Raw genomic sequence first — 72,089 nt, 5'->3', positions numbered from 1 at the left:
ACCACTTGCTTTTCACAGCCCTCCCTTTTTAGGATCCCTCCCCCACCTTAAAGATCCTCCCCTTATTTTACCCCTTTTCCTCAAAATTACTGTATTCCCTTCCCCTTAGCTTACTCCTTCCCTTTCACTTTTCAATGAAGTGGAAGAAGTTTCACCATAAATCAAATATGTCTATTGATACACGCTATGTTCATCTCCCTCCTTTCTTTCTCTCAGATATAATAGGTTACCTTTGCCTCTTCATGAGATGTAGTACCACCACTTTACACTTTTTTTATGATATAATCTCCTTTGCACCTCTAGTTTCTAAGACAAATTGTACATATGTTCTTTACATATTTTTTTGACAGAAGTATAGTTCTCAAGATTTCTTTTTACCTTTTTAGAAATCTCTTGAGTTCTGTATTTGAAGATCAAACCTTTTATGTAGGTCTGGTTTTTTCATCAAAAATAGATGGAATTCATTTATTTCGTTAAATGTCCATCTTCTTCCCTGGAAAACGATGCTCATTCTTGCTGGGTAAGTTATTCTTGGCTGCATACCAAGTTCCTTAGCCTTTCGGAATATCATGTTCCAGGCCCTGCGTTCTTTTAATGTGGACGCTGCTAGATCCTGGGTTATCCTTATTGTGGATCCTCCATATCTGAATTGTTTTTTTCTAGCAGCTTCCAATATCTTTTCCTTTGTCTGATGGTTCTTGAACTTGGCCACTATATTTCTTGGCGTTTTGATTTTAGGGTCCCTTTCAGTAGGTGATCGATGAATTTTTTCAATGTCTATTTTACCCTCTGTTTCCAGAATGTCTGGGTAGTTCTCTTTGATAATTTCCTCGAAAATGGTGTCCAAGCTCTTTTTTTCCTCCCATTTTTCAGGGAGTCCGATTATTCTCAAATTGTCTCTCCTGGATCTGTTTTCCAGGTGTGTTGTCTTTCTGGTAAGGTACTTGACATTCTTTTCAATTGTTTCATTTCTCTGGTTTTGCTTGACTCCCTCTTGGTTTCTCCTTGAGTCATTCATTTCTACTTGTTCCAGTCTAGTTTTCAATGATGTATTTTCTTCACTCACTTTTTTTATATCTCTTTGTAATTGTCCAATTGAGTTTTTATCTTCTATGGAATTTTTTTTCCATTTTTTCCATTTTATCCATTTTATTTTTTAGAGAGCTGATTTCTTTTTCCAGCTCACTAATCCTGTTTTCCTTGGAGTTGTTTACCTTTTCCAGCTCACTAATCCTGTTTTCCTTGGAGTTGTTTACCTTTTCCAGCTCACTAATCTTGTTTCTCAATGATTTGATTTCTTTATCCACTCTGTCTTTGAATGCATGGGATGACTTCTCCAGGCTCTCTTGCCAAGCTTCCCTTTCCTTTTCCCATTTCTCTTCCAGCTCTCTTGTGAGAGCCTTTTTGATTTCCTCTATGAGGTTCTTTTGTATTGAGGAGCAGCTTATATCCCTCCCAGGGGATACATCTGGGGACAGTCTGTTCCTAGTCTCCTCAGCATTTGAAGTCTGCTCCCTCTCCACACAGAAGCTGTCAATGGTTAGAGCCCTTTTGAATTTTTTGTTCATTTTGTCAGAGTAGGAATCAAAGAAAACAAACTGACAAGAGAAACAATTGGTCTGTTTTGCGGGGGGATGGGGCTGGATGGTATTAATGGGCTTCCTCTACAGACTGGGGGTAGGGCAGCAGAGAGCCACTAACAGAACAGCAATGACTGTACTGAATCTGCGCTCTGAGGCTCCGAGAACGCACCGAGTCAGTCCAGGGGGGGGTTGGGGGTGGCCGGGCTCTGAAAGGCGCTGGCTTTCTGGGGTTTTAATCTTCACCTCCGGTGTTTACACCCTCTCCACTGCTCCTGGCTTGCTGCCAAGACGGAGCATCCACAATGGGGCAAAAGCCCTTTCACAGAAATGGCAGAGATCACACCCCTCCCCCTCCAGTCTGAGCTGTGTGAACTGCCTGTCTTGCTCTGGCTGCCTGCCCTCAGTCTGCGCCCAGTCTGATTGACCCTCCCCTGAGCAAACACAGACCTTTTCTGGCGACTTTCAAGGATGTCTTCTCTTGTTGATTATTTGTGGATTTCTTTCTGGGTCAAGCATTAAGTCAGAGGCTTGTCATAAAGTAAGTTCTGAGAGAAACCGAGGAGCTCAAGCAGCTGTCTGCCTCCACGCCGCCATCTTGGCTGGAAGTCCGACATCCACAGGTAATTTTTTTGACCAATTATCTAACTCCCTACTCCTCTCAACATTTTTGAGTCAAAAATTCTAGAAGCTTCTGGCTACGAAGTAGCAGCTGCAAGTGTGTCCAAGGTCCATAGATGGTACTGCTGCCATGGTCTGAGATAGCTTTCACCCTCATGTCACAGAGCTCCTTTGCCAAGTTCCTATGTTGCATTAGGCTGGGGAAAAATGTCATTCTGACTTTTTTGTTGACTGCTGCTCTAAAATCTGACTCAGTCAATATTTAAAGATTTTTGCAGGGAAATTTTGGAAGGATTCAACTGGGTTGCCTCTTCTCTCTCCAGCCATTTTCAAATGAAGAAATGTGAATTGTAAATAGCCATATGAAAAAAAAAAAATGTTTCAAGTCACCAATACAGGAGGAAAGGGAATTAAAATGGTTTTAGTTAACATCAATAATTCATTTGTAGTGGAACAGTAAAGTGGCACAAGAATTCTGACAAACAGTTTCATTCAATACTGACAAAATCATTATCCTGGACATACCTTTCTGACCTAAAAACTATTAGTCCTATTTTATTGTAAAAAAAAAAAAAAAAAAAAAAAAAAAAGAAAAAAGAACTGGAAACAATTATATGACAGTTACTGAGGACTGACTAAATAAATTGTGGTATATAAATTTAATAGAATATTATGCCATGATCAGAAATGATGAAAAATAGATTCAGAGAAATTTGGAGAAACTTATATAAACTGATACAGAATGAAATACAGAATGACAGGAGAACAATTTACGTGAAGACCATGTTACTATAGTGGAAAACAAATTTAACAATCCTCATAACTATAGTCAGTGAATCAAGAAATTATAACTTCAGAAGAATGATGATGATTATGATCATGATGATCAGGGCCAACTTGGTGGTGCAATGATAGAGCACTGGGCTTTAATTCAAGGAGTCTTGGCTTAAAATTTAACCTTTATACTGACTAGCTGTTTGACTCTGTCCCAGTCACTTACCCTTGTTTGTCTCAGTTTAATTATCTATAAAATGGGGATAATAGCAGGTATAGCAATACTGATCTCAAATCAAACAAAAGAAAAAATAAATCTCATTAAAAGAAATAAGAAAGAAAACTATATTTTGCTAAAGGGTACGATAGATAATTGTAATGTTCAGGCTAGCTTTCTGGAGGTCCTTTGGAGGAGCCTTGATCTCAGCAGGATAGACACCACGAGAATGGTCAAGAATAGAGTCTAGATTCTTTATTCTGGCCCAATCTTGATCTTAGTGCAGGAGGCATGAGATCCATTACAAGGCTGGTCAGAGATAGAATGTCTATCTTCTAATGCTTCTTAGGCCTTATATACCTTATTGCAATTATATCATTACAGCACACTAATTATGTATGAACTAGAGAACCATTACATTACCATACTAAGTATATATGTGAACTAGAGAACAATCATCTCATCAATTCCACTGAATTAACACCTTGTTTCAAGTATACTTCTCCAAAGTTCTGGCTCTCTACAGATAATGAAGTAATATCAATACTAAACAAATATGCACCAAGTGGTATAGCATCTAAATTCCAAGAGGAGAAATCAAGAGAACTGCAAGAAGAATTAGAAAGCAAAACTATACTAGTGGGATATCTCAACCTAGCTCTCTCAGTACAAGATAAATCAAACCATAAAATAAATAAGAAAAATGTTAACGAGGTAAATAGGATTTTAGAAAAATTAGGTATGATAGACCTTTGAAGAAAATTGAATAGGGACAGAAAATAATATCCTTTTTTTTCTCGGCAGTAAATGGAAACTACATAAATATTGAACATATATTAGGACATACAACTTCAAAATCAAATGCAGAAGAATGTTTGTGGCAGCCCTTGTTGTAGTGGCCAGAAACTGGAAACTAAGTGGATGCCCATCAATTAGAGAATGGCTGAATAAATTGTGGTATATGAATATTATGGTATATGAATATTATGGAATATTATTGTTTTGTAAGAAATGACCAACAGGATGATTTCAGAAAGGCCTAGAGAGACTTACATGAACTAATGCTGAGTGAAATGAGCAGGACCAAGAGATCATTATATACTTCAATGCCAATACTATATGATGATCAATTCTGACGGATGTGGCCTTCTTCAACAATGAGATGAACCAAATCAATTCCAATAGAGCAGTAATGAACTGAACCAGCTACATCCAGCAAAAGAACTCTGGGAGATGACTGTGAACCACTACATAGAATTCCCAATCCTTCTATTTTTTTCCGCCTGAATTTTTGATTTTCTTTACAGGCTAATTGTACACTATTTCAAAGTCCGATTCTTTTTGTACAGCAAAACATCTGTTTGGACATGTGTACATATATTGTATTTAATTTATACTTTAACATATTTAACATGCATTGGTCAACCTGCCAATCTGAGGGGAGGAGGGTAAAAAGGGGAAAACTTGGAACAAAAGGTTTGGCAATTGTCAATGCTGTAAAATTACCCATGCATATATCTGGTAAATAAAAACTATAATTAATTTTTTAAAAGCAAATGCAGAAAGACAGAAATAGAAAATGCATCTTTTCAGATCACAATTCAATAAAAATTACGTGTAATAAATAAAAAATGAAATCAATGAAAAAATATACCAAAAATTAATCAGAAACTAATTTATCTAATCCTAAAAAATGAATGTGTGAAACAACAAATCACAAACACGATGAAATTGCAATTTCATCCAAGAGATTTGCAATATTGAGATAACATATCAAAATGTATGGGATACAGCTAAAGCAGTTTTTAGGGGAAATTCTTTATCTTGAGATGCTTACTTGCCTACAATAGAGAAAGAGAAGATCAATGAATTGGGCATGTAACTAAAAAAGCTAGAAAGAGAACAAATTTTAAAAATTCCAATTAAATACCAAATTTGAAATTCTGAAAATAAGAAATGAAGAAAATTAAGAAAACTACTGAACTAAGAAACTAAACTAAGAGTTAGTTTTATGAAAAACCCAACAAAATAGATAAGCCTTTAGTTAATTTGATTATAAAAAATGAATGAAGAAAATAAAATTTCTAGTTTCAAAAATGAAAAAGGTGAATTTTCCACCAATTAGGGAAATTAGAGCAATAATTAAGAGCTACTTTGCCAAACTGAATGTCAATAAATCTGATCATCTAAGTGAAATAGATGAATACTTACAACAGTATAGATTGTCTAGATTAACAGAAAAGAAAACACATTATTTAAATAAACTTTAGAAAAAGAAATTGAACAAGCTATTTTAATCAACTTCCTGAGAAAAAACTTTAAAGCCAGATAAATTTACAAATGAATTCTACCAAACATTTAAAAGAACAATTAATTCTAATACTCTAAAAACTATTTGGAAAAATAAGGAAAGAAGGAGTCCTACTAAAATCTTTTTATGATAGAGATTTGGTATTGATACTTAAACCAGGTAGGGTCAAAACAGAGAAAGAAAATTATAGAACAATTTCCCTAATGAATATTGATACAGAATTTTTAATTTAAATATTATCCAAGAGATTATAGCAAGTTATCACCAGAATAATATATCATGATCAAATAAGATTTATACCAGTAATGCAGGGTTGGTTTAATATTAGAAAAACAATTAGTATAATTAACTATATTAATAAACAAACTAACAGAAATCATATGATTATCTCAATATATGCAGAAAAAACACTTTACAAAATCCACAATCATTCTTATTAAAACTACTAGAGAGTATAGTAATAAATGGAGTTTTGTTTAAAATGAGCAGTAGCATCTATTTAAAACACTAGCAAGTATCCGGTGTAATAAGGATAAAATAGAATTGAAAAAAAAGAGATGTTATACAATTCACAAAAATAAAAAGATATATATGGCACAGTTGCCTTTCTACTTGTCAGTTCATAGTTCTTGCTTTAAAGTCTTCAGGGATGCTACAGAGAATTTGCCTTTTTCAACCTTTGATTTACATACTTAGTTCTGAGTAAGCAGTCAATCATTCATCATCATACAATAAGGCAACACGAAACAGAAAATGCCTATGTCTGTCCTGAATTGAGAAAAGAAAGAACCCTTTTAATCATATATTCCTGGAAGCAGGTTCCAAATATGTACCACCAGTGATCCACAAATATCCCATATATTCAGTCCTCCCCAAATGACTTTATTTTTCTTGAGGATGTTTATTTTTTGTAGGGGGGAGATCTATGTTTTTTTTTTTTTCCATAGTATGTCTTTCATGGAAATGTTTTGCATAACTTCACATGCACCTTTTCAATGAGAGGATAGAAAGGTATGAAGGAAGAGAATCTGGAACTCAAAGTTTTAAAAATGAATGTTAAAGATTGTTTTACATGTAACTTGGTAAAATAAAATATTAAATAAATAAATGAATGAAAGGGTCAAAGGAGATGATCCTGGAGAACTGGAGAAATGATGGTACTAATTCCCCTATTACACAAACTAGGTTATTCATTAGGGAAAGAAAGACAGAAAGAAACCAACATTAAGAAAACATTACAAAAGACAGAAGACAAAAAAGACTTCACAAAGGGACGTAAACTGGGTTATTTTGTTACACTAACTTTAATATATGCTTGAGTATCAGCAAATCGTGCCACTTTCATATGCAGTTCTATTAATTGTCTTACATACATTAAAATGTTCATGTATGTTAAAGAAATTAATTTAACAAAAACTAAGGTAGATGAAGTAGCTTATAAATGGGCTATTAAGTGACTCTATAGCTATACTTTCAATCATGAAGTCCTTAATGCAAATCAAGATTCAGAAATTTCTTACTGTGTGTGTGTTGGATAAAGCATTTAATTTTTCTTAGGCTTAGTTTCTTTTCTTTTAAATGGGGATAGTGATAGGACATGATTAATTTAATATATACTATAAAATTATGAAAAATGCAATTTTTGTGGGTTTATCCTCCTACTGATTTTTTTTTACTCTGACAGTCAGTCAATCAGCATTTATTGTGCCCCTACTATGTGTCATATATTATGCTAAGTGGTAGGGACACAAATAAAGGAAAAAATAAATCCTGCCTTTGAAGAAAAAGGCAATTGGAGCTACGTGACTGGTGCAGGGTCCCACAGCTAGGAAGTGTTAAGTGTCTGAGGCTAGATTTGTCAGGTCAATATTTAATTGGGACAATATAATACAAATAACAAAGAGCAAACAAGTCATATAAATAATTAACAGAAGGTAATCTCTGAGAAAAAACTCAGAGAAGACTTTCTGTTTTCAACTGAAGAAACCAAGAAAGCTAAGAGACAGAGATGAGGAAATAAAGAATATCAGGTACAGGGGGAAGTTCTGGGTCAGCAATTGCAATAGAGTTGAGAATTGAAAGATGGTGTGTCTCATGTGAGGAACAGAAAGGAAATTTGTGTCATTAGTTAACAGAATAAATGGAAGAAAGTAAATTGTGAGACTTATGAAAAGGTAGGAGAGCCAGATGTTAAGGAACTTATATTAAGGAACTTATAAATCAAACGGAGAATTTTATTTTTGATCCTGGAGATAATAGGGATGTTAGTTTATTGAGTAGGAGCTAATGACATGGTATAATTTTAGGAAGATCAGCTTGACATCTGATTGGTGAATATGCAGGAGTGTGGAGAGATGAAGCTCAAAGTCCACTCAATGAGAAAAATCAATAGTTTGTGTGAGGTAATGAGTACCTATAGCAAGGTGGCATCAATGTCAAAGGACAGAAGAGAGCATATATAAGAGATGTTATTAAACCAGAAGTAATAAAACTTGGAAAAATGATTGGTTATTAAAAGACAGGAGTCCAATATGATGTCTAGATTATTTGCCTGAGTGACTGGGAAGATTACCCACTGGTGCCTTCAACAATAATAGGAAAATTTGGAAAAGGGATTTTTTGGGGAGAAGGCAGAAAAGAAAATGAGCTTAGCTTTGGATGTCTTAATTTTAAGATGTCTATAAGACATTCAATTTGAAATGGCCAACAGACAGTAGGGCATACACGTTTGGAGATAGATTAGGTCTGGATAAGTTGAGCTGAAAATTATCTGCTTATAAATGATCATTGAATCCATGTTTTCAGTTGAGGTCATCAAGTGAAATAGCATAGAGAGAGATGAGAAGAAGGTTTAGGACAAAACCCCTGGGGATACCCACAGTTAACAAACAACACCTGAATGTAGTAGCAAAGAGAAAGCTGTCAGGTTGGTAAGAAAACAAGTATTGGTATGTATTGCAATGGACATCTGGATTGAAATTTATTAAATAATTTTTAAAATTACCTCATGTAAATTGTTACTTGCGAAACATGTAGGAAAACAAAACAAAACAAAATAAACCCGGGATTTCAACAGTGATTCTGACATAATAGATTGAATGTTCTTTGTATTACATAACACTATCTCTCTATATATAATCAAATGATACCATGTAGAGGTCAACTATGTTGCACAGTGGATAAAGTGGCAGGCCTGAAGTGAGAAAAACTCATCTCCCTAAGTTTGAATCTTGCCTCAGACACTGGCTGTTTTACTCTTGGCAAGTTACTTAATCTTTTTGTCTTATTTTCCTTATCTGTAAAATGATCCAGAGAAGGAAATGACAAATCACTTCAAGCTTTCTGCCACAAAACCCCGAGTTTGATCACAAAGAGTTAGACATGACCAAAATAACTGAACAATAACAAAATGCCAAGCACTTTACAAAGCATATAGTCCTGTATAAATGGCAAATATCATTCATTAGCTTAACTAATTGGTGCTGAGATCCCTTTTGACTATATGATTCTATGATGATGGTGGTGGTAGTAACAAATTCAGCGTTCACCATTGCCAGCTATCATTCCAATACAATGCGGTCTGACATGGGAGAGTGAAAGCAGGCCTCTGTCCTTACCAAGCTCTCCTTGGTTGAGCAGTCAGTATGCACACAGTCACAGTAGCAGTGGAAGACATGAGGAATGGGAAACTTGTGTAAAGGATATTTTCTTTGCTTGTAGAGAAGCTTGAGCAACTCTCAGAAGAGTATCTCCTGATAATTATTTTTTTTCTGAGTACATTATAATGAAATAGACGGCTTCTAGGGAATCATAAACTTTAAGGAGCATCTGAGGTATGGTTAAGAATGGAAAGCACTTTGCTGCTGCCTTAGAAAGCAATGTTTTGTAGCGGCTCAGAAATAACTTGGCGACAGTAATTTCCACTGTCAGTGCATACTAAAGTGAGGCTCAAGTTTCCCTTCCATCCTCAACAACCTGCCTCAGCCCTGGGAGGAAATCGATGAGAATGGTGACTTGGCAATATTATAAGCTCAGTGACTTTTGTAATAGGTAATAGATTTCTGCCAGTGGGGTGGTGCCTACTCCACTGGTGTCTATGTTTTAGATATGAGCATGGTCATCATTTAATAAACAGTTGGAATTTGAATAGTTGCCTGGATGAAAGTGGATATGTAATAAATGTTTGCTAACTGATAGATAGTAAAGGAAATTTCATCAATATACAAACTGAGATGAATCAGGAGCTTTAGATGGGAGAATAGAGCCTTTGTTTTTAATGTTAAGTTTCCTTAGATTCACGAAGCGTGTTAAGGATGGTGTGTTATATGAGATATTAGAATATTCTGTTTTCAAGAGTGGGTGCTGCAGCTACAAAAATCTCTATTTTTGTCTGCCTGCATCTTGAATTTCCTTCACAGGCTAATTGCACACTATTTCAAAGTCCGATTCTTTTTGTATAGCAAAACAACTGTTTGGACATGTATACATATATTGTGTTTGATTTATACTTTAACGTGTTTAGCATGTATTGGTCAGCCTGCCATCTGGGGGTGGAGGAAAGGAAGGGAAAGGTTGGAGCAGGGGGTTTGGCAATTGTCAATGTTGTAAAATTACTCCTGCATATATCTGGTAAATAAAAACTATTTTTAAAAAAAAGGAAATTGTTTCTTTCTGGATGCTTGCAGTATTTTCTACTTTATCAGATACTTCTGAAATTTGGCTAAGATATTCCTTCTAGTTTTTTTTGGGATCTCTTTCAGGAGGTAATTGGTGGATCATTTCATTGACTAGTCATTACTCACTGGTTCTAACACATCTGGGCAATTTTTCTTGATAACTTATTGAAAGATGTTGTTTAGGCTATTTTTTCATCACAGTTTTCAGTTAGTCCTTTAATTTTTAGATTGTCTTGCTGTGATCTATTTTCAAGGTCAGTTGTTTTTCAATGAGATATTTTACATTTTCTTCTATTTTTTTCTTTTTTTGGTTTTTGTTTGATTGATTCTAGTTGTCTCATTCATTCATTCCCTTTCTTCAATTCTAATATATAGTGAATTATTTTCTTCAATTAATTGTTTTATCTCTTTAGTGTTTGGCCACTTGAATTTTAAATAAGTTGTTTTATTTGTTGGATTTTTTTCTATTTCACATATTCTATTTTTCTTATTTATTACTTGTAAATCAGTAAGCATTTACCAATTACGTTATTATTAATATTATATTTTATATGTGATATTATATAACATTATATGTAAATAATATTAATTATCATATGCCAGGCACTATGCTGTTTGCTCAGAATATAAAGAAATGAAAAAAGATAGTCCCTGCCCGCAAAGAGATTATAGTCTAACAGGGAGACAGCATGCAAACAAATATGTACAAGCAAATTCTGTATAAGATAGATAGAAAACAATGAGCTCAGGAAATGCACTAGAAGAGAGAGGGATTGGGAAAGCCAATTTTAGTTTGGATTTGAAAAAAGCAGAAAAGCCAGGAGACAGAGATGAAGAGGTAGATGATTCCAGGCATATAAATATTTCATTAACAATTAAAAATATTAACAAATTCTGTTTTTCAAAGATTAGTTATATTTTTCCCTTTCTCCAAATCTATTTTGAAGGAGTTTTCTTCAGATAATTTGTGTGTATCCTTTTCCAAACTCTCCTGCAAAGCTCTCATTTCCTTTCCCCATTTTTCTTCTATCTTTTAAGATTCTTTTTGAATTCTTCCAAGAGAGCCTTGTGAGATGGAGACCAACCTATGTTACCCTTTGGGATTCAAATGGAGATGTTTTGCCTTTAGTGTCCTCAGGGTTTGAGGTCTATTCTTCCTTTTCTCAATAAAAGATACCTATGGTCAAAGCTCTTTTTGCTTTTATGCTCACTTTTAAATGTTGAAGTCTGATCTTAGGGCAAAGAAGAAATTGTCCTAAGCTTTCTCTACAGGTGACAGTTGCTTCATGCTGCTTTGGAGCTGGTGCTGCTGGCTTCCTTCCAATGCTGTGGGAACATGGCCAAGTCCCATATTATTCTGGGGTTCAGGAGCACATTATTTGACTTCTGTAATTGCACTGAAGGTCTCACAGCTAGTTTCCTGATCTACTGGCTACTGAGGCAGGATAAAATAGCCAATGCTCCTATATTTTGACTGAGTATCCCAGTATATTGCCCTGGTGTAGAGGCCACTCTGTCCTAGGTTCTTGCACTGTACCTGTGCTGGGCCACCTTGCCTATGCCCGATTGAGACAGACCTTTCCTGAAATTCTGCCAAAATATCTTCTGCTGGAAATTTGTTGCACTCCAAATATTTGTGTGTTCTGTCTCTCCAAAATCTGTATAGAGGCTTGATCTGGTATTGAGCTCAGATAAAGATCTATCTACTCTCTGCCATCTTGGCTCCACCCCTGAAGATGGCATTTTCTATCCATACAAAATTTGTGATACTTAGTAATCTACTTTAATTCTTTCCCTGGGAAATGTCAATTCATTTCTATGAGCTTCAGTTTTCTGGTGTGTAACAAAGGGATGTTTATATTGTTGGCTTTATAAAGCAGCATTTCCCTGGGAGATTCAAAAGAAAAAGATAAAATAATTTTATAGTGAACTGAATGTAGCAAATACTTTAAAAACTGTACATAATGAAAATTTCAAGCACAATTTTCTTCTCTTTTAAAAATTATCTATTTATTTTAACATTTTTGATATCAATTATGTATGTGAAATCATGCAAAACATGATCTCTTTATATTTGGAAATGCTCTTGGCTAGCGATTATCAACTTTGGAATAACATTTAAAAGTATTTAAGAAGAAAGAATATATACTTCAATGTGTCAATATTTCACTTATCTGTGATTTTATCACTTCATTGAGGTGGATGACAGTTTTTATATCAAATTATTAGTAGTGAGCAGATATTCATAGAAGACTAATACTTATGATGTAAGAGCTTTTGTGCCCTTTTTTAGAACTGCTTTCTAGTTCCAAGAATCTGTAAGAGTTCACAGCAGCCACACCCCAGTAAACCATTTCAGCAGACAGGCTAAAGCTACTTGAGAGTAATTGAAGGACTTCAAATCCATCAATGAGAAGGGAGGGGGGTCTACCCTAGCAACATCCCCAAGACAAGATAATTAGTCAGCATGTTTCTTCCTATGTAAACAATTTTTGACTAATCTAGAGGGAAAACAGCCAACACATTGTTGGCAACAGTGGAGCAGAAAAGAAATGCCAGCTTTCAAAGATTTGGTGCACTGCATATATCCTCACCTGGGCCACTTACAAACATCAAGAATGATTTGCCAAGAGTATTAAGGAAATTCAGAAGTTACTAAACAAAAAAATGAGAACTCCACTGGGTTTATCAGCAGGATAGTTTGTCTATCTCAAAGAAGGCAGTATTTAGCTCCATCAAAAATAAAGTGTAAACAAAGTTTAGAGCAATTTAGGATTCGTGGCTCAGTAAAAGGGCAGATGAAATACAAAGCATGTTTTCTGATGCCCTGAAGATTATTTATGGAACAAAGACTTATGGGGCATCTCAACTACTCAGTGATTAAAGTGCCACATTGATTAGTGATATGAACATCATCTAGGATGAATAGGTGGAATATTTCCATATCCTTCTCAACAGACCACTCAACAGGCCACCATCAACCAATGCTGATGTGCTTGCCCAGGTTCTCAATAACGGACAATATTCTCATACTTTCCCAGTTGCCAATGTAATAGAACAGGCCTATGTGTTTCCTCCCATTCTTTTTAGCATGATGTCTTCAATAATCTTATTGGAAGCTTTCAATAAGAATGAAAAAAGCATCAAGATTAGCTACTGTACTGATGGTAAATTATTTAATTTGAAATGATTACAAAGAAGATTAAAATAGAGACAGAGTGGTTGCTTGACTTTTTGTTTGCAGACAATTATGCTTTCAATGAAGCCTCTGAGGCTGAGGTACAAGAGAAAATGGATAAATTCTCTGCTGCTTGTGTTAATTTTGGTTTGACAATTAACATCAATACATAGAAATTCTTTTTCCAGCCAGCCTTACACTATGCACACATGGAACCATTTGTAGCAAATGGAGAAATTTTGACTATTGTGAGAAAATTCACTTATCTTGGCAATATCAATCCAGGAATGTACACATAGAAGATAGGGTTGATGTATGCATTGACAGAGCTAGCTCAGTATTTGGGAGGTTCTTTTAAAAGAATGTGAAAGAGAAGCGGTCTTAGGCTACCTCTCAAACTGAAAGTCTACAGAGCTATTGTGCTGACCTCATTGTTGCATACCTGTAAAGCCTGGATAGTAAACTAGCACAATTCTAGAAAACTGATTTTTTTTTCTATTTGACTTACCTTAGACAGATTCTGAATATCACCTGGCAAGAGAAACTATTAATCACTGAAGTCCTTTCTTGACCTGAATTTGCCAAGCATTCAAACTTTACCAAAAAGCATGACAACAATGGGCTAGCCACATTGTTTGAATATCAAAATGTAGCTTTTAGGGCCTCGCATTTGTCGCCATGTATATGGGCATATATTTTGCATATATCCCATAATTGTGTTTTTGTAATAAAATATGAGTCCTTATCCCAATTCTTTCCTTTATTAATAAATCCTCAAGTTTGGCTAAATTGGTTGGTCCTCTACGTCCAGAACTCTAGGGCAAACCATGAGAAATCAAGGGTATTTACTGAAGGAACACTTTGCATAAGATGTCCTTCTAAATTATATATATATATATATATATATATATATATATATATATATATATATATATATATATATATATATAAAGAGAACAGGAGAAAGTTGCTAAGGATTCGTTAATCTTGAGAACATATTGCAAAGGTTAATTATCAATTGCTGAAAGTGTTTAAGACATTTTCTTTAGATGTGATGAAGTGTCTTTGCTGGGATCCTCATTGAGTTGTAAGTCCAATTGACCTTGATTCTCTATATATAGATAATGCCACCAACTGATTTGAGGATATGGATAGGTCACCAAAGGAAACATGACAGGAAAAGCAATCATTAGAATCCCACAAGTTCTTCCCCAGTCAAATGGGGTTAAGGAAGGAAACTGAGCTAAAGCCAAAAACAAGTTCTCCCTCAATTGTATGAGTGGGGTCAAAACCATCCCATTCCATTTTAATATTCCTATCTTAAGTAGCTAAGGACATATCTCAGTCACCCAATCAGAATAGATCTTAGACTTAGGGCTTAAGAGCCTTTACATAGGAATGAAGTTGCATGCAAAATATAGTTTGATAAAGTAAGGAAACTTAGCCATATAGTATTGGAATCATGCATTAGTTATCAAGTGAGTTGAGAAGGGAAAGAAGTTTGTAGTATATATATGTAGCTGTAGCTTTAGATGTAGATGAAGAGATATGCAATACATATATTAGAATATATACATGCACGTAGACATATGCATTATGTATGTGTGTATATCTCTTGTTTTTATCTTTGCCTGGGTCTACTCCTATAACCTCATGTAATTGGAGGAGGACCTTGTGGGATACAAAGGATTAGAGTTGTCATGTTTCCTTTGCTGTCCTAGCCATATCCCCAGATTGGCTGCTAGTAGAATCTGTATGGAAAACCAAGAATTGACTGGATAAAGATAGATTAGATAGAGAGAGATAGATAAAGAGATAGATAGAAAAGTAGATAGGTATGTAGGTAGGTAGGTAGATAGAAATACACACACACAAACACACACACACACATATATAAATGTGTCTATTTCTGTGTCTAATGTGTCAATGACTATACATATATATATATATGTACATATATATATATATATATATATATATATATATATATATATATATATATTTAAGTAATTATCCTTCTCTGGGATATTTGCATTTAAACTGACCATAGGAGAGAGTCCTAAATGCCCATTAGATTCAAAGGTATTGAATCATAACATCCTAAACTATTAAACATTGATGAAGTATATTGTAGTGGAAATAATACTGGTTTGGGAATGAAGACTTTATATGTGAATCTTGTCTTTGTAATATTAGCAGCATTTTTAGTCAAGTCCAACATGCCCCAAAATATCAAGTGCCCACCATGGACAAGCCTCTGGGGCACAAAGCCAAATGAAACAGTCTTTGTGGAGCAAACTCTATATTAGGAAAAAATAACATGGACATTAATGAGAATAGCATTAGTAGCTTAAATTTCTATTGAACTTTCAGCATTTCAAGGCACTTGGTGAGGGAAAAACCACAAAAAATAAAGAAATATTTATTGCAGAACCCAGTTTCAGAGATGATCTACAAAGAAATATGGGTGTATTAATAGAAATATTTAAGAATAGGGCACTTTTATGGAGAGAGTACAATTTGTTTGTATATATGTTTATTTCAATACAATTTATGTTTTTCTAGAATAATATGTACTTTATTTTATGCATTTAAAAACATCATTCTGAGAATGAGTTTATAAATTTTACCTTAAGTGGCTTTGTCATGCAAGAAGATAAAGACCCTTGATGTATAGAAAAAGGCAAGAAAGATGGCTTAAGAGAAGGGAGAACATTTGTTGTGGTGTGATTTTGTTGAGAAGGTAGAATATTGATTTTGGGATGGCTGTTTGGTTGATATAATACAGTGAAAAGGAAGCCTAAAGACTAGAGAAGTAGATAGCTTTTTGTACTTAACTCACAGGACTGTCATGAGTACCAGGTAAGATGATGTATGGAAAAGAGTAGACATGTCATCTATTATGCAATTTTGTGGATGACAGGGACTTTGAGACTTCACCGTGACAGAATGTCTAGTGATCATTTGAAGCACCTCTCTAGGATTATAGGGAAGAGATTTTGGTATATAAGAAATCTTTGAGATTCTCCTTAGTAGACACATGAATTATCCCCACTGGAGGTCTACACTGCAAGAATTCAATGAGTATAAACACAAGGTATTACTTTTCTCCACCTCAACATGAGAAGGGCGCTGCTGACTATATTGGGGATCAAGATTTATATTCTCTAATGACTCCTTACCTTGTTTAATTGGCACCCATTATCAGAACATTATTTTTTAATAGTAGCAATTATAAGGCATTTCCCAATTAGGCTTGCAGCAAATAATTGAGATCCTCTTTACTCTGAGATGATTGGAGAGAAGGATGAACATGTGTTGGGGACCAGGAAGCTCCCTGTGCTGAATTTAAAATTTTCTCCCCATTGTTTTTCTTAGTTTATTTAATGATATATTCTGCAGCAGGTTGTACTCGTCACCCCAGCCGGCCTTGTGTGTGTGTGTGTGTGTGTGTGTGTGTGTGTGTGTGTGTGTGTGTGTGTGTGTAAGAGAAAGGGTGAGGGAGGAGAAATTAGATGTGGCCAAAAATAAGAGACTTTTTAGACTAGGAAAGGAGTCAACACAACTGTCATGCCCTCAAGCTCAGTACCAAGAGAAGAGATGGGCTGTCCTGTTTGGTTTTGACATGTGTAATGAGTGTGGTACATAGACAGGGAAATATTGGACTTGGAATTAAGAGGTCATAAATTCAAATCCTTCATCAGACACTCATTACCTGAGCGATATTGGCCAAGTCATTTGAACTCTCTTGACTTTCATTATCTGTAAAATAAGTTAGCTAAAATAGACTCTAAGGCTACTTCTAGTTCAAAATTTCTGACTTATGATTAACATATGTCTTTTTTGCTTTGATAATCTTTGTTTTCATCATTGTAGGTATTTCTTCCAATGATGCAGATTATATCACTCTAGGTCATAGGATCAAAATCCATAGCTAGAAGGGAACCTTAGAGACAACCTAACCCACCCCCCTCATTTCATAGATAATAGATTGATGACTCCCCGGGAAGAGATATTTTTTCAGAGTCACAGAGCTATCTGAGGGGAATATTTAGTAGACCATTTTGATTGAAATATAGAAATAAGGGAATTCAAGCAGAATTAGCATCCAAACTTAAGTCCTCTGATAGTCAACCTCATGATTTGAGATCATCTTGGGTAGTTTTGTGACCAATCAATTTTTCTTGCCCTGACTTGATAACTTAACCCTCAAAAATCATGGAGTATTTATTTTGTAGATATTTTTTTCAGCAGACCCCATTTCATTTTATCCCCTACTCTTTAATCATCAAAAATATGCATCTCCATAAGACTTGTCATCTAGACATATCCTGGACTTAAATCTTTCATCTCTGGAAAATCTGCCTAGCAGTCTGAATGTTAAGTGCCAACAATTGTGACAACTTGCCTACTACTTAGGGCAGATCCTAAACACGATCACTTCATTCTCTACACCCTATCTTTTCAACAAGCAGTCATGAAAAGACAAATGTGAGCTTTCCAGTTCTGAGAAAATAATAATCAAATGACTTGTGCCATCTTTTCTTGAAGAAAAGGACTGTTGCCTAAGATGCTGTGGAAATCAAACAAGTCATGAAAAACTATTGTAACTGGTGATTGAGATGGAAAGGTGTGATGAGCAGGGTGCTCTCAGAAAAATCTCGAAAGTCCTCCATGAACTCATGAAAGGTGAAATATACTATGTATAATTAGTAATAACTATGTTATAGGATGATTAGTTGTGAATAACTTTATTATTTTCAGGAATACATGATTCAATACTATTCTGAGAGAGATAATATAAATGCTATCCATACCCAGAGAAATAACTGAATGTGTCTGAATGCAAGTTGAAGCTTACTTTTTGTTTTTACTTTATTTTTCTTGAGGGTGTTTATTTTTTGTAGGGGGGAGATCTATGGTTTTTTTTTCACAGTATGTCTTTTATGGAAATGATTTGCATAACTTCACATGCACTTTCTCAATGAGAGGATAGAAAGGAAAGAATGAAGAGAATCTGGAACTCAAAGTTTTAAAAATGAATGTTAAAAATTGTTTTACATGTAACTTGGTAAAATAAAATATTAAATAAATAAATGAATGAAAGGGTCAAAGAAAATGATCCTGGAGAACTGGAGAAATGATGGTACTATTCTTGGAAATGGAGATGTTAGCCTTAAGGAAACGAACAGGTTTTAAGAAGAGAAAAAGGAGTTCCATTTTTGGTATGTTCAATTTGATGTGCTGTTTAATATTTGTTGAATGATTAGTACTACCATCCAGAATGATCTCCAAGATATTTTGGTAATCTGTTTAATAGAAAGGGACAATTCATATGACTCTTGAACACAGTTTAAGTGAGACAATATCAATACATATCTTTCTTCTATCTGTACAATGTTGCAAGTCAAAGAGTATAACTACAGTGGGTAAATATTACAGAGGCAAATTTAAATATAAAATAAAGACAAAAGTTCTTGAAAATTAGAAATTGTTCTAAAGTGGAATAAGGTGCTGTGGAATGATCTTTGATTGATGATGTTGAAATATAAGTGCTTGTTATAGTTTAGAGTAGATGGATTTTGAGACTTCTTCCAAATTTAATGTTGTGTGCAATGGCATACCTTGGGGTGTGACATCATTGGCAGAATTTTGTAAGTCTCTTTTCATTCATTAATCTTGATAACTAGGTCAGAAAATTCTCCTCAGTTTCCATGATGCCTTTGGATTCAGGAAAGAAATTTTGCTTAGAAATTTCTGAGATAGATGATTGTCCAGATAATGTTTTCAATTCTCAATAAAGAGCCTTCTGAGAAAAGAGAATACAGCAATGCAAAAGTTTAAAGCTCTTTTTACACATAGTAAAAAACAAAAACAAACAAACAAACAAACAAACAAAAAACAACAACAATTCTTTTGTCAGGTGTCTTCCTCTTTATGCCTTCAGTTACTAGATTAAGCTGGGGTCTTTGGTTTAGAAACATCATCACTGCATTATTCACTGCCCCAAAGTCTGTAGTTAAAAGTGTTAGGCAGAGTTCTCCATATTCTTCTCCTTCTTTCTCTATTTTTCTTCTTCTTCCTCTTCATGATTGTCCTTTCTGGGAAAAATCAAAACAGGTTCATGTCCTCTTCTATGTGATAAGCCTTTCAAAGGCATAAAACCCAGTATTATATTTTCCCCAGGTAATATATTCTTAGTTCAATAATACATTTTAAAGACTTAAGAACTTTTATCAATAAATCAATCAACTAGCATTTATTAAGCTATCATGTGCCTGATACTATGCTAAATGCTATGGACAAATAAAGGCAACAAAACAAAATAAAAATTTTAAAAGGTCTCTATATTTAAGAAGTTAACATGCTAATAGTTCAGCCCAGGGACCAACCATAACTTGAGAGTTCTGATGATGATATATGGTATTTACTTCCTGGAAGAGTTGATAGACTCAAGTCATAAAACAAAATAGTATTTTTTTGGATCTAGTCAATGCAAGAATTAAATTTGTTGGATGATTTTTTTTTTGCAAAGGCTTTGTTTTCCACCCAATTTTTTTTTTAACTTGAGGGAGTTTGAGAGAGGGGGGCAAGTGATAGGGAAGATACAATAAAAAGATAATTGAACCATCTTTAAAGGCATACAAGTAAATAGAAGAAAAACAAGGAGAAACAGACAAGTTGATCCACTTGGAAAAGTTATAGGTAGAATTCATTATTTAGGTAATTTCATTACTTATTTATTGATGCTTAATTTTATACTTAAAAGGAAAAAAACACGCTATATATAACAGAGAGATTCTGACCTTCATCAAAAGACATTGTACTATTTTCTTTCTTGTTCTGTTTTATTTATATTGAAGGGTGGGGTCAAAATCACTCAATTCCATTTTAGACCTTTTAGATTTAGTAGATGAAAATACATTACAATTAATTACATTAAGTTTCAAAAGTCATTGAAAGCTATATGATTAAATGGAATGATGCTATATAGCAAATGTTCCCATTGGCCAAGAAATTTCATCATATTTCTATATAAAAGTATGGCATTTACTAAAATTGGAGGAGTTGTAATCTAATGAGTGATGATCTAGGAGAAAACAAAGCACATGCTTGTCTGGGTTCTGGATAATAGGAAATGTTATTATACTGTCCCAGTTACCAATGGAATGAAACAAGGCTATATACTTATTCTTATGTTTTTAGCATGATGTTTTATCCAGTTGTCAAATTACTTCAATGAGGATGAACATGGCATCAAAGTCAGTTAACAAATTGATAACAAATTCTTCTACTTCAAAAGTGGAGGGAGATTGTGTGCATGATTTTTTAAAATAGATGATTGTGCACTCAATGCAACCTTTGAAGTTCAGATGAAACAAGATATAGATCAATTGTCTACTATTTGTGCTAATTTTGACCTAATAATTACCATCAAGAAAACACAGGTACTCCATTAGCCAGCACTACATCATCCATATGTGGAACCATCAGTTACAGCAATTGGAGAAGTTCTGAATACTGTGGATGAGTTCACTTACCTTGACAATATATTTTGCAGGGATGCAGATGTTGATGACGAGGTGGACACATGCATAGCCAGAGCTAGTTCAGTGTTTGTGAGGCTCTGAAGAAAGTTTGGGAAAGGAGAAATATTACACTGAATACCAAAATGAAGGTCTACAAAGCCATTGTGCTGACCTCATTGTTATATGCCTGTGAAAGCTACACAGTATATCAACACCATGCCAAGAAACTTAATTGCTTCCCTTTGAATTGTTTTAGGAAGACTCTGAAAATTACCTGGCAAAACAAGGTGCTATACACTGAAATCCTTTCTTTAAATTTTCAAGAATTCAAACATTACTACAGAGAACACAACTCCTTAGGGCTTTCCACATCATTTGAATGCCAAATGTACATTAGCCAAAAAGAACTCACACAGGGCAAGTGCTCATGTCAGTAAAAAAAATGCAAGGACATGCTAAAAGTGTCTCTGAAGAAATTTAGAGTTGATTGCGCAACAAGGAAGACACTGGCATCAGACCATTCAAAATGGCATACTCTTATTAGAGAAGGTGCTGTGCTTCTTGAGCAAAGCAGAATTGAAATAGCCCAGAGGAAACATATGATGTGCAGAGCTAGAGAATCCACCTCAAATGTTTATATGAACTATTTATTTCTGACCTGTGACAAAGTCTCCTTCTCGTATTGGTCTGATCAGTCACAGTCAGACTAATATAGCAATGTTATTTTTGAACTCTTTCTGAATTAAGGACAATAATCAATCAAGATATCAATTAGGATAAAAGGAGACACTTTGTCTTTAATTTGGCCTAGGTCTTCTTTCCTCCCCACTCTCTTAGGTCAGAGGAAAACAGAGGGAGTTGAAAAATTTGAGTCCACATTTGTTATTGATTGTACTAGGAGCTCTCTCAAATCAATTGATTGACATGATCTGTACTATTATTAAAAGACTGACTTTACTCACTGCTCGAGAAGGAAATTAAGTAAGAAATGAGGCCCTGCTAAGTAGGGGGTGGAGCCAAGATGAAAGAGTGTAGACAAGTCTTTTTCTGAGCTCTTGCTGGTTGCCTTCATATCAGCACCAGATCAAGCCTCTAAATTGGTTTTGGAGTGATAGAACAAACAAATATTTGGAATGTAACTAATTTTCAGCAGAATATATTTTGGAAGAACTTCAGAAAAGATTTGTTTTGATTGGGAACAGAGAGAGGTGGCTGAGCACAGCTACAGAGCAGGGATATACCAGATTCTATCAGGAGAAGACATAGGCCAAAATACAGCAGCATTGGCTACTCTGTCCTGGTTTAGAAGCCAATGGATCAGCAGACTAGCTGAGAGACATCCAATGCAACTCCAAAAGGCATATAAGCTGCTGAATCCCAGAGTAATACAGGATTGGACAGGCCCACACAGCACAGGAAATCAGCAGCATCAGTCCCAGGAGCATGAAGCTGCTGTTGCCTGTAAAGGAAACTTGGGACAATCTCCCCTTTGCCCTAAGAGCAGACCTTAAACTTTAAAAATAACCAAAAAAGCAAAATGAACTCTGACCATAGATAGCTTTTCTGGAAAGAGGGAAGAACATACCTTAAACCCTGAGAACACTAAAGTCAAATCATCTGCAAATGAAGCCCTCAAGGATGATAAGATTTGGTCTCTCTCTGACAGAGTTCTCTTGGAAGAAAAGATAGTTAAAAGAAAAATGGGGAAAATAAATGAGAATTTTGCAGGAGAGTTTAGAAAAGGAAACACAGAAATTATCTGAAGAAAACACCTTTAAACATAGATTTAGAGAAATGGAAAAGCATGTAATTCCTTACAAAATAGATTTGATGAAATGGAGAAAGCACATGACTTCTTACAAATAAAAATGATGAAATGGAAAAAAATCAATTCATTGAAAAACAAAATTTGTGAAATGGAAAAAAACACAATGAACAAAACAACCCATTTAAAAGTTCAATTGGCCAAATGCAAAAGGATATACAAAAGCTGACTGAAGAAAATAATTCACTAAAAATTAGAATTAAACAAATGGAAGTGAATGACTGAAGGAGACAGTAAGAGTCAGTCAAACAAAACCAAAAAATACAAGAAAAGGTAAAATGCCTCACTGGAAAAGCAACTGACCTGAAAAAAATAGATCTAGGAGACACAATCAAAGAATTATTGGACTTCCTGAAAACTATGATGGAAAATGAGCCTAGCCAACATCTTTCAAGAAATCATCAAGAAAAGCTACTCTGATATTCTAGAACAAGAAGGTAAAATAATCATTGAAAGAATTCACTGTTCACCTCCTGAAAGAGACAACACAATGAAAATTACAATGAATATCATGGCTAAATTTCAGAATTATCAGACCAAGAGAAAATATTGTAAGCAGCCAGAAACAAACAATTAAAATATTAAGGAGCCAGAATCAGGATTAACCAGGTCCTAGTAACTTCCATATTAATGGACCAAAGAATTTGTAATGTGATATTTTGAAGAGCAAAGAACTTGGACTGTAGCCAAGAGTCAACTATCCAGCAAAATTAAGCATTAGCTTTTAAGGAAAAAGGTGGATATGCAATGAAACAGATGAATTCAATTTCTGATGAAAAGACCAAAGCTGAACAGAAAATTTTGTTCTCAAAATACAGAATTTGAGAGGATGAAAATGTAAAAAGCAAAGAAAAAATAACTGTTTCTTTTAAAAGTTAAAAAGTTTATATCCCTATATGGGAAGATGATATGTTTAACTCTTAAGAACTGTATCTCTGATATGGGTATACTTAGAGGGTATAAGTATAATTTGATTTTATTGTGATGATATAAAAATAAACGAGTTGGAAGTGGTATGGTACTGCAAGAAGAAGAATGGGGTAAATTATATTTCATGAAGAGGCAAAAAAAAAAAAGACTTATTACAATTGAGGGAAAAAGGGAGGGTCATGAGCATTGTGTGAAACTTATTCTCATTGGAGTTGACTCAAAGAGAGAATATCAGACATATTTAGCTCAAAGAGAAACTTTTCTCACCCTCTAGGGAAGTAGGAGAGGAAAGGGGAAAGGAAAGAAGAAAGCTAATAAAAGGGAGAACAGAAATAGAAGGGGGAAATAATAAGAAAGAGGGAGGAACTGTAAAAAGAGGAAGGGTATTTGAGGGAGGTGATATTCAGAAGCAAAACACTGGGGAAGAGGGAAAGGAGGAAAGAAAAGAGAAAAGCATAACCTGGAGAAAATAACATGTTGGGAAATAATTAATTAATTAATAATTTTAATTGTGAATGTGAATGGGATGGATTCTCCCATTAAATGCAAGCAGATGGCTTACTGGATTAAAAGCCAGAATTATACAATATGTGTTTACAAGAAACATATTTAAATCAGAGTGATACATAGGGAGTAAAGTTAAAAGTCTGGAGTAGAATTTATTATGTGTCAGCTGAAGTAAAATAAGCAAATCTTGATCAGATCAAGCAAAAGCAAAAATAGGTCTAATTAAAAGAAATAAGGATGGAAATTACATATTGCTAAAGGGTAACATAGATAATAAAGTAATATCAATACTAAATATATATGCACCAAGTGATCTAAATCCTAGAGAAGTTAAGAGAGATATAAGAAGAATTAGACAACAAAACTATACAAGAGAGTTATCTCAACCTTGCTCTCTCAGAACTAGATAAATGAAACTACAAAAATTACAAGAAAGAAGTTAAGAAGATAAATAGAATTTCAGAAAAGTTAGATATGATAGACCTTTGGAGAAAAATTGAATGGGGACAAATAAATATTTTTTTTGGCAGAACATGAAACCTATGCAAAAATTGAGCATGTATTAGGGCACAAAAACTTCAAAATTAGATGCAAAAAGGCAGAAATAGTAAATTCATCTTTTCAGATTATAATGCAATAAAATTACATATAATAAAGGGCTAGGGGAAAATGGACCAAAAATTAATTAGAAACTAAATAATCTAATTCTAAAGAATTGAGTGGGATAAATAATAAACCATAGACTCAATCAGTAATATCATCTAAGAGAATGACAATAATGAGACAACATGCCTAAATTCATCGTATACAGACAAAGCAGTTCTTAAGGGAAGTTTTATATCTCTAGATGCTTACTTGCATAAAATAGAGAAAAAGAAAATCAATGAACTGGTCAAGCAACTAAAAAAAATATAGAAAAATAACAATTAAACCTCCCCAATTAAAAAACATATTTGAAAATCTGAAAATAAAAGGGGAGATTAATAAAATTGAAAGAAAACCATTTAACTAATAGATAAAACTAACAGTTGGTTTTATGAACAAACCAAAAAAATAGATAAAGCTTTAATTAATTTGATTAGAAAAGAGAAAGAAGAAAATAAAATCATTAGTATCAAAAGTGAAAAGGGTGAACTTTCCACCAATGAAGAGAAAATTGGAGCAATAATTAGGAGCTATTTTTCCTAATTATGTGCCAATAAAAATGATAATCTAAATGAAATGGTTGAATACTTACAAAAATATAGATTGCAGATTAACAGAGGAGGAAATAAATTATTTAAATAGTCTCATTTTAGAAAAAGAAATTGAACAAGCCATTAAATTCCAGTGCCAGATGGATGTATATGTGAATTCTATCAAATATTTAAAGAACAATTAATTCCACTACTATGCAAACTATTTGGAAATTAAGGAAAGAAGGAGTTCTAGCAAAATTCTTTTATGACACATATATAATACTGATACCTAAACCAGGTAGGGTCAAAACAGAGAAAGAAATTTATAGAACAAGTTCCATAATGAATATTGATGGGAAAATATTATTATTAAAGTTTTTTTTTTATTTTCAAAACATATCCATAAATAATTGTCAACATTCACCTTTGTAAAACTTTTTGTTCCAATTTTTTCCCTCCCTTTCCCCCACCCTCAATCCTAGAGGCAAGTAATCCAATATATGTTAAGCATGTGCAATTCTTCTATACATATTTCCAAAATTATCATGCTGCACAAGAAGAATCAGATCAAAAAGGGAAAAAAATTACAAAGAAAACAAAATGCAAGCAAATAACAGAAAGAGTGAAAATCTATGTTGTGATCCATTTTCAACTGCCATAGTCCTTTCTCTGAGTGCAGATAACTCTCTCCATCACAAGATCATTGGAAATACCGTGAATCATCTCATTTTAGAAAAGAGCAATGCCCATCAGAACTGATTATCATATAATCTTGCTGTTATGCACAATGATTCCCTGGTGCTGCTCACTTAGTATCAGTTCATGTAAGTCCTTCAAGGTTTCTGAAATCACCTTGAATCAAAAATCTCAAATAAAATATCAGCAAAGAGATTACAGTAATCCCAGGATAACACACTATGACCAAGTAGGATTTATACCAGGAATGCTGGACTGGTTCAATCTTAGGAAAACTATTAGCATAATTGACTATATCAATAACCAAACTAATAAAAGCCATATAATTATCTCAATACATGCAGAAAAATAATTTGTCAGAATCCAACACCCATTCCTATTAAAGCAGTAGAGAATATAGGAATAAATGGAGTTTTCCTTAAAGTGATCAGTAACATATATTTAAGACCATCAAGCATTATTTATAATGGGAATAAATTAGAACCATTTCCAATAAGATTAGGGTTGAAACAAGGTTACTATCACTATTATTATTCAATATTGTATTAGAGGGGCAGCTAGGTAGTGCAGTGGATATAGTACCAGCCCTGAAGTCAGGAGGACCTGAGTTCAAATGTGACCTCAGACCCTTAATACTGGCTATGTGACCCTGGGCAAATCAGTTAACTCCAGTTGCCTCAGCAAATATATGTGTGTGTTGTATGTGCACACACACACACACACACACACACACACATTGTATTAGAAATGTTAGCTTTACCAATAAGAGAAGAAAGAGAAATTCAAAGAATTAGAATAAATAATGAAAGAACCAACTTATCACTCTTTTTAGATGATATGATGGTATACTTAGAGAATCCAAGAGAATCAACTAAAAATATGCTGGAAACAATTTACAACTTTATCAAAGTTGCAAGATACAAAATAAATCCACATAAAGCATCAACATTTTTGATGGACCAACAAAGTCTAGCAGCAAGTGATACAAAGAGAAATTCCATTTAAAATAATTGTAGATAATATAAAATATTTGGGAATCTACCTGTAAAGGGCTGAAACTTTTGAGTCAATGCACTGAGGTCGGACAATCGAGCACTTAAGGCTAATTATCAATTGGACAATACTCTATAAGAATATGCTTGGAAAATGGCCCTTCCCATTATCCTGTGCTGGCCCAATCATTTGTGTAAATAGAGAATTGTGGGAGGGACTATGAGGTACAGGGAGACTAGCCAGACTCATCTCTGCGTAGGAGATGAAGAGGTGAGGTGGTGGAGATTTTGCTTCCATCCTCTTGACTTCTACAGCTGAAGACCAAGAATAAAGACTTTTGCTTATCCTGATTCTAGCTGATGCTAAGGTATCCAGGATGCTATCGAGGTCGTCACATCTACCTGCCAAGACAAAGTCAAGAATTATATGAACACAACTATAAAACACTTTTCACACAAATGAATTTTAAGCAATTGAAATCAAGTACTCATGGGCATAAGCCAGACAAATATAATAATAATAATAATGACAATACTATCTAAATTAATATACTTATGCAGTTCCATAACAATCCAACTTCCAAGAAATTATTTTACAGAATTAGGAAAAAAAATAACAAAGTTCATCTGGAAGAAGAAAAGGTAATGAAAAAAATGCAAATGAAGATGCTCTAGATGTACCAGACCTAAAACTATATTGTAAAGCAGCAGTCATCAAAACCATTTAGTACTGGCTAAGAAATCAAGCAGTTGATCTTAGGTTCAGAAGACACACTAGTCAATGACTGTAGTAATCTAGCATTTGATAAACCCAAAGACCACAACTTCTATAAAAACTCACTATTTGACAAAAAAGTTGGGAAAATTGGAAATTATTATGGCAGAAACTTGACATTGACTCACATTTAACACCCTATACCAAGATATGGTCAAAATGGGTTTATGATTCAGACATAAAGAGTTATATTATAAGCAAATTAGAAGAACAAAGGATAGTCTACCTCTCAGATCTGTGGAGAAGGAAAGAATTTGTGGCCAAAGAACTAGAGTACATTATGGAATACAAAATGGATAATTTTGATCATATTAAATTTAAAAAATTTTTTTACAAACAAAACCAGTGCAGACAAGATTAGAAGGAATGCAATTGGGGGGAAAAATTGCATCCAAGGGTTCTGACAAAGCCCTCATTTCTAAAATATATAGAGAATTGACTTAAATTTATCAAACTTCAAGCTATTCTTCAACTGGTAAATGGTCAAAGGCCATGAACAGACAATTTTCAGATGAAGAAATTAGAACCATTTAGGTCATATAAAAAATATTCTAAGTCATTATTGGTCAGATAAATGCAGATTAAGAAAATTATGAGGTACCATTGCACACCTCTTGATTGGCTAAGATGATAGGAAAATTGTGGCTCTAATTTCATTGTGTTTCCATCCAATTTCACAAGATGGATGTTGGAGGGGATGTGGGACAACTGACACACTGTTGACATTGTTGGTGGGGTTGTGAACTGATTCAACCATTTTGGAGAGCAATTTGGAATTATGCCCAAAGGACTATCAAACTGCATGCTTTTTGATCCAGCAGTTTCTTTGTTATATATCCCAAAGAGGTCATAAAAAAAAGAGGGGGGGAGGGATAAGGACCTATATGTGCAAAATTGTTTGTAGCAGCCCTTTTTGTAGTAACAAGGAACTGGAAGCTGAGTGGGAGCTTATCAGTTGGAGAATAGTTGAACAAGTTAAGAAATATTATTTTTCTATAAGAAATGATCAGCAGAATGATTTCAAAGAGAACTGAAGAGGCTTATATGAACTGATGCTAAGTGAAGTAACTAAAACAAGGATATCATTGTACATGGCAACAACAAGATTATATGATGATCAATTTTGATGGATTTGGCTCTTTTCAACAAAGAGATAATTCAAGCCAGTTCTTGTGATTGTCTTTTGATAAAGAGAGTTATATGTGTACAGAGGGAGGACTTTGGAGACGGAGTGTAGATCCCAACATAGTATTTTCACTTTTATATTGTTGTTTGCTTGAATTTTGTTTTCTTTCTCATTTTTATGTGATTTTTTCATGTACAGCATGATAATTGTGGAAATATGCTATAGAAGAAATGCACATATTTAACACATATTGAATTACTTGCTGTCTTGGGGAGGTGGTGGGAGAAGAGAGAAAAAAAAATTAAAACACAATGTTTTGCAAAAGTGAATGTTGAAAATTAGTTATACGTATGTTTTGAAAATAAAAAGTGTCAATAAAAAATATATAAGTAAAATAAAAAAAAAAATGCCTGCCTAACAAAACCATGAACATCCCAGAAATGGGACAAAAATACTTCTAAGAGCATTGCTGCTCTGGCACACATGATTCCTAAGTTTGCGCCCACTTTCTCCACATATATGGAGTATCATAAACTTTTCCCCAAAGTTGTTCCTATTATGCCATTCATTTATAAATTTGACATAAAGCTAGCTGACTAAAATTATTCTCGAATGATATCATTGAGATGAGCCCTTTGTAAGGAGAGCAAGATAATGCCATTAAAGAATCAATTCCTGAAAGATAGTTTTTGAAACCTCAAAAATTGACATAGCTTTTCTTCAGGATCTGAGACTCATCTGTGAAAGTGAAATAAGTATAGTTAAAATTTGAGTGGATCACATATGAAAGTATTAATTTCATTGGGTGTTTTTAAGGTCAATTTTAAATTGACAAATAAATAAATATTTCAAGTTTCTTTACTTTATTTGATTGCATTTGAATTCGATCATGGAATTTAGATTTGGGAAAAACTTTACAGATAATTTTGTCCTAGGCATTTGTTTTACTATAAAAAAGAAGAGTATGGTACCTTTAATACAAAAAAAAAAAAAAAAAAAAAAAAAAAAAAAAAGGAAAGTATGGCACCTTTATCATCACTTAATGAATATTTATTGACTGATAAGGAAAGGCAGACAGATAAGAGTAACAGACATAGATGCAGAAAGGCAAACAGGGACAGAGAGAAACAGTGAGTGATGGAGAGGTAGCAAAGATGGAGCTGGAGATGAAAAGAGGCAGAGGGGGGAAGAGAAGGAAAGAGGAAAAAGGTAGAGCCACTAATTTTAAAATTTACTGAGTAATCTGTGGTCCTGGCTCAGTAGGAAATCTTTGATATTGCCCTTTCCTCCTACTGTCTTGACTTTTCATGGCCCTCCCTCACTTAAATCCAATTCACATGCATGTCATGGCACCACTTTGCTGAACTTAAGGTTCTCTTCAAGAACAAAAACAAAAACAAAAAATAATGAGGATGATGATGACCATGCTTGAAAAAACTTTGTAAGTTCTTAGAGTTTATTTGAAACTTATCTTTCATTCTGAGAGTGATGGGGGCAATAGCCCCTTTAAGATTCCTTTCCTGATTCCCAACGTCTTTTGGGACTGATCTTTGGTTTCAAGATCTGGTCAAAACCACCCTTTTGTATTCCTAAGGGAAAGATCAGTATCTGAGCCAGTTTGGGCTTGTACCCAGCCCCCACCAGATCTGAGCTGACTTGGATTTTCTCAACTCCCAACTATCTGCTCAGGTTTCCCCAAAACAGTTTCTTCCTTATCTGAAAAGCCCGCCAAGAATTTGCCTACTGCCCTAAGCTTCTTCAACCAAATAAAAGGGACTAGGTGAAATCCTCCCTTGGCAGAGAATTGAAAGATGCCAGCAACCATGCTTTGCATCAGAGACTCTCTGTCCCACCACTTATGGTGTATTTCTTCCTCTATCTAATGCCTTTTACTAACCAGACTTTAACCTTGCTTCCAAACCCTGAAATAAACCTCTTTTTATCAATCTAGGTTTTCAGGCTTGTAAATTCATTTACAGAGGACTCTAGCTGCCACTAGACTTCATTTAACTTTGTATCCTTGCACCGAATCCAAAGGGGTTGCAGGGGAGCTCCATGTGACTCCCTGTACCCCAATCCTGCCACTAGACCACAATTAATCCTAATTTTATTGAGGTATACACCTCATCATTAGGTATTTACCTCATCAAGAGAAAAAGAACACTTTTCTCACTTTTTCTTTCCCTCCCTTTTGCTAATTTCTTTTAATTCCATTTTCATTTCTTGTACATTGGATTAGGACAGGGCCTTACAAGTCCTAGGAAATGATTAACCTATGATAAACTTTGTAAAACATCATTTGCTTGTTTAATTTACATAACTTTGCTTTTGGGGGTAATTTTCATTTTCAGACCTGCTAACTATGGTTGTGTTGGGACCTCACAAAAGACTGTTAATTGTTGGATTGTTTGAGATCTGAGCTGAATGGACTTTGACTAGGACTCTTTACATAGCATTCAGGAAGCCATTAAAACCTGTGCCAAATGTATTTTTTGAGACTTAGTACAGCACCCTGGAGGAGGCACTTAAAAGGACAACATTTGAATCTTCCCAGGTCCCCAGAGAAATTTGTGCCAAATGTACCCCAGTTTATAAAGCAACATTATATTGGTGGGATGGGAGGGATGGAAGAGGGTAAATATATATTCCATAGAACTGCAGTAGATGGGAGAGACAAAGGTGATTCATATTCTATCCCTCCTACTACCACCTTATCGTGGGTAAAATGAAGAAGTTGGACTGGGGGGAACCCCCAGGTTTCTTAAAATATACAATGCCAAGAATGAAAGTCTTTTGTCTTCTGTCTCAAAACTCTTTCCAATAGGATCATACTGTTCCTTCATTTGTGGCCCTAATTTCATTGTGTTTCCATCCAATTTCACAAATATCATGAAATCAATGGATTTTTCTTCAAGCACCAGCTCCCACTTGAGCCTTATTTTAAATCCTTCTTCTTTGCTTTCAGAGCAGCAATATATGAAAGGGAATATATCAGATGGCTAAAAAGAAGGTGATTAGAATTCGTCAGAAGTTTATCTATTTCTTGGGGTGTTTTATGTTTTTATTGCTTTGCTTTGGAGCCAAATGAGTGATACATCTTGAAAGATATTTCTTTTAAAGGAGATGTTTCATTTCAAAGTATTTAAAGAAAAAAAAACACATTTAATACCTGCTCCAGTTTCCTGGCTTATAGTTCTCTAAAATTCTAAAAGGTGGGATTCTTTTCAAAGGACACAATGCTGCTCTGATATATGAGCACAATTGTAAGATCCTGTAATATCTTTTTTTTTTAGAATGGCCCCCATTAATAGAGTTTGAACTATTAAATTAAATTAAATCACACTTTCCTACACCTTGTTTCCCATACATTTTGGAGTAATTTTTTTTTGTCCCCACAACTTTGTAAAGGATTGCCCAGTGATCGATTAGAAAATGTGTTTTAAAATTGGCTTAAGTATTATCTGTGGCTGCAAATGAATAGGTTATCTTAGCAAATGATCTCTCTCCAGCAGGCAGAGAAAATGAAGCCCTATTGTATTCCAGATCTAGATGGCATGAATCAGCCCTCAGATCAATGCCAAAAGAACAGCTGCCAGACAATGTCCATATACTGGGAATCAATGAGAATTCTGAAATGCCTCTGATGCAATGTTCCTGCACTGCTCCCATTTCCAAGCCCAGATCTGCCACTTTTTTGACAGTACCTTGTTATTGCTTATCAAAAAAAATAAAAAGTACCATCCTGAGTCTCAGGACTTCCATTAGGATTATACACACAAGCTACAGACTCAATTTGATCAAGCATTTTGATCTAGGTGCTCTGTGTCCTTGCAAAGGCCCTTAATAGCTAATGGTGGTTTTGGCTTTGACCCATGAAGTTAATGCAGGTGAAGTCCATTTTGGTCTTTATAGACATTTCAATGCAATGTCCAGAGGAGGCAATCATTTATCCCTTCATTCTGTATTAATATTATTAAGAAGAGATTACTTTACTCTAACATGAGAGAAAACCCTTCACATCATTGTCCTTGAACTCTCCCTTGTGCAGCTTTCCTTAGTCTATGTGAAGATTTCTGCAGGGCTAAGACTAGTTAACTTTCCCTCTGAGAGGCATCACCTACTGGATTAACACATGGCAACCATCTGTTTGGGTGCATTTTGGATGTAGTGATGCCAAAAGACAGGAACTCGGGTATTATTCTGCTCTGGGAACCTTCTTTAAAGTTGCTGGTCAAGAAGTATAATGAAATTTCTATTTTATAGTTTTAAAAAGTCCCTTTAAAACAGCAAGAAGTTGAGACAAAGCAAAGAAACATTGATGAAGCATCAGTTAAGTTCACAGTGTATCAAAGATCACTGTTTTTTTGAAAATAGAAGATTTATGGTCAGGTACAGTCTTCATCATTTCCTACATTTGTGACATTTCACAAGTCTCAATCTATTTGTGCTTCAATTTCCATGTTCCTCAATTGAAGAGATGGGAAATGGTCTTTTCCAATTGCCTTTGCTTCTATTCCACTGCACTAGGCATAGGGAATACAAAGACAAAAATAAATAAAAATATTGATGTTTCCAGGGATTTTAGATCTTGCTTTATATTTATGAAGATAATCAAGTAAATATAAAATAAATACTTACATCCCCAACATTTGAAACAGTCTTCTAGCACATAGTAAACATCTAATAAATATTGTTGATTGGGTCAGCAATCATTGGCAGACATTACAAAATATCTTATGCAGGAAGTGGCACTTAAATGGAGCCTCAAAGCAAGCTAAAGATGCCAAGAGGTGAAAGTGAGGAAGGTAAGTATTTCATGAGTGGATGATACAACCTTAAAAAAAGCATAATTAATAAGCTTTTCAAAAGCACTGACTATGTGTCAGGCCCTGCAACATGAGCTAAAGTGATAAAGGTAAAAATTAGCCCATACTACAGAGAGCTTGAGTTCTTAGTGGGAAGACAGCAAGTGTATACATTAATGCATTTAAAACAGATATAGAGATTAAAATACTAACATTAGGAAATACTGGGAAAAGTCTTGAATGCCACTGGCAAAAGTGGCATTTGATTTGTTAGTATTCCGAAATGCAGAGGAGAATAGAAAAAACACCCTAAACATGGCCAGAACAGAGTATTGATAATTGAAAATATATATGTGAGGCCTGGTGAGTCAGTATGCTTAAACCCTAGAATTTATGAAAGGGAATAATATGTTAAAAACTGGAAATATAGGTAGGAATCAATTTGGGAAGAGCTTTCACACCAAACAGATGACTTTTTATTTGACCCTAAAGTCAGTCATTAGAGTTTATTCAATGGAGAAGGAGGTGTCTGTTTTAGGAAAATATGTTTAGGTGGTGATGTGAATGGTGGATTACAAAAAATCTGAGACATATTCTGAAATTGATGGTAATTTCATGAGTAGAGAGAAAAAAGGGATGAGATTTGCCAGCTGATTGGATAAAGGAGAGCAATTGAATATGAGAAGGGCAAGAAGACACTGAATGTGTAAAATTTAGTGATTGAAAAGGGAGTCTTCTTGGTAATATTAGTCTGGAAGGGGGTAGATTTTGAGGAAAAGATGAGTTCTGTTTTTGACATTTTGAATTTGAGATATTTTTAGGACACTCATTTTGAAATGAACAAGGCTTAGAAGAGAAGGCAAAAAATATCGGTATCTATTGATCCATCTATCTGTCATATATGCATTTATATACATATATGTGTACATGTATATATGCAATGATGTATAGATATATCTGTATATGTACAATGTGCATGCATATATTTGTGAATATTTATATTATATATATGTATATGTGTGTGAATTACTTGTTCAAAGTATGGCTATAAACATTTACATATAAATGTAATACATTCATATATCAGCATATATACATGTATATATGTATTGTGCCTTTGTACACACACATACACACACACATTTATATATATATATATATATATGAACTTGAATTTCTGAAGAGCTTTTAATGCCAAATGAGGTCTGGGGTATATTATTAATTTAATAGGTTAATTGATTGGGCTGGTAACCTACTGGAGAATATGGATATCTTATATAGGAAGTAGAGCTTGAATGCATGTATATGATAGAACCATGTACATGACTCCTCTTGGTAGACTTAGGCCACTTCAAAGTTCAATTCAAGCTCTACTTCCTATATAAGATATCCATGTTCTCCATTAGGTTGAACTTTGAAGTGGCCTAAGTCTACCAAGAGGAGTCATGTACATGGTTCTATCATATACATGCATATGTGCATATATACATACATACATATATGTAGCATAAATATACATATTGCATAAACATATATAACCATTCAAGTGCCACATCCTATGTATATGCATATACATACATATATCTGTTAAAGTTCTATTTCTTGTATGTAATAATGCCCATTCCTGTATATATGTATATATTCATGCTTTCAACAGATGAGATATATCCATATTTAATGAATGTGATATAGATGAAGATCCAACAACAACAAAATAACAACAAACTGAGAAGGAGCAGTTAAATAGCAGTTAGTTAGATAGATAACAACTAGAGAGAGCAATATTATAGTCACATTTCAGAACTATCAGGTCAAGAAAAAAATATACTCTAGGCAGAGAGAAAGAAACAATTCAAATACTGGGGAGACACAAAATCAGAATTACACAGGACTTGGCAGCTACAACATTAAAAAATCAGAGGTTATGGTACATGCTGTTCTGGAAGGCAGAGGAGCTAAGACTACAAACAATAATCATTTACCCAGCAAAATTAAATATAATACAGCTGTACATAAACAGTTCTCAAAATTCACCAAAATTCAGTATTGAACATGTTTCAATGAGAAAAAAATTCTTCAGCACTTGACCCTTGTTGACACTTGTTGCACTTGGTTGTTGTCTTGGTTAACTAGTTAAGATACGATGTTGTCCAAGTATATTGCTCAGCCTCTGGCACTATTGCCACTGTTGCTATTGTCCTGGGACATGGGTAGCTCCTTCCCAGCAAAGGCAGCAGTCATAAGATTGTCAGATTGGAGCCTATGATGTTGAAGTTGGGAACATTGACAGGCTAATCATGGGTTGGTTTCTGAAGGATGATATGGCTGCAGGATGTAGTCCCCTGGTTTGCCAAATAGTAGTACTGGAAGGGGTATGAAGCAGCTAGTGTGTTCAGCAAGAGGAGAAGCAACAAGAGCAGGAGTAATAGTGTTGGCATAAGCAGCAGCAGCAGGAACAGGGGAGGACCTGGGCCTCCTAGTCTGAACCTTGGAGGAGGGTGCAGGATCATACCTTCTGCCTCCTCATTTACTCCCTATCCCATCCCTCATCCTTCTACTCTACCCCAAGGAACCTTGGACAGTGTGGGATGGGGGAAGAGTATAAAGATCATGGTTATTCTTAATGAGTTGAGTCAAGAAAGGAGGATTTTGGGTGAGCTAGGGTTAGACAGGCTTGTTTCTCCAGCTAGAAATACCACTTCTCACTTTGGGGAAGTGGGTGGGGAGGGATGGTTAGGCTGTGGACTGGAAATATATTTCTTATGGTAAAAATTCATTTGATACTCATCATTTTTGCTAATTGTGCCTTTTGGAAATAATTAACAACACTGTACATCAAGGGGAAAATGGTCATTCAATGACAGTGAAGAATTTCTAGCTTTCATAAGATTCAAATTCAGGAAAAAGATGACTAGAGCAAACCTGGATCTTTTGGAAAACAATGGTGATACTGGCTATACAACAAATAGAAAATCCTTCTCTTTAAAAAATGGTCAGCTATCAGGAACCAGTAACAGAATGCTCACTCATACAGTGATTCCAATGCATTTTCTGTAAACAAAATCCTAGTTCTCAGAAATAGATCCAAAGAGTCCTCCACTTGGATGAGCCATGTCAGAAAGTAGACTTTTTTTTTGCACATGTGCTTGATTCCCTTTATACATAATTCCTATTTACCTCTTCCCTCCCTGAAATATAAGCTTTTTGGAGGTGCAGAATTGTTCTTTTTTCCTTTTTTACCTTTGAAGACAATAATTTAGTATGGTATCTAGCATATAGTAGATAGATAATACGTGTTTTTGCATGGAATAAAATAGAATAGGATACTGAATTGCAGCAGGACTTTAATGAATTTGAATACTTTAAAAGTAAGAAAGAAAATACCCTAGGTGAATTGGTTCCCAGGTTCTAAAGAGAGAGGGGGAGGAAGAACAAATGGACAGAATCCAAGTTGGATTCAACTGGAGCACAGTCTGTTCCTTTTCTCTAATTCTTGAGGCCTAGACATATGCTTTAGGCATCTAAGCCTTCCAGGGAAAACTTGAAAGGATATGTGAACTCCTCTGGCCCCAAGGAAGCTGAAATCACCCCCAGGCTTGTTTCCTAACTGGAGGTGGCTCATGTGCCTTCTGGCAATGAAGCACTTGTCAGAAGGCATTAATGTCATACTTATGTAAATTTCTTATTGACTTCCATGTAAAGCCATATGGCCACTAATGAAATGAGAGCAAGCAACTGAGCATGGGAAACTGGAGGAGAACCAGCTGACAAACTGGAACTTTCACAGTGGAAGCTTTCTAACTTCCAAACATCCACAAAGAGCTAGGGAATAATAGGAGAGAACCCCAGGCCTGGAAGGAATCCCAGAGATCATCTGTTCTGACCTGCTCATTCTCCTCCTGACCTGCTCATTCCCCAGAGGGGAATCAAAGGCTAGAGGAGAAAAGGAATGTGACTAAGGTCTGATACAATCAGTGCCAGAGCCAACTTTAGAATCAGGGGTTTAGAACCCAGAAGTCCATTCTCCACTTAAAGGAAATTTACAAAAGCTTAGGTCTATTTAAGTGAGCTCTACCTTATAAATAAAATTCATTGTCTCTCTATTACCTACAGAATAAGACATAAAAATCTTCTGTTTATTATAAAAGCCTTTCACACTCTGGCCCCTTCCTACTTTTCTACTCTTCTTAGATTTTATTCCCCTCCACTAACTTATATTATTAATATGAAAACCACACTGACTTTCTTGTCTTCCTACACAACTCTTCGTTTCACCATCCTGTGTCTTTTCATTGGCTGTCCTCCAAGCCTGGAATGTTCTTTCTCCTCACCTTCCTCTGTTTCCTACTTCCCTTAGATTTCTTCAAGATTCAATTCTATTTCTACTTTTTGCAAAAAGCATTTCCTAAATATTTTCGCACTTTCCATCACCAGCATCTTCCTTTCAAGATACTTTCTATTTATAGCATATTTTTCTTGTATGCATCTAATTATTTGCATGTTGCCTATCCTTAAGAATGTGAGGTCCTTGGACAGATTATGTTTTTGCCTTTCTTTGCGCATTCCTTGTCATATAAAAAGTGCTTAATAAATGTTTATTGTATCATTGCCTCTGCTCTTCCCTTCATATTGTATCTCATTAATCCATTCATTAATTAATACATATTTATTAAATATCAATTATATGCCGGGGACTATCCTAGACATTAGGAACAGATGGATAGATATAAAGACATAATAAAAACAGTTCTTGTCACTAGGAATCTGGGAGTGATGTGTGGCTTTTGGAGAATATGAGAATATACAAAATCTATATAAAAATTGTTACAAGGTGATTTGGAGCAAGTAATGTATGTGTGTATATATATATATATATATATATATATATATATATATATATATATATGTATATATATATATATATATATATATACATATGCACACATATATTTGTATATATACACACAATATATATATACAATATACATATACAATACAATATATATAAAATAATAATATAATATACAATTATGTAACATTTTATATCTATATCTATCTATCTATATATGTATATATATATATATGAAATGTTTGATGAGGTTTAGTCAGTGATTGGTGGAGTCTTTTGAGTTTTATGATCTTATATCTCCCTCTCTCTTTTCCCCAACCTTCCATTAGTTGATATGGGGAACTCCAATTAAGGAAATTCCATCTTCTAACTCATTTCAAGTACAATTTACAAACTTAGAGACTGGACACTGAGAAGTTGAATTTTGTGCCTATTATTTCAAAGTATGTATTAAAGATAGGTTTTAAACCCAAGTAGTCTGGAGATGGAACCAAACTTTTTTATTATATTATGATTTTTCTCACCTCCTCTTTAGGTTTTTGCTAGTATGTCATTCTGGTTTTGAAATCTAAATCTTGAAATTCAAAATAGCTAACCCTAAATTTTAAGAACAAAACCCAGAAGAGAAGCAAAACATATAAACAAAAAGTTCTCCAAAGATTCAAATTATTAATTTTATTAAATATTCTAAATGTCTAATAAAAAGAGAAATGTACTTTAATGCAACCTTGAGGTTTGATCCAATACTCGGAACATTGGCAAAGATCTCAAAATATAGGAACAGACAATCTTGGAGGAGTTGAGGAAAGACAGGCCTTGAGTTAATCTAAAGCTGCATTCAGTACTGAGATGTAGGTTGTGTGGGTATTGGAGTAACATGGTTTTGACCAGTGGTGCTACAGGCCAAAGAATAATCTTTCCTAGACACCATTATTATATTAAATAAGAGTTTATGTGCCCTAAGGGAAAAAATAATTCAAATTTCATTTATTTATATTTGATGCTTGATTGATTTGTGTATTGAGTCACTGGCCCTTAATCAATGAAGGGGAAAAAAAAAAAAAAAATTCCCTTTCCAGCTTTTGGAATTACCCAAGTATCTTGAACATACCCTAGAGGCAAAAGAGCAAACCAAGACACATATAAAAGAAAATGTCCTGGATTCCAAATCCCAGAATCTCAGTGTTATACATGACCTTAGTAAATATCTAGTCCAAAGCATATTTGAACAACAACAGTGTACCAGAGGGTTCCCCAGACTTTTCTGTAAGTTCTCTAGTAAGAGGAAGCTGATTCACTTGCATGCTAGGCTATTTTGCTTTTGATTATTTCTCATTATTAGGATTTTTATTTTCCTTATATCAAATCTGAATTTGGCCCAGTAGATACCAACCATTGTTCCTAATTTTGCCCCCTGAGGAGAATCAGAATAAAAATAATCTCTCTCCATGGGGCAAGCTTTTGAATATTTGAAAGCAGCTATTATGTCTTCACTAAATTTTCCTTTCTCTTCTTATTCCTTCAAGCAAACTTTATGTAGTATAAACTTGAACTCTCTAACAAAAGATAGAAAACTCTATCCTGGTTTCTCTCCCCAAATACTCTCCAGTTGATTAATGTCCTTCCTAAAATGTGTACTAAGCACTGAATATAATGCTCCTAAAATAATCTTGGTCTTAACAAGCCAGTTCAATTGAATGCTTAACTCCTTATGCCTAGAAACCATGCTTCACTTAATGAAGCCTAACATCCCATTTGCTTTCTTGGCTGGAGATTGCACTGGTGACTCATGGAATCCACGAATGCCACCCAGACCTTTTTCTAATGAAATGCCATCTTGCCCTGCTGTCTAATTTCTTTTGTTTGAGAAGTTAATTTTTGGATTCATGTAAGACTTTATACTTCTAATTCAATTTGCACTAATTTCCTAGGACATTACAGAATGACTTGATCATCACAGCTTCAGTCATCAAGACAAACTTAGTCCACACATGCACAATTCTGGGAAGTACCATGAGCTACCAGGGAATGCAAGTTTCTGGGGAAGGGAAGCACAGGCAAACTTTGCTTCTATTTTTTTTAAATTGTTGTCCCAGTGATTACACACCTGGAAGAGACTCAAAGCCATACTTAAGTCTAGGACATGTAGACAAATCATTGAGATTTAATTTATTCCCACTTTTCCCCAATCTCCAAAGTTTAGCTAAATTTTACTCTCATTCTGGGAATAACTCAAACTACCTAAAGGAATCAATGTGTAGTCATACTAATTATAGACCAGCAGCTAATAACTCTCCTTTGGTCAGACAGGCAGTTAATAAGCAGTAGAGTATCTAATCTGTTCCATACACTGCTATAAATGCTAGTGATATAAAGACAAAACACAATCCCTGTGCTCACAGAGCTCAAAATCTCTCCTCTAGAATATATATATATTTTTTTTCTTTTGAGGCTGGGGTTAAGTGATTTGCCCAGGGTCACATAGCTAGGAAGTGTTACGTGTCTGAGACCAGATTTGAACTCGGGTCTTCCTGAATTCAGGGCTGGTGCTCTGTCCACTGAGCTACCTAGCTGCCCCCCTTGAATATTCTATGTACTGCCATGTCTCTCTAACTCTAGGTGATAATAAAGGGCAATATAACTGTCATTGGAGCATTTGGTAAATGACATATTTTTTCTTGAATTCATGACACCATTTACTTGAGTGGATACCATCTCTTTTTCAAACTCCCATCCCTACTTTTCAGCTTCCATTAGGATATTGTTTTCCCCCATTAGAATGAAAACTGCTTGAGAGTAAAGTTTATCTTTCTTTCTTTTATAGTTTTGCTGTATTGTAAGTCAACATACGAAATTAAATGGACATTTGGGGGGAGTTTTGTGGAAATTGCAGATGACATGTGGAAGCCAGCAGATGACATAATCTGTGACTAAATACTTAACCCAAACTTTATAATAAGATACCCCAAAAGAAAAGGAAAAAAAAATCAGACTTCTTATATGAAGGGTGTAAAGGGCTAGAACTGAGCAGATGTACTTGACCTAGATGCAAGGTAATCTAGCACTTAGGACTAATTACCAATTGGACAATTCTCTATTAACATGTTTGGAGGATGACCCTACTCAACTCTGAGCTGTCTCTCTCTGTGGGTGTGGTGAAAGAAGGGAGGAGAGATCCGCGGGTGGAGTAGTAGGAGGAGGATTCATTCTTTGACGGTAGAGAGAGAGGAAGGAGATGTAGAGATTCCTCTATTTAATCCCCTGAGAGTGACCCCAAAAGACCAAGAATAAAGACTTTTGCTTATCCTGACTCTGGCTGATTCTAAAATATCCAGGGTCTCAACAGAAGGGAGAACCAAAAAAAAAAAAAAAAAAGTATGCAGATTTTCCAGATTGCAGGGTTATTGAGCCCCCTAACCCTCATGTTGTGGAAAGGATAATTGTATTTGAATGCCAAGGATTTTCATTCAGGATAGGTCTATCAACTGTAGGTTTTCTGACACAAGCATAATAAAGTGACTTTACTGCTAGGGTTCCTATATTTTTGTTTCCCATTTTGTAGAGGCTCTCTCAGGGATTCAACTTTCATTTAAAGTCACAAGTCACCAAATTTCTTCTATCAAATAGTTCTATTTAGTCATCTTTTCATCTTCAAATATTTACATAATTTCTTTTTCCAAAAGTTATATTCTCTATATACTTAAATCATCAATGATATCAATGAATAAAGCACTTGTTCTGGATTCAGGGAGACCTGAGTACAAATCCAGCCTCAGACAATTATGGACCATGTGAACCTGGGCAAGTAACTGAACCTCTGACTCAGTTTCCTCAACAGCATGAAAGACACAGTTGGTATTTCATACATACATATTTTTGTTGAATTGAGTAAAATCTTCCTTAAAATGGAAACCACAAAAGGCAAAAGATATTCCTATGATCAAAGAAAGCTAAAAAGAACATCAGAAATCATCTAGTCCAAGTTCCTGAAACAATAGTGAATATACCACTCCTCAAATCCTCAAACCTAACTGTAAGCCATAAAATTAATAGATATAATTTGTTGGTCAGTAATGACCAAGTTTCTGGAATAGACCACCCTTCAAACCTACTTGTAAACCATAGAATTAGCCAATAAGCAACATGAAGCTTTGATCCAACTTTGCATAAATCTATCCTTCTTCCTTTGATTCCTTGCTAAACTCCTTTCTGGAAGCTAGCCATTTGTTATCAGTGTAATAAATATTTTGTCCACTTAATTTGGAGACTGGGTCTGTGAATTCTTTTGCCATATCTGAGACACTGACATAGGGAATTCTAAACGTTGTTGGGGTGTGTTACCTCTCAACAACTCCATTTGCCATTTTCTTGGCAGACATACTGGAATGGTTTGCCATTTCTTTCTCAAGTTCATTTTACAGATGAGGAAACTGAGGCATATAGAGTTAAGTGACTTGCCCAGGGTTGCACAGCTAGTATGTATTTGAGGCTGGATTTGAACTCAGGAAGACTCATGTTTCTGACTCCAGAGCCAACACTATTCACCTTATCACTCCAAATTAGGATGATAGGACCATAGATTTAAAGGTGAAAGGGATCCCAAAGGCCAGCTAGTCCAGAACTCTTATTTTGCAAGTGAATAAGCTGAAACTCAGTAAATTAAAGTGACATGTCCAGAGTTACAAAGGTAATAAGTAGTAGAGCTATGACTTGAATTTAAGTCATCCGATTTCCAGTTTGATGGGAAGATCCAACAGTCTTTTTACTGACCCAAAATTCCTTCCATCTGTATTCCAAACATACCATTAAAATCTATGTCACTTGAATTAGTATTGGTATGAGGTAGTCTTTGGGTTTCATTTTTGGAGCATTAAAGACTTATGGCACCCAGGGAAAGCTGAAATAAAACAGCAAAGGTGTGTTTTGTTTCCCTAATGTGATTACCAAGGAAAGATAAACACTTGAGCATATACTGTGGTAGTCCCAAACAACCACATCTGCAGCTTGGTATGAATATCAATTTAAAGCTGATATTTTGTATGCTGCTAGGGATTTGAATCCCCAAAGCCAAAAGAAAAACTTTTCCTGAGGCTTGTTTTGAAATGTCTTATTCTTATTGAGAGGCATAAGAATATATCCTGATGTGTGTCTGGGGAATAGTAGATTAAATGTTAGATTAAGAGAAAGAAACACTGGGTTCAAATTTGCCTCAGACTTTGGCTTTGTGACCATGGTCACATCATTTAAATTTCAATCCAACCATTTGTAAAAGGTTTAAGATACTATTGAATACCAGGCAATTGAAGATAAAAACTGGAGACAAAATTGGAACAATTTCTGCTTTTAAGGAGTTTACACTGGAATAAGGGGTAACAGTCAGTTAATTCAATACAATTTTGTTTTTATTATTATTTTTTTTGTGTGGGAAAATTGTGCAACAGTGTCTTTAATATAGAGACTTCTTTCTCTCTTTCAATTCAGACAAGCTCCTACTCTGTAATTTACACTTTTACAGATTTGCTTGAAGGTACTGAAAGTTATCTATCTTCTATACCCTGGTGCTTTTATATACTAAATATTTGCAAAGAAAAGAAATATTTTCTTTCTCTAACATTGTGGAGAAAGCAAGGCTAATTTCAACTGTTAATAAAGGCCACCTGAGCTTTGCCTTTGAAAGATTCTATGAGCAAGAGATGAGCAGAAAATGCATTTTAGACAAGATGTATGCATGAAAAGAAGAGTGAGCATAGAACAGGAGGACCAGTTAGGAAATTATTGCAACAGTTTAATTAGTACAGGGGGTGAATTTAACCATCATAATGATGCACAATTCAAACTGCTCCTTAAAAGATGCCAAAGATTTTCTGTGTTCTTAGACTAGAGACTCACCAGTGAAATTGAGAATGAAACTAAGTAGCAAGAAAAGTCTGTTGGGCTTTATTAAGACTGTTTTAATACAAAGGGGTTGTTTGCCATCTAAGAAAATAAATTAGAATATGTAAAGCTCCTAAGTACAATAGCATTAACTCAGGAGATAAAAAGATGCATAATTTGATAGAGTCAAACATCAGTGCCCTTTCCTCCCTGCTTCTTCCTTGCCCTTTTCTCTTCATGCTACAGATTATCATATTTATTATGATACCAATACTTTATAAAATGAGAAATATCAATCTATATTTATAATGTAAAATGATTAGCATATATCATGCTTGCTATTCACTATATCATTTTCTCTTAGCAGAAGTTGATTTTTGTCGCTGCTTTTGAATTTTCTAGTTAATCTTAAAATTTGCAAAAAAAGAAATACTGAAAAAAAAAAACTTATCCTGATGTTTGATTCATTTTTATATAGACTATTTTTCTTCCTTAATAAACAAATGTTTTTTTTTTAAGTACACTACTGATAAAAAAAAAAAAAAAAAAAAAAAAAAAAAAAAAGATTGTGTCCTAATGCTCTCAGGTAATGGAAAAATATTTTTTCAGTGCAAGATAAATGACATTTTTCACACAGTTTACATTTGAGACCCTAATCCATCTTGTCAGGTAAGCCACACTGTGTTATATATAGTTAAAGTTTATTGGAACCTGAGAGTGGTAAAACAATGGTTCATCCTTTACCTCTATTCTCTGAGAAGAAATGCATATTTAAATTAAAGAAAAAAAAAAAAACATTTATGTAATGAAATATTTCCCAATTATATAAAAATATTTTAAGCAATCATTTAAAAATTTTTTGAATTCCAATTCCTTTCTCTGCCTTAGGAAGACTAAGCACTTTGATATTAATTATATATGTGAAATGATGCAAAATATCTTTTCATATTGAATAGGTGATGTCATATTCAGTAGGCTTTACCATAGTTTAGGTACAAATGGTCCATATGAACATTTTCAGTAAAGATCTCTAAAATTGTGCTGCTCACATTTCTTTTAAATGTACAGTGTGTGTGTGTGTGTGTGTGTGTGTGTGTGTGTGTGTGTGTGTGTTTATTTTGACCACTGGGTGTGATCAAAACATACAATTTTAAGGCAAATTTTCTTGTTCTAGTTGTAGTTCTCCTCATTTCAGGAGGCAAGCAATGTGGTTCTTCAAAAAGGCTGCCTTTACACATCCAGGAGGCTTCCACATCACAATGCTGCTTCAGTCCAGGGAGAAGGTGACTCTGTGATTGGACCATCTGAGTGCACAGTAGTGACTACAGCTCCCAGTGTAAACATACCTGCTGCTTTGTCACTTGCTGGTAGCCACAGGGTTTTAAGGGAGGTAAAAATGGTAAAATAGTGATATCTTGTAAAGGGCTGAAACTCTGAGTAGGTACATTTGAATCAGACAGCTGAGTACTTAAGGCTAATTATCTATTGGACAATAACTCTATTAGCATATTTGGAGTTTCTTCTCACAGTTAATGCTAGCTCAATGCTTGGAGTTAAGAGAATTGTAGGGAAGGATTAGGGGGTGGAGTGAGAGAGAGCAGAGAACTTCACTTGGCTTCAGGAGGAGGAGGAGAAAAGTGTGGAGATTCCTGGAGATTCTGTACTCTAGAATCAAGGAAGGATCTTTGGCAAAACTCCTGGCAGTTTTGTCAATCTCCTTCACTTCTCCCCCTAAAGACCAAGGATTTTTCTTATCCTGACTTTGGCTGATTCTGAGGCCTCCAGGGAGCTAGCTGGGTCTTCACAATAACTTTTGATTCATGCATAAATTGAATTTAAGTGAGATAGAGTTGCACAAAGTTGGCCTTTCTCTCTCTTCCAAAATCACTGGAGTCCAGTTGCAAAACAGAAGTTAAAGGACTGGTAATATTCTTGTGGATGACCTTTATATCTTTAATGTCTAATCAAGCTCTAAACACTCCACCATACCTGCTTCCACTACCAAGTTCATTGGAACAAATTGTTCACACCTACCCATTCTGCCAGAGAAGTCTTCTTATCACTAATAAATTTGATGTCCCTTGGTTATTGTCACTTGTGTGTGGCCACTGCACATCTATGGCTTCTTGCATCCACAGGTGCAGGTGGACCCCATAGGAGGGAAGTAACTTTTGAAAAAAGTAGTTTGGCAGTCCTCATGCCAGAGGTACTAGTCTTCCCTAAACATCCATACAACCCATTTCCATTTTCTCTATATTGCAAAAGAAAGAAAAACCAAAATAAAACAATTAAAATAAGTTGTTGGGTTTTTCTTTTTTTAGTTATGTTTCACCAATAATAGAAAAAAAAAGAGAAATTCTATTTAAAATAACTGTAGAGAATATAAAATATTTGAGAGTCTATCATCCAAGACAAAGCCAAAAATGAACACAATTACAAAACACTTTTAACACAAATAAAATTAAATCTAAAACTTGGAATAATATCAGTTCTTCATGGATAGACTCTACCTCTCTCCAAAATTGCTCCAAATTCCTTTAAATAATAAATCTAAATAGATTTTAGAGCATCAGAACACCCAAAAAAGATGGAGTAGGATACTTTACAGCTGAGAGGAACTTAGGTTAGCAGAAAAGGTCTGTAACAGTAGGATGGGAGTCCAGCATATTGTCCTCGTACATGTCATCCAGCACAGCGCCAGACAGAGGTTAGGCCTGGCCTCATGTCAATAAAGCACAACTAGGTCTAGGGACTCTAAATTATTGTCAGTACTGACATTTCTAGACCTCTCAGCCCAGAGATACCAAGGACAAGTTGGAACATCAGCAGAAAAGGTCTGTGAAACTAGGGTGGGAGTCAAGCAGGCAATCCCATTACAGGCCACACTGGTGAAGCCTCAGATCTTGCCCCAGAGCCAATAAAGCAGAACTTTGTTGCCTTAGCATACTAGATCATATAACTACAGTGGAACAGGAACAATTCCAGGGCAGAAAAGAGTGCTTGTCCCAAAGGGTTATCAAATTGTATATACCCTTTGATTCAGCAGTGTCTCTGCTGGACTTATATTTCAAAGAAATTATAAAGAAGGATAAGGTACTCACATGTACAACAATGTTTGTGGCAGCCCTTTTTATAGTGGTAAGAAACTAGAAACTGAGTGGATGCCCATCAGTTGGACAATGGCCAATTTCATATACTTTATATTATATGAGTGTTACAGAATATTATTTTTTATAAGAAATAATCATTAAAATGATTTTAGAGAGGCTTGGAGAAACTTACATTAAATGATACTAAGTGAAGTGAGCAGAACCAGGAAATCATTGTACATAGCAACAGCAGTATTATATGATGACAATGAGATGATTCAGGCCAGTTACAATGATCTTGTGATGAAGAGAGCCATCTATATACAGAGAGAGGATTATGGGAACTGAGTATGGATCATAACACAGTGTTTTTACTCTTTCATTGTTGTTTGCTTGAATTTTGTTTTCTTTCTAATTTCCCCCCTTTTTGATCTGATTTTTCTTGTGCAACATAAAAATTGTGGCTATATGTATAGAAGATTTATACATATTTAATATATATTGGATTACTTTCCATTTCAGAGAGGGGGTAAAAGAGAAGGGGAAAATTTACAACACAAGGTTTAACAAGGATGAATATTGACAATTATCTATGCATACATTCATAAAAAAATGAAAAAAAGAAGAGTACTTCTGGTCAGATCCCTAGAAGTATCTCAGAAAACAACTGCACAAAATCCCTGAAGCTTGGGACAATGTACTCTCTACCCTGAAAACAGAGTCCTACTTTAACAAAGAGTTAAAAGCCAAGTAATAGTCTAGGAAAATGAGTGAACAACAAAAAAGGTTTCTGACCATAGAAAGTTATTATAGTGATAAGGAAATTTAAAACATAGACTCAGAAGATGATAACAAAGCCAATGCTACTATATCCAAAGCCTCCAAGAAAAATAAGAATTGGAAGAGTTCAAAAGAGACTTTGAAAATCATGTAAGGAAGATGGAGGAAAAATTAGGAAAACAATTTAGAGAGGTTCAAAAGGAAATACAAATGGCCAATGAGTAGAAGAATGCCTTAAAAAGCAAAATTGGCCAATTGGGAAAGGAGATACAAACAAAGCTATTGCAGCCAAGATTGGAAGAGAAGTAGAAAGTTGAAAATGGCGTAGGAGGGAGGAATTTACAACCAATGTTTTTGATAAAGGTTTCATTTTTAAAATATATAGAAAACTAACCCAAACTGATATGAATTCAAGTCATTTCCCAACTGATAAATGGTCAAAGAATATGAGCAATTTTCAGATGAAGAAACTAAAACCATTTCTAGTCAAATGGAAAAATGCTCTAAGTAACTATTGGTTAGAGAAATGCAGATTAAGACAACTGTGTGATACCATTTCACACTTCTCAGATTGGCTAAAATGACAGGAAAAAGATAATAAAAACTTTGAAGATATTGTGGAAAAATAGGACACTAATGCATTGTTGGAATTGTGAAATCATCCAACCATTCTAGTGAGCAGTATAGATTTATGCTCAAAGGATTATAAAACTGTGTATACCCTTTGATCCAGCAGTCCCATAACTGTATCTATATCCCAAACAAATTATAAAAGAAGGAAAAAAATTAATATGTGCAAAAAACTTTGTAGCTGCCCTTTTTGTAGTATCAAGAAACTAGAAATTGATGGCATGTCCATCAATTAGGGAATGGCTGAATAAGTTATGATATAAGAATATAATGGAATATTACTTTTCTATAAGAAATGGTGAACAAGCTGACTTCAGAAAAGCCTGGCAAGTCTTACTTGTACTGATGCAAAGTGAAGTGAGCAAAACAAAAAGAACATTGTATCCACAAACAAGAAGATTATGTTATGATCAATTGTGATGGACTTGATCTTCTCAACAAGGCAATTCCAATAGACTTGAAATTAAAAATACCATCCACATCCAAAGAAAAAATATGGAAATAAAATATGAATTGAAGCATATTATTTTCTCCTTTTTGTTTGTTTGTTGGTTTTCTTTCTTGTTTTTCCCCTTTTGTTCTGATTTTTCTTGCACAACATGACAAATATGAAAATAAGTTTAAAGGAACTGCACATATTTAACCTATATTAGATCACTTGCTATTTTGGGAAGGAGATAGGTAAGAGAGAATGGGAGAAAAATTTGGAAGAAAGTCTCTCAAAAATTTTGAAATTTGGAAAAATATAATACTATCAAAATTAACAAAAAGAATGTTAAAATTATTTTACATATAACTGGAGGGAAATAAAATATTAAATGAAAAAACAAACAAATAAATGCAAAAGTATGTTTTATGATGAATCCAGTTCATCAGTTTTCTCCTGGAAGTGGATGGCATCTTTCATTGTGGATCATTTTGAATTGTCTTAGATTATTATCATTCAAAGTTGATCATTATTAAAATAATACTTTTACTGCATACGTATTCTCTTGGTTCTGCTTACTTTACATGAGTATTCATATGTCTTCCCAGGTTTTCCTGAAATTATCTTACTTTGCTATTTCTTATAGCACATTAGTAGTCTATCACAGTTATATAATATAACTCATTCAAACATCCCTCAATTGAGAGACATGCCCTCAATTTGGCAACAAGAGCTTCTATAAATATTTTTTGTACAAATAGTTCCTTTCCCTTTTTCTCTGATCTTTTTGATATAAGAGCATATTGTTGTTTTTCCTTCATTCTTGAAGAGTACAATCAAATCAGAGAGGTGATGCTGATGAGGTTTAGATTTTGGGGTTCCTTTCTGTCAGGGAACCAAATGATAAGGTCTATATTTAGAGAACTAAAATGAGATTAGGGTTCCTGGTGGTCAGGGAGTTAAATGATGCCGTCTAGTGACAGATTCAAGGTTCAGGGAAACAAATGGAGAGGTTTAGCTTCACTACACCCCCTTGGGATTTGGCACAGGGATAGGGATTTTTGGGGAATCCCTTTCTGGTGGTGCAGAGATTCTCTGTAAAGGAATTTACAAACCCTAAAACTTAGATTGATAAAAGAGGTTTATTACTGGCATTGGGAAATCAGCCTTTGCTATGCAACAATAGAAAGTCTAACTTCCTTAGTGTCAAAGTCTGAAAGAAAAGTAAAATTTAGAGAAATACCAACAGAGGGGCATAGAGAAATCCTGACAGAGAGGCGTACAGTATTGTTAGGGAAATAGGTGAGGGAGATAAAGAGAGGGTAGCGCTGTAAGAGAATATTATTCCAGTGGGCAGAGGTTTCCTTGGCAAAGCATAGTATGGCATGGCATGGCATATTAGGACTTCTGCAAAGATAGGGTTTTAGATTGGCTCTTTTATAATCCTTGGCTACAAGTTGGGGGTTGCTACTGATGAGGCTGGGTCCAGATTGAGCTGAATTCAAATGGAATTGAATGAGTCTCTTTAATTCAATAGGCAAGCTTAATCAGTAGTGAGTGTTATCAATGGGGGTGGTACCTGCCTCTTGATCTTTTACAGATGTCATGATTCAAGGAGAATCTGTCCTTCAAGGAATTTTAGAGAGTTTCAGGGTCACTTCTTCAATGCCATGACCCGCAAGTGAGTTGGATTTGAAGGAGGGATGGCTATGCAACGTCAACTGTTTGACTTTTCCCTCCAAAGGCATCTGGGTTCAGTGGCAAGCTGTAGATAAAGAAGGCTGGAGATGGATGAAATGGGAGACATTGGCCTTTTTAAGCTAAGGACTGAGGCCTTACCCATTCAGTGATTAAAATTAGGTGGCAATTGAAGCAAATAATCCCCTCTTTAGTCTAGTTCCCAAAAAATCTAAAGAAATAAAGAAAAGAATAAATTAACCTGGGGGGGGTGGGGGAAAGACCCTTAGGGTTTCTGGCCAAATCAGAAATTACTGGTAGTTACATTCAATCTGAGTCAATTAGAATTCAAATAATGGCCAAATGGGGCTTGGCTTAGGATCTATTGGTGGCCAATTAGAATCAGATTGCTTTTAGTTTTAGGCCCAGTCCTTAAGAATGAAATCAAGCCAGTAAACAACAAAATATCTTCAGACGTGCAAAAGAGAAAAAAAAAGACTTTTTTTTTTTTTTAACATGGTAAAATATATATGTTTATACAATTATCTTGCCGCACAGGAAAAATAAAATCAAAAAGGGGAAAAAAAAGAAAAAAAAATTCAAGCAAACAACAAAAAAAGTGAAAATGCTATGTTATGATCCACACTCAGTTCCCATAGTCCTCTCTCTGGATGTAGATGGCTCTCTTCATCATAAAATCATTGGAACTATCCTGAATCAACTCATTGTTGAGAAGAGCCATGTCCATCAGGATTAATCATCATATAATCTTGTTGTCATGTACAATGATCTCCTGGTTCTGCTCATTTCACTTAGTACCAGTCCATGAAAATCTCTCCAAGGCTCTCTGAAATCATCCTGCTGATTGTTTCTTACAGAACAATAATATTCCATAATATTCATATCCATAACTTATTCAGCCATTCTCCAACTTATGGACATCCCCTCAGTTTCCAGTTTCTTGCCACTACAAAAAGAGTTGTCGCAAACATTTTTGCACATGGGGGTCCCTTTCACTCTTATAAGTTATCTTTAGGATATAAGCTCAGTAGTAACACTGCTGGATCAAAAGGTATGCATAGTTTGATAACCTTTTGAGCATAGTTCCAAATTTCTCTACAGAATGATTAGATCATTTCACAATTCCACCAAATGTATGAGTGCTCAGTTTTCCTACATTCCCTCTGACATTTGTCATTGTCTTTTCCTGTTACCTTAGCCAACCTGAGAGATATGTGGTAGTACCTCAGAATTGCCTTAATTTGCATTTCTCTGATCAATAATTATTTAGAGTACTTTTTCATATAACTAGAAATGGTTTCAATTTCTTCATCTGAAAATTGTATGTTCATATTCTTGCACCATTAATCAATTGGAGAATGGCTTGAATTCTTATAAATTTCAATCAACTATCTATCTATTTTAAGTGAATCTTAAGGTTGAGTTTGATACCCTATGTGGACAGAGGGAGGAAGGGAAAGAAGAAAAGGAGGGGGGGGGAGGAAGAAGTAAGGAAGAGAAAAAGGAAGGAGGGAGGAAGGAAGGAAGGAAGGAAGGAAAGGAGGAAGAAAGTAAGGAAGGGAGGAAAGGATGAAAGGAGAAAGGAATGGAAGAATGAAAGAAGAGAGAAAGGAGAAAGGAAGGAAGGGAGAAGGGAGGAAGGAAGGCAGGCAGGAAGGGAGGCAGGAAGTAAGAAAGAAAGGAAGGAAGGAAAGAAGGAAGGGAAGAAGGAGGGAAGAAGGAAAGAAAGAAAGGAAGGAGGGTAGGAAGGAAGAAAGAAAGTAAGGGAAGAAGGAAGGGAAGAAGTAGAGAAGAAGGAAAAAAAGGAAGGAAGGAAGACAGGCAGGAAGGAAGGGAATGAGGAAGGAAGAAGGAAAGGAAGGAAGGTAGGAAGGAAGATAGGAAGGAAGAAAGAAAGGAAGGAAGGGAAGAAGGAGGGAAGAAGAAAAGAAAGGAAGGAAGGAAGGTAGGAAGGAAGGAAGAAGGGAGGGAGGGAAGGAAGGAGGTAAGAAAGAGGCTTCCAACTGACCAATTCCAGGTCTGTTTCACTCACAGAATGGACCTTCATTCTGTAAGAGGACCATGAAATCAGGGAGGTGATGCCATGACATACAAGTGAGTTGAATTTATATGAGATTGGGCTGTGCAAAATCACCTGCCTCATTTTCCCCTCCAGGGCCATCTGGGTTCAGTGGCAAATATAATTAAGAAGACTGGTTATGGCCCTGAATGGAATGGGAGACTTTGGTCTTCTTAAGTTAAAGTCTTCAATGGGATTCAGTTTGTCTAGTCTTCTTATATAGACCTAGTAGTAGTATTGTTGGTATATGAAGTTTTATAGCTCATTTTGTGTAATTCCTAATTGTTCTACAGAATGGTTGGACTAGTTCACAGTTCCACCAAAAATGGATTGATATCCCAATTTTTCCACATCCTATTCAAAACTGTCATTTTCCTTTTGTCTCATGTTGCATTATTCTGATATGTATAGTGGTATCTCAAAATTGTATTAATTTCATTTCTCTAGTCAGTACTATCTTTAGAGCTTTTTATGTGACTCAACTGCATACTCATATCTTTTGGATATTTATCAGTTGGAGAATGACTCTTTTTTATATAAATTTTAATCAGTGAATCATATTTGTGAAATGAGGCTATATGAAAGAGATTTGCCATTAATTCCCTATACCTACCCCTAGTTTCTTGTTTTCTTTCTAATTTTGGCTGCATTGGTTTTGTGTGCATGAAACCTTTTCATTTTCAGGTAATCAACATTATCTATTTTACTTTCTATATTCCTCTCTATCTTGTTTTGTCATGAATAATTTCCTTTTCTATCGATTTCACATTAAATTTGTTCATGATCCTCTAATTTAATTATGATATTATTTTTTGTCTAAATCATTTGTACTTATCCTGGTATGCAGTGTGAGATATTCACCCATGCCAAATTTCTCTCAGACCATTTTCCTGTTTTCCCAGGAATTTTTGTCAAATGTTGAATTCTTATTCCCAAACTTTGAATCTTTGGGTTTATCAAAACTAAGTTTGCTACAGTAGTTTTGTACTACACATTGAGTTCCTAATGTATTCCACTTATCCACCACTCTATTTCTTAACCAGTTAACCTACTGTTTTGACAATTACAATTTTGTAATATAGTTGGAAATCTGAAACTGCTAGAGTACTTTTGCTTTTGTTTTACATTTATTCCCTTGATATTCTTGACCTTTTGTTTTTCTTCAGCTGAAGCATAATATATTCTGCTCCAATCTTTTACCTTTGCTCTGTATGTATCTCTGCTTCAAATGTGTTTCTTGTAAGTGATACATTGTAGGATTCTAGCTTTTAATCCACTCTGCTATCCACTTCAGTTTTATAGGAGAGTTCATCCCACTCACATTTACAGTTAAGATTATGAAATATATTTCCTGCCATACTATTTTCCCTCTTCTATGCTTTTCTCTCTCCTTTCACCCTTTTGCTCCTCATCAGTGAGTGTTTTGCTTCTGGCCCCCATTTCTCTTAGTGTGCCATTGTTTTTATTTTAGTTTCCCCTTCCTTTTCTCTTTCCCCTTCTATTTCCCTACAAGGTGAGACAAATTTACCAAGCTATATATGTTATTCCCTCTTTGAACTAAATCTGATCAGATTAAAATCCAAACAATGTTCATCCCCCTCCCTTCTTTCCTTCTACTGTTATGTTTTTTGTGACTCTTCATATGATACAATTTACTCCAGTTTGCTTTCCCTTTCCTTTTCTTCCAGTACAATCCTTTATCCACCCCAATTTATTTTTATATTATCACATTAAAATCAATTTATACTCACACCTTCTATGTATACCATTTTAACTGCTCTGACAAAGACACAGTTAATCAAGAGTTACAAACAAGTATCATCTTCCCAAGTAGATATGTAAAAATTTTAACTTTTAAAAAACAGTGTTTTTTTCTTTTCTGTTTACTTTTTTCTGCTTTTTTTTAAAATCTAGTATTTGAAGATCAAAGTTTTTATTCAGCTCTGTTCTTTTCATCAGAAATTATTGATAATCCCCTATTTCAATGAATATCCATCTTTTTCCCTAAAAGATAATACTTAATTTTTCTGGATATCTGATTTTTGACTGGAGTCCAATCTTCTTTGCTTTCTAGAATGCCATATTTAAGGCCCTCCAATCCTTTAATGTGGAAGCTGTTAAGTCTGAGGTAATTGTGATTGTGACTCCTCAGTATTTGACTTGTTTCTTTCTGTTTCTTGTAGTATATTTTCCTTGATGTGATAATTCTGGAATTTAGCTCCGATATTCCTTGGAGTTTTCATTTTGAAATCTTTTTCAGGAGGTGATTGGTGGATACTTTCAATGATTATTTTAATTGTCTTTTTCTAGGATATCAGGGCAGTTTTCCTTGATGTTATCTTTTAAAAGATTCTGCCCAGGGTCTTTTTTTTTTTTTAATCATGGTTTTCAGGTAATATAATAATTATTAGATTGGCTCTCCTGGATCTATTTTGTAGATTGGTCTTTTTCCCAGGGAGATATTTTGCATTTTCTTCTTTTTATTTTTTTTTAAATTTTATTTCACTAATTCTTGATGTCTCATTGAGTCATTCACTTCTATTTTCCAGTTATAATTCTTAGTGAATTATTCTCTTCAGTTAGCTTTTTTAAACTTCTTTTTGCATTTAGCCAATTGTTCTTTTAAAGGAGTTATTTTATTCAATAGAACTTTTTTTTTTCCCATTTCACCAATTTTATTTTTTAAGGAATAGTTCTCTTTAGTCAATTTCTGTGTTTCCTTTTCTAAGCTATCTTTCCCTCCCCTCCCCCCCCAAAAAGCTTTTTATAATTCTTCTGCATAGCTCTCATTTCTCCTCCATTTTTCTTATATCTCTCTTTTAAGATCCTTTTTGAGGTCTTCCAAGAGAGCCTATTGAGTTGAGACCAGTTCATATTCCTCTTTGAGGCTTCACATATAGGCAATTTGTCATTGTTGTTCTTTTCTGGATTTGTGTTTTGATCTGCCCTGTTGCCATCACAGCTTTTTATGATCAGGGTTGTTTTTGCTTTTTTGTTCATTGTAAAAAGTTCAGCTGTGCTCCTAGAGCACAAGGGATATTGTCACAAGTTTTTTTTGTCTTGTTTTGTTTTGTTTTTTTGTTTTTCCCCTCCAGGGGGACAGAAGTCTTTCGCTGGCTTTCTGCTATGCTGTAATCAGCAATGCTACAAGCTTTCCCATTTCACTGGGTTGGCCTAGCCTAGTCCTGCCTCTTATACAAGAGGATTGAAGGCTCACAATTTGCCTTCTGTGGTTGCATTAGAAATCTCACAGCTGGCTGCTAATCCACTGGCTTTTTGAATCAGGACAGAGTAGCCAATGTTGTGATACTTTGGCTAAAAGCTTATACTTAAATTCCCTGCTCCAAACCTCCCCTCACTGTGCCTGCACTGAGCCATGTTCCACCCTGCCAAATTCAGACAGACCTTTCATGAACTCCCTCCAAGATGTATTAAGCTGGAAAATTATTATGCACCCAAATGTTTGTGAGTTCTGTCACTCTAAAATCCACTCAGAGGATTGATCTAGTATTGATTCTGAGATAAACTAGAAGAGCTCAGGCAATATCCTGGCTTCTCTCTGCCATCTTACTTCTATCAAGTATTTTTTTTTTTTTTTTCTGGATAGATTAGTTACTAATTCTTCTAACTCTATAAAATAATTATTTGGTAACTTGAATGATATGACACTGAATTAGTAAAACATCTTCATAGAGTTTTTATTTTAATTATGGTTCGACCTACTCATGAGCAATTAATATTTCCAATTGTTTATTTTAAATATGTCTTTATTTAAATGAAATGTGTTTTGTAACTGGGTTTATTTAATCCTTGGTTTTGTCTTGACAGATTCCCAAATATTTTATATTGTCAGTAGGTATTTTAAATGGAATTTATCTATTTCTTCCTGTTAGGTTTTGTTGGTAGTATATAGAAATGCTCATGATTTATGTGGGTTGGAATTTATCTATTTCTTCCTGTTAGGTTTTGTTGGTAGTATATAGAAATGCTCATGATTTATGTGGGTTTATTTTATATTTTGAAACTTTGCTGAACTTGTTAACTATTTCTAATTAATTCTCTAGAATTTTTAAAGCATGCAATGTCATCTGCATAAAGTAATGGTTCTGTTTCCTCATTGATTATTTTCATTCCTTCAATTTATTTTTGTTGTCTTACTGCTATAGCTAGTAATTCTAGTACATCATTTAATAATGGTGATAATAGACATCTAGACATCTTTGTTTCATTTTTGATCTTATTAGGAAAGCATTAAGTTTATCCTTTTTACAAATAATGCTTGTTCTGAGTTTTAGTTAGATAATACTTATCCTTTTAAGAAAGGCTATATTGATTCCTATATTTTCTGGTGTTTTTAAAAGGAATGCATGTTGCATTTTGTCAAAGGCTTTTTCTGCATCTATTTGTAACCCAATAATTTTTATCATTTTTGTTATTGATATGGTCAACTATGCTCATAATTTTCCTATTGAATCAGCCCTCTGCATTTCTAGTATAAATCCTACCTGGTTTTAGTATATGAACTTTGTGATATATTACTGCAATCAACTTGTTAATATTTTATTTTATACTCTTTTTTCATCAATATTCATTAAGAAAATTGGTCTATATTTTTCTTTCTCTATTTTTGCTTTCCATGGTTTAGGCATTAAAGCTATATTTGTGTCATAAAAATAAATTTTATAGGACTCTTTTAACTATGTCTTCAAATGTTATATAGCTTTGAAATTAGTAATTTTTCTTTTATTAATTTGATTAATTTTTACTTTTCTGTATATATTTATCCATTTAATAGATTGACAGTTTTATTGGCATACAATTGGGGAAAAAAAGACCATCACAGAGAAGTATCTTTCTTATTCATTGCTTTATTTCATTATTTCATTCCTTAAAAAAGGAGTATGTTTGTGTGTGTGTATGTGTATGTGTGTGTATGTGTTCAGTATAGATTCTCAAGAAGAATTTAACTAATTGTCCTAATATTGATAAAGTTCTTAGAAGATACCTTTGTCATCTTCCCATAAAGACAGTTTAACATTATTGAATCCCATACAATTTCTTTTTCATATTTGTCTTTTTATATTTCTCTTGAGTCTTGTATTTTGAAAGTCAAATTTTCCATTCTGCTCTTTTGATCAGAAATGCTTGAAAATCCTCTTTTATTAGATTCTTACCCCCAACCCCCCCCCCCCAAAAAAAAGATATTACACTCCATTTTGCTGGGCAGGTTATTCTTAGTTGTAATCCCAGTTCTTTTGCCTTCTTTAATATCATAATCCAGTCCTCTACTCCTTTAACATGGAAGTTACAAAATCTTGCATAATCCTGATTATGGTCCACAGTAATTGATTGATTTCTTTCTGGCTAATTGAAATATTTTCTCTAACTTGGGAACATTGGAATTTGGCTATAATACCTCTAAGAGTTTTCATCTGAGGATTCATTTTGGGATTCATCTTATAACTAGCTAAAGATGAACTTTTTTTTTTTTTTTTTTTAATTTGCCAGGATTGTCCATAGGAGACATATACAATCTGCTCATGTATAGTTTCCTTCCTCCAAAATCTGGTAATGTTCAATTAACCAAAACCTGTGGTGAACTATATGAATTTGTTTGTGTGATATGAGAAAGAAAGTCACTAGATCTTCCATTCTTTTTACTTTTTCTGAGTGTAAAGGGCTGAAACTCTGAATTGATGCACTGAGGTCGGATAACCAAGAGCTTAAGGCTAATTTCCATTTGGATAATACTCTATTAGCATATGCTTGGAAAATGGCCCTTTCCACTATTCTGTGCTGGTTCAATCTTTTGGTGTATACAGAGAATTGTGGGAAGCATTAGAGGGTGGAGTAAGACAAGCAGAGTCACTTTGGTGATAGAAGAGGAAAAGGAAGGTGACAGAGATCCTATGTCCATTCCCTTCACTTTTACCCCTATAGACCAAGAATAAAGACCAAGGATTTTGCTTATCCTGACTCCGGTTGATTCTAAGGTATCCAGGGTGCTAACTAGGTCATCACATTGAGCATTAAAAAAAAAAAAAATAAAATAAAAACAAGAATGGACACTCAAGAGTGGATTTTCTCAGCTCAAGAACTGATAGCAAATGGAACATTAAGAGATTTGAAGTAGAAACTGAGAGCTAAATTGTTTCTTCACAGAAATGATTAGCTCAAAATTTAACAATTGTCTTATTGATAACTTCCAGTTTAAGAATTTCTTAGTTTAAAGAATTTGGACATGTGATTGTCTAGATGCCACATTCTTAAGCATGAATTAGGTCTGTGAAGTTAGAATAAAAATAAAATCTTTTTTCATGAACCATTCACTGAAATTTAGCAATTCCTTAAAGCAAAAAAAAATTTTTTTAAAGATCCATAGGTTTTACCAGACTTAAAAAGAGTTCCATGATACCACAAAAAGGTTAAGTGCCAGTGTCCTAGATTAAAAAAAAAAAAAAAAAAAAATAGCATATTCTGATGGCAATGCTGTTTTCAGAGGGAAAATATCACTTACTTGGAAATGTCCACAGTTTACTTGGATATGGTATTCAATGGAAAGGGAAATCCTTATTCAGTAAGGTCCAAACCCAAAATACAATTATCTTCCATAGGGTGATTTTAACTATAATCTTGATTGATGTGATGGGAGAAGGGTTCTCAGGAACTGAGGGACTCAGTCAGGAAAAACAACAATAACAACAACTAGATTATTTATAATAAAGCATTTGCGTGGATTACTTTCCATCAGAGTAACTAATGGTTATATAAATATGTATTTTTAGATTTATTCATTAGTTTTTGACATTTACTTTTATATTTTTTTAAATTTCTTTTTCCCTCCCTCCTATCCTTCCCCAAGACAGCAATCAATTTGGTATAGGTTATACATATAAAATCATATTAAACATTATATGATTATTTTATGTGGTTTTGCATCTGGTTCTTAAGCATTTTCCAAGGAGTAAATGGCTGTCACATACCTAACATAATTTCAGTGTCTTTGTGTGCTTGTATGAGAGCTGGGGAATCTATTACTCAAATTTGGAAAAAACTAGACATCAACTATATTTTAAGACTACAAGGCAATTTTCCTAGAGTGTTTCTGGCAGATGACAATAAGCCAAAGAGAGAAACAGTCTCTTGAGGTCAAACCTATTAGTATCAGAACTGATCCATGTGATCATGGAGTTTTGGGGGACCTTGAGCCATGCACAAATTATAAATATTCTTTATTTACTTATGTAGAAGTTGTATTGCCCCAAAAGAATAAAAGTACTTTTTGTACTTTGAGAGCAGGGACCACCTCATTTATATCTTTGTATTCCCATCAGCTAGCATAGAGTCTGGTAAATAGAAAACACTTAACTAAATTTACTTTTATCTTTCAGCATCCCAAAAGGGTGGTATGAAAGCTCTTTTTCCCTCGAAACAGTATTTTCTTCTCTTTCACAGTAAAGTGAGAACATTGCTGTCTGTGTTTTCAAAAGAGATCCTTGATGTGTTCTTTATGACTCATAAATTAATTCCCTAGAATTCTTCTTTAAAAGGAAATGTGCATTTTGGGGTCATGAGCATCCTTAATTTTGAGTATTTCACTGACTAAACCACTCAAAATTTGCAAGTTTGAAGTGCAAACCTTGATTATATGATGAGGCAGGTGGGTGCCTTACAAAGTCATTTTTAAAAACTGCTCATAGTGCCAAATGGTGTAAAGGTAAAGAAACATATGCCTTTTCAGGAGGTTTTCCATACAGTAAACAAATCTAAGGCAAACTTGATGGGACAGCAATGAAGCTTCAGTACAGGTTCTATAATATTATCAATTGTAGTTTCTTTTAATCAACAGGGGCTCTGCCCCTTATGTAGGGGCAAATCATCAGAGCATCCCCTTCACCTTTCTCTCCATCTCTCTCTCTCTCTCTCTCTCTCTCTTTCTTGGCAATCTTTTTCATGGATTCAAATATTATCTCTGTGTAACTGACTCCCCAAACTGTATGTCTATTTTCTCTCTCTTGAGTGTCAAATTCATATTAGTACCTACATGCTGGATTACTGGTATGTTCCATAGGGAAATCAAACAGTATTTTCAGAAGGCCAGTCATTTACATCTCCTCCTTTAGTCACTCTGTGTTCAACTTTCTCCCACACCCTTTTTCCTTTTCCCTAAGGGCACTACTATTCACCCAGTTATGCAGATTCATGACTACAGCTTCCTTCTCTTTGTTCTTAAGACACATCTGCACCCAGATGTCCACTCTTGTAAATTCTACTTTTACAATATTCCTTAGATTTTGTTCCCTTGCATTTTCTTATGAAGCTCAGTTTCTCATCATTTTTGAACTGGCCTATAGTAATGACTGGTTAATCGGCTCTCAGCTTCAACCTAAACTTCACATGTCTACCAAAATAATCTTCTCTAAGTATAGATTTGACACTGTAATAACTTTAAGAATCTTCAATAGCTCCCTATTGTCAGAAAGGTATAATGCAAAATACAAAGTCCAGATATTGACATTGAAATCCCTTCAAAATATGACTCCATTAAATATTTTCTGATTTATTTATTATTACTCACCTTCATTGTTCCATAATCTACCCATAATGTCTTACTTTCTGATCACTCATCTTGATGGAATCAGGACAATGCTGTGTGAACAAGAACAATTACACTTCAATTGGGGATGACACAGAGAGAACTAACCAACTACATGTTTGGATGTTTGTATTCTTCACCTCCTTTCTCTCTAATCTTACCTGCCTGCTTATCCTCTCCATCTATCTATGTCTTTTTCCACTTTACTTCTAATATCAGTAGCTAGAATTAAAGTGGTCCAAGTTCTGATTAGTTGCCCGTAGATATTAGTGAATAAGGGAAGCCATGACTTCACGGAAGCAGGCTAGGTTAGAAGTTAGAAAACAAATTCTAATCCTTATCTGGCCACTGGCTCTGCCATAAATTCATGATGTGACTGGGGTCAAGTCTCTTATTTTCTCTAGGTCTCTGTTCCTTTCATTGTCTAACAAGATACTGGGACTATATTCTCCTAATATCCCTTTCATGTCCAATTCTATAATTCTAGAATTTAGCATAGTTCTTAGAACATAGAAGGTGCTTTATAACTGTGTACTGATTGATTCATTCTAAGGGTTCAGTTGCCTTTGACCTTATATCAATGATCTGCCCATATACTCCACTTAAATTGATTTGATGTCAAGAGCATTTAAGGATAATCCCTATTATGTTAGATGAACCACTTAGAGTGACCATGAGGGATGATGTGACCAAGAGTCTCATTGGTAAGAATATCTATATTGATGAGATCACAACTGTATTGAAATATTGTGCATTCATGTGAATTCTACCAAACATTTAAAGAACAATTAGCCCCAATGTTATATAAATTATTTGAAAAAATAGGGGATGAAAGAGTCCTACCAAACTCCTTTTATGACACAGACATGGTACTGATACCTAAACCAGGTAGAGCGAAAACTGAGACCAATTTCCTTAATGAATATTGATGCTAAAATCTTAAATAAAATATTAGCAAAAAGACTTCAGAAAATCATCTCCAGGATAATACACTATGATCAAGTAGGATTTATTCCAGGAATGCAGGGCTGGTTTAATATTAGGAAAACTATTAATATAATTGACCATATTAATAATCAAATTAATAAGAACCATATGATCATCTCAATAGATGCAGAAAAAGCATTTGACAAAATCCAACATCCATTCCTACTAAAAACTCTTGAGAGTATAGGAACAAATGGACTATTCCTTAGAATAATCAGGAGCATATATTTAAGACCGTCAGTAAGCATAATATGCAATAGAAATAAACTACAACCTTTCCCAGTAAGATCAGGAGTGAAACAAGGTTGCCCACTATCACCATTACTATTCAATATAGTACTAGAAACGCTAGCCTCGGCAATAAGAGCCGAGAAAGAGATTCAAGGAATTAGAGTAGGAAATGAGGAAATCAAACTATCACTTTTTGCAGATGACATGATGGTATACTTAGAGAACCCCAAAGACTCTGCTAAAAAGCTACTAGAAATAATTCAAAATTTCAGCAAAGTGGCAGGATACAAAATAAATCCACATAAATCCTCAGCATTTTTATATATCACTAACAAAATGCAACAGCAAGAGATACAAAGAGAAATTCCATTCCAAACAAATGTTGAGAGTATAAAGTATTTGGAAATCCATCTACCAAAGAAAAGTCAGGAATTATATGAGAAAAATTACAAAACACTTGCCACAAAAATAAAGTCAGATTTAAATAATTGGAAAGACATTCAGTGCTCTTGGATAGGCCGAGCGAATATAATAAAGATGACAATACTCCCCAAACTAATCTATTTATTTAGTGCTATACCAATCAGACTCCCAAGAAACTATTTCAATGACCTAGAAAAAATAACAACAAAATTCATATGGAAGAATAAAAGGTCGAGAATTGCAAGGGATCTAATGAAAAAAAACTCAGAGGAAGGTGGTCTAAGTGTACCTGATCTAAAGCTATATTATATAGCAGCAGTCACCAAAACCATTTGGTATTGGCTAAGAAATAGACCGGTAGATCAGTGCAACAGATTAGATACAAAGGACAAAAAAGGGTACATCTATAGCAATCTAATCTTTGACAAACCCAAAGATACCAACATTAGGGATAAAAATTGATTATTTGGAAAAAACTGTTGGGAAAACTGGAAATTAATATGGCAGAAATTAGATATGGATCCACACTTAACACCTTATACCAAGATAAGATCAAAATGGGTCCATGATTTAGGCATAAAGAGGGAGATAATAAATAGATTAGAGGAACAGAGGATAGTCTACCTCCCAGACCTGTGGAGGAGGAAGGAATTTATGACCAGAGGAGAACTAGAGATCATTATTGATCACAAAATAGAAGATTTTGATTACATCAAACTAAAAAGTTTCTGTACAAACAATACTAATGCAAACAAGATTAGAAGGGAAGTAACAAATTGGGAAAATATTTTTAAAAGCAAAGGTTCTGACAAAGGTCTCATTTCCAAAATATATAGAGAACTGACCCTAATTTATAAGAACCGAACCATTCTCCAATTGATAAATGGTCAAAGGATATGAACAGATAATTCTCAGAGGAAGAAATTGAAACTATATCCACTCACATGAAAGAGTGTTCCAAATCACTACTGATTAGAGAAATGCAAATTAAGACCACTCTGAGATACCACTACACACCTGTCAGATGGCTAAGATGACAGGAACAAATAATGATGAATGTTGGAGAGGATGTGGGAAAACTGGGACACTAATACATTGCTGGTGGAGTTGTGAAAGAATCCGGCCATTCTGGAGAGCAATTTGGAACTATGCCCAAAAAGTAATCAAACTGTGCATACCCTTTGACCCAGCAGCGCTACTACTGGGATTATATCCCAAAGAAATACTAAAGAGCGGAAAGAGACATATATGTGCCAAAATGTTTGTGGCAGCTCTTTTTGTTGTAGCTAGAAACTGAAAGATGAATGGATGTCCATCAGTTGGAGAATGGTTGGGTAAATTGTGGTATATGAAGGTTATGGAATATTATTGCTCTGTAAGAAATGACCAGCAGGAGGAATACAGAGAGGCTTGGAGAGACTTACATCAACTGATGCTGAGTGAAATGAGCAGAACCAGAAGATCACTGTACACCTCAACAACAATACTGTATGAGGATGTATTCTGATGGAAGTGGAAATCTGCAACATAAAGAAGAGCCAACTCACTTCCAGTTGATCAATGATGGACAGAGGTAGCTACACCCAGAGAAGAAACACTGGGAAGTGAATGTAAATTGTTAGCACTAATATCTGTCTGCCCAGGTTACATGTACCTTCGGAATCTAATGCTTATTGTGCAACAAGAAAATGATATTTACACACATATGTTGTATCTAGGTTATATTGTAACACAAGTAAAATGTATGGGATTGCCTGTCATCAGGGGGAGGGAGTAGAGGGAGGGGGGGAATAATTTGGAAAAATGACTACAAAGGATAATATTATAAAAAATATATATAATAAAAAATTATTAAAAAAAAAGAAAAGAAATATTGTGTATTTTTAAGATGGAAAGATGAGAACTGTAAGTAATATGAGATTTCCCCATCTATGAATTGTAGAGTTATTGCAATGGGTCTATGGAATTGTATGTACATAAAGCATTATCTTTACATCATTATGTAATTTCCCAAATATGAATAATAAATTGACTACTATCATGTGGGGAAGAAAGATCTATGATTTCTGTTCTAATCTAAAAATTGTACTTATTCTCCAAACTCTTGGAAATGATTACTTATTGACTCAGAATTACTAGATCTTAGAGTTAGAAGAGGAAAAATATAGTTTTATCTGTACCTGAAAAAGAATGCCCTACTACAAGTTCCCTAAGTAATGGTCATCCATATTTTCCCTGAAGCTGTGCAGTTCAGGGAAATAGCACATTCTGTGTCAGTTCATTATAAATTTAATTGGCAGCAAGTATTTCCTTATCTAGAACCATAAAATCAGAGCCTTTGAGCCAGAATGAATCTTAGAGAAAATGTTAGCTTCTTTATTTATCTAAGTTTCAGAGATCTTAAGTAACTAGTGAAATTGTTCACAGTTGATAAGTGGCAGAGGAATTGGATCCAAATATAATGATTTTTCCTATTGTATTGGGATGTCCATTTGCCTCCGCATCTTTCACCCTCTTATCCTAGTTCTTCCCTCTTTGACCAGATAGAGCAAATCCAATATCTCTTTCACATGGAGCTTTTTAAATATTGCAAATCTCTACTTCCCCTTACCTTCCCCCTTCACTTGTTCTCTAGCATTATATCAGTAGTTCCTTTTATTATTTCTCACTTGGGATTAGCTCAAAGCCCTTTGTTATTCCAGTATCTTCTGATAATTCTCCATTTAATCAGTTCTCTTGCATTGTACCACAGTACACAGTCCCCACAACTAAATAGAACAATCTTAAAATGTTTTGGTATAAAATAAGAAACTAATGGGATTGATAAGCAGGTCTAGGGTCCAATTTTTTAGAAAAACAGAAGCAGAAGTCTCCTATAGCATGGAAGCCTCTTTTTCCTTCCCTTTCTACTCTCTCATGTATTCTGACTTCACATTTGTATTTTTGGAAACATCAAAATAGCACTTCGCATCTTGTGGCCTACTATAGCACGTTGTTGCAGATCAAAGAATTTTTTGGTATGAATGTCAAGAAAGAGTTCTCCTGACAGTTCTTCAGAAGAGCAAAACGTCTATATGTTTTTAAAGTTTATTTCTGTCCCTGTCATTTTTGACAGCTCTTTTACCTCTCCCAGTTAAGAGATCTCAGCATGATGATCTACTATTAGGCATTCGCTGAAGGCAGCACTTCTGTGCAAATTCAATGAAATGTCCTTAAAAGTGTTTACTGGAGATCTATGATGTTCAAGGGCCAGTTCTAGGTACAGTGGGGGCAGGGGAAATATAAAGAAGAAAAATATAATGCCCTTATCCTCAAAGACCTTATAACTTTGTAGGGGGAATTAGTATAAACACAAATAACAAAAGGATTAATGTTGGATGAAAAGAGAGTTGTAATTAATCAATTTTTCAACCAACAAACATTTATAAATACCAAACACAGTGCTGTGTTATGGGGATACAAAGACAAGGAAGAAACAATGCTTGCCTTCAGGGAGTTTCCTTTTTTATTAAGAAAATAGAATGCCAAGTTATTATAGAGTAAAAACAAATCATTTTGAGATAGAAGAGGCATAGGAGAGAGTGTCAATAAATGATTCATGCAAGAGGTGTTTTTTTGGAGTTTGTTTGTTTGTTTGTTTTTTTTTTTTTTTTTGCTTTGGGCCATCAAGCAAAAATATTTTCTTACAAGAAATCAAGAGCTGAACTTGGTTTCCTGCTCCCAAATAAAGATAAGAATGCATATTATGTGTGCTTGGGCAGTTAGATGGCAATAAATAGAGCACCAGGCCTGGAACCAGGAATACTCATCTTCCTGAGTTCAAATCTGGCCTCAGCATTTTCTAGTTGTGTAGCCCTACATAACTCACTTAATCCTATTTGCCTCAGTTTCCTCATCTGTAAAAGGAGCTGTAGAAGGAAATGGCAAACCATTCCTGAATGTTTGCTAAGAAAACCTCAAAAAGGGTGGTGAAGAGTTGAATACAACCAAAATGCCTGAATGATAACACCTGCATTGTTGGGAAAGTGGTTAGCCATCTAGTTGGTGCTACATCTGTAGCGCACCAGATCTAGACTCAGAAAGACCTGAATTAAAAGCCAGCCTCAGAGTATGTGTCAATACTTACTAGTTGTATGACTCTGGGTAAGTCCTTTCACCCTATTTGCCTCAATTTCCTCATCTATAAAATGAGCTAGAGAAGAAAATGACCCATTACTTCAATATCTTTGCAAAGAAAACTCCAAAGGGGGTTACAAAGAATCAACCTAAGTAAAAAAACAAAACAAACAAACAAACAAACAAAACTGTGCCAAGAACTGTTATATGTTTTACAATTATTATCTTATTTGATTCTTTCCATTATCTTGGAAGTTAGTTGGTATTATCATCTCTATTTTATAGATGTGATACAGATTTGGCAAAAAGATAGTAAAAAAAGCTTGCCCAGGATACTTACCTAGTAAGTATCTGAGGACATATTTGAACTCAGGTCTTCCTGGCTCCAGGGGTAGCACTTTATTTACTGTACCACCTAACTACCATTTAGAGAGTTTGAATAGGAATCTTAAAGGCTACCTATTCCAAGCCTCACATTTAATAGATAAGAAAATTGAAACAAAGAGAACTTAAATTTCCCCAAGTCACACAGGAGATAAATCAGAGGGAGGATTTGAAACCATGTTATATAACTCTAGCAATAATTTGCTCTTTACTAACCATATTCTTATGGAACACTCCTTGTCTTTTCTCTTTCTATCATTTTCTATCCCTGTATCCAGTTATCAAGTCTTGCTGATTTTGTTTTCACTAATTCTCTCACATCTGTCTCCTTTTCTCTTTATTCAAACACCTGTTATCCTGCTTCAAAACCTTACTATATCTTGACTACATTATAACATTACATAATTATAATAGTTTTCTGATTGATCTCCCATCTTCTTCTTCTCCAATACACCCTCCATACAGCCAAAAAATTGGTATGCTTAAAACATAGGTTTGACTTTGTTGTTACTCCATTAAAAACTCTTCAATGATTCTCTTTGGTTTCTGGTACAAAAATGCAAACTATTCAGTATGACATTTATACCCTTATCTAATCTCATTTGATTCTATCTAGTGATATTTCCTAAGGGTCCACATGTATAGTATAGACTTCACAGATTTTAGATCTAAGGAAGGTCATCCAATTATTCTCCCTGATATATGTGTAATAGGCATACTCATGACATTCTACTTCCCTTTCATGCCCTGTACAGCTGTCTTCCATGACTGTCATCACCATTAACTAGATCAATAGATTTGGAATTCCAGGCCTTGGGATCAGGAAGATCTGAGTTAAAATATAGCCTTAGACACTTACTATTTGAGTGACACTGGGAAGCCATTTAGCCTCTGTTTATCTCAAATTTCTCAGCAGTAGAAAAGGGGTAATAATGGCACTTGAGGATCAAATGAGATCATATTTATTTACAGTATCTGGCACATATTCCCTTTATTCTGCTTCTCAGATTCCTTGGCAGTCCAATTAAAAAATAATCTCCAGAATGGGATCTTTTTTGATTTTCCAAGTATCTTCTTTCTTGAATTAGTTATAGGTGTACATGTCACATCTCTCTATCAACTATAAGCTCCATGAAGGGGAGGAAATTGCTCTTTGTATTCTTACAATCTAGCTAAGTGCTTTGCTTATTATCTTATGCTTCAGATCTGTGATTTCATAAGGATAAAGAGCTGCTAAAAGGTAAGCTTCCTCTACCAATGTATCTCTACATCTGCTTTGCAACTTACAGTCTTAGAGAGTTACTTGGTGTGCTGAAAGGCTATGATTTATCTATGGCCATATCATCAGTGTGAGTCACAGAGGAGACTTGACTTTCAATCATCCTGAATTGGAAACCAGCTCTCTCTCCCCTTTGCCATACTACCTATGTGCATTGTTCATAATAAGGTCTTATTAAGTGTTTGTTAAATTGAATTCATTCGTGTCCATCCCCTATGGACATTCCTACTGACAGTATCTTATATAAAATATCTTAATGTTTTCTGTATACACATACACATATCTATCTTTTCATTTAAAAAAAAATAGCACAATGGAAAAGTACAATTTATAGTGACTGAGAAAGTGTAAGACTTCTACTACATGTTTTTTTTTTTTTTTAAGATGGTCTAATGCAATGTGCCTGAGTCCTTACCCTTCATATGTAGTATTTCCTTAAGGAAGAAAAAAAAAAAAAAAAGGTTTTCTAAATCGTTTGAACTAAAACACCTTTTATCCTCTGGGTTTAGTTGAAAGATTAACAGAAGAATAAAAAGTGTCAAACCTACAGGTAGTAAAGCCTATTAAATAGAAGAGTCATGGAGATGGATTTGAGGGAGATGTTATAGTCTATATAAAATAAGCAACTTTCATCAAGCAGGGAAAACATCAGAAACTCCTTTGTACCTTTTCATGCTGCAATCTATATACTTAATTATCTCTATTCAGAGAATTATTCATATTTATGAACTTCTCCATCGTGTTGTCTGTGAAAGGCCTTTTTACTTCCAATCAAGAAACAACAAAAAAAAAGAAATGGACGCATAAATATGCCAGTCCTGCTCTACTGCTAATTGCCCCATCTGCCACTGTTATCAAGGCATTCCTTCCTGTGCAATGTCATTGACAGACCCAAGCCACCAACTTGTTTTATGAAAACACCGAGAATTCTTCCCCTTGTTTTTTGACTGTGGGGGAATTGGCAAAACTGTTTTCCAGGAAGCCCTGCCCTATACTGATTGTTAGGGGCTATTTCTGCTTAATACTCTGGAGTATCATTTTATGCGTAAAGGAAAGGTTTATAGATTGGGAAGTGCTTTGTGACCCATAAATCCAGAAATATTTTGTGATTCCACACTATTCATTTTAGTCCAAGTCCTCCTGGGCTCTAATCAATTACAGAATTCAGGTGTGCATGGCATAAACCTAATGATAGGATGCTTTTGCTGGAGGAATTATGGTTACTGTGCCAGTGCTAAGGTCAGGCACACCTCGGGCAATGAAGAATTTTGTTCCAATGTAAATCGGGATTCTCTTCATACATACAGATGCTGAAATCAATCTCCCTGAGACCAAATGTTGGAAGCTCCATTGTGAGCAAAATCCCTATCTCATAGTTCATAAAGTATGAAACAATGTGGAAGTCACAAAGTTCTTTTTTAAGTTTCTTATGCCTAGAAAATAAAAAAAAGTCTTCTGGATAACTGATACACAAAACAAATACTTTAAGAGATGCCTATTGAAGTTCACTAGTGTGACAAGTGAGACCCAAGCAGATTATAAATTTCTTGAAGACAAGAATCCTGGCTTAAGTTCTGACATTTGGAACAAGCATTATTGTCTTGATATTTTGGGGAACCAAAGCACATCATATATCTAAACATATTCTATTTTGCACTTCCGCAGCTTTTCAGTCACTTTGATAATCCCATAGAGGCTTATTTTCTATTAGAAAATAGATGTCAATTGTAATTAAAGGCACATTTTTACCACATAAATTAAATAATACTTCAAAAGCATCTTCTAATCTGTTCAAAGGAACAAGTTGCACATATGTCTGTGAATTCTCTAGAATGGAAAAATAGGTGGCATGTTGAGATGGATAAAGTTATTATAGAATCAGTATAACAAATAGGGAAACTGAGGTACAATATCTCATTTACCTACTTCTCTATTTATTTGAAAATTGATTTTACTTTAAAAATGATCACAGATAAGGCCACACAACCAAAAATAAACAAACTAACTAACAATAGCTGACTGAAAATTAAAGCTTTGAAAAATTAAAAGGGGCTGCCTTGAGAGGAAAGGATTCGTTTTCATTGGAACATTTTGGTCACTTGATGAATCTGTGGGGAGTAGACTTTTGAATCATATCACCCCTGAGGTCCAATTCGACTCTGATATTAGATCTCTTTGTTATATAATTTCCCTGATCAATGGATAAAATGTATTGGTGCAAAATCCTCAGCTTAAGCAAACAAACAACTAGGCAATAGGATAGAAGGAGTTAATATTTGTGAAATGTAAGTGAAATCTGAAAACATTATGAGCTGTGAAAGGGGGATCAACAGAAGGCTAACACAAGCAAAGAACAGTTATAGACAAAAGAGCAATTTCAGGTTTATTATTTTTAAATTTTTCATCCTAAATGACATATTATGGCTGACTTGCAGTTATATTAAAAAATACAGAAGGAGAGAGTGAGGGGAAAAGATAAAAAAAAAAAGAAAGAAAGAAAAATGACAAAAAACAAAGAAAAAAACAAAATTAGAAAGAGATAAAAAACCAGAAAAAGATAAGGACACAAAAATGAAGGAAGAAACAAAGAAAGAAAAAAGAGAGGAGAGGAGAAAGGAAGGAAAAGATGGAACAAAAAGAGAGACAAGGCAGGGTTGGGAAGAGATTTTTTTTGACCCCTATTTATGGTATTCAAATGACATTAATCAAGGAAAATTTCAGATGTCATTTTTGTTTAAATTTTGGAAAAATATTTTTAAACAATTTAGATATGTATTAAGGGTGTATAAAAATTTTTATTTGTCCATTGGTAAGACTTTATTATTTAAGCTCTAGGAAAATGAAAAATAGTTTAGATGTAGAAATATTTGCTGATAGGTAGCATGATGTAAAAGACAGGAAAGCAACTTTGAAACTGGAAGGAATTAGATTTACATTTTACCTTGGA

The 72,089-nt window shown here is 34.6% G+C and overlaps 1 long non-coding RNA gene across 1 annotated transcript; it reads right to left on the bottom strand.

Annotated features, from left to right (window-relative positions):
• Positions 1-18,647: 18,647 nt before the first annotated feature.
• On the bottom strand, positions 18,648-62,159 carry LOC141551812 (uncharacterized). The gene is made up of 5 exons (XR_012484969.1): positions 61,884-62,159; positions 61,705-61,775; positions 59,644-59,793; positions 27,065-27,412; positions 18,648-19,458 (listed from the first exon to the last, which is right to left on the bottom strand). It is a non-coding gene; the product is annotated as an uncharacterized LOC141551812 (long non-coding RNA).
• Between the last annotated feature and the right edge of the window lie 9,930 nt (positions 62,160-72,089).

The sequence above is a fragment of the Sminthopsis crassicaudata genome, chromosome 1 (assembly GCF_048593235.1).
Source record: "Sminthopsis crassicaudata isolate SCR6 chromosome 1, ASM4859323v1, whole genome shotgun sequence".
In the NCBI taxonomy this organism is placed as follows: domain Eukaryota; kingdom Metazoa; phylum Chordata; class Mammalia; order Dasyuromorphia; family Dasyuridae; genus Sminthopsis; species Sminthopsis crassicaudata.
This window is presented reverse-complemented; position numbering and strand designations above follow the sequence as displayed.